The 72089-nt window shown below is 43.0% G+C and overlaps 1 pseudogene; it reads right to left on the reverse strand.

The window, feature by feature from the left end:
- Positions 1-19179: 19179 nt before the first annotated feature.
- LOC123405498 lies at positions 19180-22233 on the reverse strand (annotated as a pseudogene).
- Positions 22234-72089: the final 49856 nt, after the last annotated feature.

The raw sequence follows: 72089 nt of genomic DNA on the forward strand, positions 1-72089 counted from the left end.
CACACAGAACAAGGGATTACCTTGATCTGATACCAATTGAAAGTGCGTTATATCGACTAGAGGGGGGTGAATAGGCGATTTTATAAATTCATCACTGAGGAAATTCCTAGTGAGGAAAGTCCTCGGTCATGAACTGAGTACAGCGGAAATAATACTTAAACAGATACGCAAAAACGACTATAGCTAAGTCCTCACGGTGAGTTGAAGTAACCGGTTTGCAGAGGTCACGTGAACAGGATAAGCAGGTGGTGAATAACTCGGGTGAAGAATTTGAGGTGAGCAATTCAGAGGAAGTCTTCAGTCAAATTCTTCGAACGGTACAGATCAAAGTCATCAACAAGCAATTGAGGAAATGAAAGAGTTGAAGAAATAGAACCCGTAGCTCAATGAATACAATGGTTTGATGACCCAGTTCCAACTGTTGTGACAGTTGTACGTCTGGTTTGGAGCGACTTGGTAGTTAAACCAAAGGACACACAATCCTGGGACACACAGTCCCTAACGTAGTATCCTTGAGCTAAGGACACACAGTCCTCGCACAACACTCGTGGTAAGTCTTCAGGGCAGACTTCCAAAACCTCACAAGCTCGGTCACTCGGCGATCCACAATTGACTGCTGGATGCTCTAGACCATGAAGCCTAACCGTATGGAGGATGCACAATCCTCAAAGGTAACAAACGTTGGTTCCACACATGAATAGTCTCTTCAGTGATGCTCGATCACTTTGGCTTTTGGGTTTTGGTTTGGGTGTTTGGGGGTTTTCCTCACTTGATGATTTTTCCTCAAATTCCTCGAGGTATTGGGTTGCTCAAAATGACAAGTGTCGGTTTCTCTAGGAGCAGCCAACTAGCTAGTGGTTGTGGGGGTGGCTATTTATAGCCTGGGAGCATCCCGACATGATATTATATTATTGCCTCCAATGATATGACCGTTGTGTGGATAGGATTGGGGACAGGTGGCGCGCGGCGCGGTATCGGTCGGAACTTTCAATTGTGAAGCTCCTCATGTCTCTCATGTTCCTCACTTGAAGGATTTGGTATGTGTAGGTTTGAGTTGAGCATCATGAGGAAATCTTTTCTTAGTATTACCTCGACCCCCTTTAACAGTACGGTGTTCCTATGACTCAAGAATGAAGAAAATGAAACAGAAAGAGTAAATCTTCAAGCTTCAAAGTCTTCAGAGCATTTTCTTCGGGACACACCGAATTCCTCATCTTCAATGTCTTCATGAGGAATAGCAATTTCTTCGCTATCAAAGTCTTCAAGGAAAGACCAAAGTCTTCACCCGAATACATACACTTTTAGTGGTCGATATTCTTCGAATAACACAAACTCCTCAACGACTTATAGAGCCTGTCTACACTCATAAACATATCAGTCTCTTAACCTATAAGTCTTCAATCCACCAAAATCACTAAGGGGCACTAGATGCACTTACACAACTGGATGACAAATTTGCATGATATGAGGCCAATAATTCATAGGCTATACATTCCAAGTTTAAACCATTCATCCTAAGGCAAAAGTATGATTACCAATGTTCTAAATCCTAAACAGTCAACCATGCATGCCCACCTTGTACTCTGTCTCGTAACTGATTGCCTGGCTAATTGCTTCATATTCCAGTTTATCATGTTAATTACTCATTTTTTGCTATATTACTCGGTGAGGGGATCTAGCACAATTGGTTGTGTGAGTAAACCGAGTTCTAAAACATTGTTGCTTGTTATATTCCAGCAAAAGAGAAAGCCTGCCTTAGGGGCATGGCCAATCTTCATTGTCGTTCTCATTTTGGAGCATCCTCGCTGAATCAACTGAAAAGAAATAGCTTTCTCTCAAGCTGCAGAGAAACATCCACAGAAAAAAACATTAGCATAATGTCGGGACCCCGATCCTAAGCCATAGGAATCCAGCTTGTAACACATCGCATCCCTTTGTGGTCTCACGCACGGTTAACTCCACGGCTGCAGCCTTACCTTAGCCGGGACCGTTTGCGTCTTTTGACTCACGTATGCGAAGGTGTCGCTAGCAATCCAATGTCAAAGAACCCGGATCGACATGTCTAGTCATAAACCAAAGTGGCAGTACCGCACAAGGACAGGCATACATGACCCAACAAAGAAGGTGTCGGTCATCACCGAATGTAGACGAGTCGTAGCAAGCTACAAGGACTCCATTACATCGCGTGACATTTCCCCAAAGGGGACAGACACAGCAGCTAAGAAGGACACATGCCGGTCAACATTGTGTCCGGAGCAGTAGAGAACTACCAAGGCTCGTTGGATCACAAAGGGGCATTTCCTTGTAAGGAGTGCTACTAAAGTTCACGACTAAGTAATCGAACCCCATACATATCAAGTACGACACATGTACGCATGGCATACCGATATGTATAGATACATCGATGGCATCACAACATAACCATAAACATACAACCTTATTTAAGAGGCTCGGAAGAGACACACACATAATATTACACATTAAGGGTCTCACGACCCGTAATAGCAGTCATTCAGTTACAAGCCAGCGGAAGAGTTTTAAACTGTCTGAGTACAGACAGGGCAACTAAAGGCACATGGCCTGACTATACTACAGATCCAACGTAGGGCCAGATCGTAGCTGGGACACCAGCTACTCGTCGTCGTCGATGTCTACGAAGAACCCTCCATTAGGGTCATTAGCAACCTCTGCAACATTTATTAAGCAAACATGAGTACGAAGGTACTCAGCAAGACTTTAGGAGAACTAACTACTCATGCAAGGTATCAAAAGGTATTGTGGGGTCTCATGCGGAAAGCCAGCATTTGACTCGTGGCTAGACAACTTGCATTTTTAAATAATTTTGACAACTTGATTTCTCGCACACGAGTCCACTAACACCACAACAATACACAATCGTGGAATCATTTCGTCTCCATACGGAAATGCCGTCCACGACACTCACGCTTATCTTGACAATTTTATGAGTAGCCATTGAAGTTATCTATGAACAACATATGTCTCCAAGTAGTCCATATCCGCGGACGCGGCTATTCGAATAGATCATAACCCTGCAGGGGTGTACTTCGTCACACACGCTCTCGCCACTTATCGCCATGTGCACGTCATGCACCTCGGCAACCTTCAAGCGGAAGCCCAGCGAGGGAGTCGGCCACGACCGTTAACCACACTAGTACCTAGTCCAGGTTTATCGCCTATCTGAGAGTAACCCGTACGGAAGTCCGGCCGAGGTTTCCGCCACGGCCTCAAACGATGTGCGCAGGGTTCCCAAGCCCACCATCCGGGTGCCACTTGGTACACCGTGCCACTGCCTACCGCATCATGGTCCACCTCTCAGGTCAGCACCATGCACGGCCTCCAGCATTACTATAAACACTAGAAACTACTTGCAACTCCTGGACCGAGTACTAAGCGATTAATAGGCCGAGCGGGGTCATATTTCAGGGCCCAGCATGTGGTAGTATCTAGTCTTGGATTACATACACGGAACTCAGTTCCTAAGGACGGTTCCAATGAAACAACCCGCCATGTACTCCTACACAGCCTTTCACCGGTACCTTTACCAAATCAAGTTCAACACACAACCTTTGCTCACCGAACACATTCCACAATTTTGATCATCTCCCAGATGACAGACCATACACAACTCTAGGCATAGCATGCATAGCAGGATAAGGCACATCATAGCTCAAGCAACTACCAGGCATGCTAGGTTGCAAGGTTCGGTTATTTACTGTGACAAGGTTAGGTCATGCAAAGGAAGTGGGTTCAACTAACGTGGCAAAAGCAGTTGAAGCATTTGATCCTAATGCAATAAATAAGTGCAGGAGCAGGAACATGGGAATTATCGGAATGATCAAAGGGGTTGCTTGCCTTGTTGCTCAGAGGAGGAACGATATCCGTCAGACGGATATTCGGTGGAATCCGGGGTTGCGGAGCCTACCGAAATGAGTGGCAACATTCAATAACAATCATATGCAATCAAAATGATGCATGAGCATGGCATGAGAATGCAAAGTGATAAGTTAATATTATCAACATGTATTAGGTTTAGAGTTGATTTGAATCACATTCGAATAGCAATTCAAACGGGGTATTCACGGTTACCGATTTAATTGATTCGACCTGATGCTCAGATCAACTTGATGTTAGCTTGCATGAGATGTCATGTTATGGTACTGATTTGTAACTAGGACAGTGTGTGATCATTGCAATCATAATGAAATTTGAATATTTTTGCAAATTCCATTTAAAAAGTGATTATAAGAATTGAATTATTCCTTATTCCACAATTTAGGGTTCTGTAACTTTTTCAAACATAGTTGAAAATAGCATAATCAGAATCCTTGAATTTTTCTGATACTTTTTCATATATAAATTATTTTCATTGGAGTTACAGATTAATTTCTATGATTTTTACAAGTTTTAGTAATTTCCTGGAATTAGTTTTATACTGGAAATTCTATTTATTGCATCAGACTGACATCAGCAGGTCAGCCGCCCTGTTCAGGTCAAACCTGACAGGGGGGACCCACTGGTCAGCCTCTCTGGGACTAATCCCGCGCTGACCAGTCCTAATTGGGGTTTGACTTGGCCTTGGGCCCACCGTCAGCGAGTGATTAAGCCCCTAAGCTGCTGGGTTAGCTTTGCCACGTCGACCCCCACCGGAGGGTGGTCGCCGGCGACCAAGCCCGCGGCGGAGGGCTCGCCGGAGGCGACCTAAACGGCGCTGCACAGCACCAATTCGAACGCGGTTTGCAGCTACGGCAAGCTGGCGAAGTGGCCGATCTGGCAGGGGCATCAAGGGAGGCTAGGGCCGCCGGGAGAGGCGTCGGCGACGAGCCGGAGCGGTGGCCGAAGCTCGGCCTTCTACGAGCGATGGCTCTAGGGCACGGGGAGGGCAGCTGGAGGGCTCATCGCACTCCTGGAGGCTCCAGGAGCTCGAATCCTAGCTCGAGCGCGTGGATCAGACACCACAGCGACGGCGACGACATGACCGGCGGCGAGAAGCTCTCGGCCTTGGTGGGGAACGAGGCTACGATGCACGGGAGAGCGTGGGGCGAGAGGGGAAACGACGACGAGCTCACGACGGTTCCGATGGTGCTGTTGAGGGGCTCGGGGATGCGCCGGAGGGAGCGAATCAACGGGAGAGGTCCGGCGGCCGGAGGTGGAAGACGACGGCGTTGGGGGCAATGCAGAGCTTGGGGAGACTTCGGCTTCTGCAGGGAGGACCAGGGCGACGAGGCGGAGCTAACAGACTACTCGGAGGAGGGTTCCCATGGCTAGAGGTGCTGCGGCTCGAGCTCGAGCTCGGCTCCAATGGCGGCAGCAGGAGGGAGGGCAAGATCCGAGAGGAGAGGAAGAACGGTGCTGGGGAATGGATAGAGGAGACCCTGGGGAGCTTATCCCCGGCCTTGCCAGCGCGAGGCGGCGGCCAGGTAGGCGCACAGGTGCGTGGCCGCGCCGGAGGAGGCGGCGGCCACATCCTGCTCCTACTGGCGCGAGGGAGGGGACGAGCCAAGGAGATGGGCCGGGCCAGGCTATGCGACAGGTAAGGGTTTCCCTTTTTTCTGTTTTGCTAACTATTGTTTTGCTATTTATTTCAGCTCCAAAACAAAAAGTAAAAACTATTTTAGACCTCGTGAAATATTGTTATAATATTCCCAACCATTTCCAAAGTTTTCAACATTTTTGAAAATTTATAGTTTCTGATTTCAAATTTAAAACTTGAAACCAGTAGCTTTTTGCATTTATTTAAAATGCTTAAAGTGTCGAGAAAATAGTTTTCTCCAATGCTCATTTACTTTCATGATTTATCAGAAAGTTTGAACATTTCTTGAGGCCATTTTGGGTTCATTGATTTTAACTACTTTGAGATTTCCTTTATTTAAAGTACTGGCTAGGGTTTTGAGTTTTTCCTTTGCCACTTTCTTCTTCTTGTTGGAGAATTATTAGATGCAAATGCAAAGAAGACATGAGCACAAGGCTAACTTGCTTAAGGGTTAGGGATGTGACAACTCACCCCCACTCAAAAGAATCTCGTCCCGAGATTTAGAAGTCGTCGGGAATAACGCAGGATACTCAAGTCGGAGACGATCCTCTCTTTCCCAAGTTGCCTCCTTTTCAGAATGATTTGACCATTGAACTTTAAGAAACTTGAGGTTTCGACGTCGAGTGGTACGCTCAGCTTGATCAAGAATACGCACGGGGTATTCTCGGTATGAAAGGTTATCTTGGAGATCAAGCGTTTCGTGGTCCACTTCACGGATAGGATCCGAAAAGTAACCCCTGAGTTGCGAGACGTGGAAAACATCATGAACCTTGGAAAGATGCGGAGGAAGTTTCAACTGGTAGGCAACTTCTCCTCGTTTGGCAAGAATGCGAAAAGGACCAATATAACGAGGAGCCAATTTGCCCTTGATACCGAAACAATGGGTACCCTTCAAAGGTGTAACCCGAAGGTAAGCCTTCTCGTCAACTACAAAGGCCACAGCCTTATGATGACGATCATATTGGCTCTTTTGGCGAGACTGGGCTGTTTTCAACTTTTCACGAATAATGCGAACCTGCTCTTCTGCATCCTGGATCATGTCCGGGCCAAAGAGTTGCCTCTCTCCGGTTTCTGACCAATTAAGAGGTGTTCGACATCTTCGTCCATAGAGAACTTCAAAAGGGGCTTTGCCCAAGCTCGATTGGTAACTATTGTTATAAGCGAATTCGGCGAATGGAAGGCACTTCTCCCAATTCATACCGAACGAAATAACACAATCTCGGAGCATATCTTCTAGAATTTGATTCACTCTTTCTACTTGACCACTTGACTGGGGATGGAAAGAAGTGCTAAAAGATAGGTGAGTCCCCATGGCATTCTGAAAACTTTCCCAGAAGCGAGAAGTAAAGATACTCCCACGGTCCAAGTTAATTTCCAGGGGAACACCATGAAGAGACACTATTCGGGAGATATATAATTCTGCTAGCTGACTAGCTGTTATACTCTCACGAACAGGAAGAAAATGAGCCACTTTGGAAAGACGGTCAATGACCACAAAGATAGCATTATTTCCTTTCTTGGTCTTGGGAAATCCGGTAATGAAATCCATGCTAACTTTATCCCATTTCCATTCAGGAATAGCTAAAGGTTGAAGGGTGCCAGCAGTCCTTTGATGTTCTGCCTTAACTCGACGACAAACGTCGCAGTTAGCAACGAACTCAGCAATTTCTCTCTTCATCCTAGTCCACCAGAACCTCTGGCGTAGGTCCTGATACATCTTAGTACTACGGGGATGAATGGTGAGAGGAGAATCATGAGCCTCCTTAAGGATTAACTGCCTTAGATGTGGGTTCTTAGGAACCACTAAACGATTCTGGAAGAACACAACACCTTGATCGTTCATGGAAAATTCTTTAGCGTTTCCGCTAAAAATATTCTCCTTGATCCGTGATATACCCTTGTCACGCTTTTGGCCAGCTATAATTTGATCCTTAAGAGTAGGCTTCGCCACCAGGGTAGAAAGGAATCCTTGAGGAACAATATGAAGATTCAACTTCCGAAAGTCCTCATGGAGATGTGGTTGACCTTGTTGTAGCATCAAATTGTTACAATAAGATTTACGACTTAGCGCATCGGCCATGACATTGGCCTTCCCCGGGGTGTAAGTTATCCCTAAGTCGTAATCCGAGATCAACTCAACCCACCGTCTTTGCCTGAGATTCAAATCCGGTTGGGTGAAGATATATTTCAGACTTTGGTGATCGGTGAATATTTCACAGCGATTACCCAGAAGGTAATGTCGCCAGGTTTTTAGTGCATGGACCACAGCTGCAAGCTCAAGGTCATGTGTGGGATAATTATCCTCATGTGGACGCAACTGTCGAGATGCGTATGCGATCACATGACGATCTTGCATGAGAATGCAACCTAATCCTTGTCGCAAGGCGTCGCAATAGATAACAAAGTCCTTAGAAAAATCTGGTGGTAGCAACACAGGTGCGGAAGTCAGGAGTCTTTTCAGTTCCTGAAAACTATGCTCACACTATGGTGTCCACTCGAACTTTTTATCTTTCTTGAAGAGTTCAGTTAGAGGCTTTGCAACCTTGGAGAAATTCTCGACAAAGCGGCGACAATAGCTCACTAGACCAAGAAAACTCCTAACTTGCTTAACCGATTCAGGTTGAGTCCAATCAAGGACAGCATGAACTCTCTCGGGATTGACAGAAATACCCTTACCAGAGATTACGTGGCCTAGATAGGTCACTTCTGGTAACCAGAATTCACATTTTGAAAATTTGGCATAAAGGCGATGCTCTCGAAGTTTCATCAATACCAGCCTTAGATGCTCGGCATGTTCTTGTTCATTCTTCGAGTAGATGAGAATATCATCGAGGTATACTACGATGAATTTATCCAAATACTCCATGAAGATTGAATTCATCAGCCGAGAGAAGGTGGCTGGGGCATTGGTCAAACCGAGGGACATGACGGTGTACTCATATTGGCCATAACGAGTAACAAAAGCCGTTTTGGGAATGTCCCCGTTCTTAATCTTGATTTGATGGTATCCCAACCTCAAATCCATTTTGGAGAAGACTGAGGATCCAGCGAGCTGATCGTACAGATCGTTGATCCTGGGGAGCGGATACTTGTTCTTTATGGTGACCAGATTAACTGGTCGGTAATCTACAACCATCCGATCCGTTCCGTCTTTCTTCTTGACGAAGAGGACAGGACAAGCCCAAGGAGAAGAGCTAGGACGAATGAAACCTTTGTTCAAGGCCTCATCTAATTGCTTTTTAAGTTCGGCTAGCTCCAGGGGTGCCATCTTATAAGGTCTTCTGGCTATTGGGATAGTTCCCGGAACAAGATCTATTACAAACTCTACATCTCTGTCAGGTGGGATTCCTGGCAGTTCCTCTGGAAAAACATCCAGGAAGTCACGGACTATCGGAATGTCTTCAAGTTCCGGAAGAGGGTTGGCATTTAGAGAATAGAGTTGGCATTTGGCAACTCGAGTAGAGACATTTACTATCTCACCCGAGGGATGGGTAAGCTGGACATTTCTAGAATGAGTATCAATCTTGGCATAGTGAGCTGACATCCAGTCCATGCCCAAGATGATATTAATATCCGAAGATTTCAATGCTATCAATGAGGCTAGAAAAACTAGCATGTCTACTAGAATTTCATTGTCATAGGTTATCCTAGAGGTTTGCCATTTACTACCAGGGGTTTGGACAACCAATGGGATTGGCATATCACAAAAAGACATGTTATGCAACTGTGCATAACTTTCTGAAATGAAGGAATGAGAAGACCCAGTGTCAAAGAGAACAGACGCTGGGTGATGATTAACAAGAAGCGTACCCAGCATGACATCGGGATCCTGTGCAGCTTCTTCTGCTGACACATAGTTCACACGGCCACGTGCAGGAGTTGGCTTCACATAAAAAGCTTTGCCCGACTTGGCTTGCCCGACGGACTTTCCGGGTTGCTTGGCACCCACATTCTGAGGACACTCACGGGAATAGTGCCCTGGTTCTCCACACTTGTAGCATATCACCTGGTTGGCACGTGGTGCAGCATTGCTAGCTGGACCACCATAAGCTTTTGCTGGAGGGTTGGCCTGATTCGTCTGAGGCGCCACGTAGGATGGCCTCGGAGTGTATCTTGGCGGCAGAGAACTGTTCGGAACCCACAGCCTGCGTTTTGGAAACGCGGAACCAGAAGACGAGCCAAAGTCATGGGAGTGCTTCCTTGTGGCTTCGAAGTCAGTATGACCAGTCTCGGCACTGATCGCTTTGTTGACCAGGGCTTGAAATCTTGCACACTCATGGAGGCGCAGATCACGACGGAGCTCAGGGCTCAGACCCTTACGAAACCTTGCTTGCTTCTTGGCGTCAGTAGACACCTCCTCTGTTGCATAGCGGGCGAGGTTACCGAACTCGCGGCTATAGGCATCTACAGACAACTTGCCCTGAGTGAAGGCACAGAACTCCTCTCTCTTTCTGTCCATCAGGCCCTCTGGAATATGGTGCAGACGAAAAGCTGCACTGAAGTCTGCCCATGTGGCCACTGGTTCAGCGGGACGCATAGCTTCAAAATTCTCCCACCACAGATTGGCGGGTCCTTCCAGGAAATACGCCGCAAAGGTCACCTTGTCGGCCTCAGACACATTCGCAGAGCGAATCTTGCGTGAGATGCTGCACAGCCAGTCATCAGCGTCTAGGGGATCGATGGAATGATGAAACTTTGGAGGATTCAGCTTCACAAAGTCATTGAGGGACACTGCAGCATTCCTAGGTTGTCGAGCCGTATTCTGCTCAATACGCTCTAGCAGTCGGTTGGTCTCCCTTTTGTTTCTTTCTGCCTCAAGCATCACTTCTACCAGAGAAGGTGGGTGAGGCAGGTCTTCCTGCGACGCTTGACTACCCTCACCTTGCTCATGAGTAGGGGCACGGTTCAACCTGGTGAACACCATCCTGACAAACAAACTCATAGCTTAGACCAACATCATATCAATACTAGCTATGGATTAAGAATGTACTGAACACACGGAATGCGGAAATTAATATCCGAACAGCATGGTAACAAGCAACTGCTATATATACACCATGGTTCATACACACCCTTACATAGTTCAGTACACCCTTAACCGAAGAGCAAACTACTGAAATTGTGAAACTACTCATCAGAGGCTTACAAGCTGCCTATACATTATTTATCTAGGCCTCCGGAATGAACACATTACAACCATACTTCACAAGTCACGCAGGACTGTGAACGTACGGCTACTACCATACTATCCTTCCGCTCACAGCTCAGGCATCCGCATAGAACATCTCATAAAGATTACCTCCATGGCCTGGAAGCTCAACCTGTGGATCAGGAAACACTCTAGCCTGAGATCCCTGGGATCCATAAGGACACGGATGTGGCCTTGGTTCCCTGACTGGTGGTAAGAGGGGTCCCCGAAGAGGTGTAACTCCTCCTATAGCTGGCCAGTCAACGTGGGCCGGAAGATGGGTCCTAACAGGGTTCAGCATCTCCATCTCTCCATACCCTGTCTGGACTACCGGTGCCAGCTGCGTCAAAGTTGTCCACAGACGGGCACGGGTAGCATAAAGCTCCATGCGGAGAGCACGAGCATCCCTGTCTCTGTTCTCTAGCATCTCAACAGTGGACTGCAGTAGTGGATCCTCCATAGAAGAATCAAAATAGACTCCGCTAAGGTATCCCTCTTCACCAGGCTGAGAGGCCGGAACATAACAGAACTCTGAATTCTGCAGCAGTGCATATCTCGCTCTCATAATGGTCAGCATTGAGTAGGCAGCATCCTGTACTGCCATGTCAACAGTGACCCCCAACCCATAGGACCAATGGATTGGCTTCTCCGCTCCAGGGTAGTCTGGAAATACCCTAACAGTGCAGATGTACTGGCTCTGGTTGAAGTCTCGGTACTGTTCCTCTACTGTGTACTCGGGGTACCAGCGGTAACCGCACACCGACATCACCCTGACCAGCATGGCCGTATGACCCGGCACATCAATGCACCTCGTCAGACGTACCACCTGACGAGAAGGACGGCCAGGCATCTGTAAATAGAAAGTAATGCAATACACTAGAGCTCCGAATGAAAAATTGGGCAGCATAACGGCTGTAAATGCTCAAAAACAAATTTTGAGACAACCCAAAATGGAATAGCGTAACCACTCAACTATCAAGTTCAACTCTCTGATCATCAAACCTACTTCCTTTCCTAGGAATGACAGAAACCACATATCTCTTGACCCGTAGTCCTATAATCTACCGATCAGAACACGAGCCTAGAGGAAGATGAGTAACCTAGTCCTTAATTCCCGCAGAAAAGACGAGGATGACCAGAATAGAATAACTTGAGAAGAGAACAAGAGTCTTACGTTCCCTTCCACAAACAATTCCCTTATATATAACTAAAGCAATTCTAGACTCAACTTCGACCAGTTTGGCTTAGTAATCCTACAGTCAGTCAGGCTTGATACCAACGCTGTCGGGACCCCGATCCTAAGCCATAGGAATCCAGCCTGTAACACATCGCATCCCTTTGTGGTCTCACACACGGTTAACTCCACGGCTGCAGCCTTACCTTAGCCGAGACCGTTTGCGTCTTTTGACTCACGTATGCGAAGGTGTCGCTAGCAATCCAATGTCAAAGAACCCGGATCGACATGTCTAGTCATAAACCAAAGTGGCAGTACCGCACAAGGACAGGCATACATGACCCAACAAAGCAGGTGTCGGTCATCAGCGAATGTAGACGAGTCGTAGCAAGCTACAAGGACTCCATTACATCGTGTGACATTTCCCCCAAGGGGACAGACACAACAGCTAAGAAGGACACATGCCGGTCAACCATTGTGTCCGGAGCAGTAGCGAACTACCAAGGCTCGTTGGATCACAAAGGGGCATTTCCTTGTAAGGAGTGCTACTAAAGTTCACGACTAAGTAATCGAACCCCATACATATCAAGTACGACACACGTACGCACGGCATACCGATATGTATAGATACATCGATGGCATCACAACATAACCATAAACATACAACCTTATTTAAGAGGCTCGGAAGAGCCACACACATAATATTACACATTAAGGGTCTCACGACCCGTAATAGCAGTCATTCAGTTACAAGCCAGCGGAAGAGTTTTAAACTGTCTGAGTACAGACAGGGCAACTAAAGGCACATGCCTGACTATACTACAGATCCAACGTAGGGCCAGATCGTAGCTGGGACACCAGCTACTCGTCCTCGTCGATGTCTACAAAGAACCCTCCATTAGGGTCATTAGCAACCTCTGCAACATTTATTAAGCAAACATGAGTACGAAGGTACTCAGCAAGACTTTAGGAGAACTAACTACTCATGCAAGGTATCAAAAGGTATTGTGGGGTCTCATGCGGAAAGCCAGCATTTGACTCGTGGCTAGACAACTTGCATTTTTAAATAATTTTGACAACTTGATTTCTCGCACACGAGTCCACTAACACCACAACAATACACAATCGTGGAATCATTTCGTCTCCATACGGAAATGCCGTCCACGACACTCACGCTTATCTTGACAATTTTATGAGTAGCCATTGAAGTTATCTATGAACAACATATGTCTCCAAGTAGTCCATATCCGTGGACGCGGCTATTCGAATAGATCATAACCCTGCAGGGGTGTACTTCGTCACACACGCTCTCGCCACTTATCGCCATGTGCACGTCATGCACCTCGGCAACCTTCAAGCAGAAGCCCAGCGAGGGAGTCGGCCACGACCGTTAACCACACTAGTACCTAGTCCAGGTTTATCGCCTATCTGAGAGTAACCCGTACGGAAGTCCGGCCGAGGTTTCCGGCACGGCCTCAAACGATGTGCGCAGGGTTCCCAAGCCCACCATCCGGGTGCCACTTGGTACACCGTGCCACTGCCTACTGCATCACGGTCCACCTCTCAGGTCAGCACCATGCACGGCCTCCAGCATTACTATAAACACCAGAAACTACTTGCAACTCCTGGACCGAGTACTAAGCGATTAATAGGCCGAGCGGGGTCATATTTCAGGGCCCAGCATGTGGTAGTATCTAGTCTTGGATTACATACACGGAACTCAGTTCCTAAGGACGGTTCCAATGAAACAACCCGCCATGTACTCCTACACAGCCTTTCACCGGTACCTTTACCAAATCAAGTTCAACACACAACCTTTGCTCACCGGACACATTCCACAATTCTGATCATCTCCCAGATGACACACCATACACAGCTCTAGGCATAGCATGGATAGCAGGATAAGGCACATCATAGCTCAAGCAACTACCAGGTATGCTAGGTTGCAAGGTTCGGCTATTTACTATGACAAGGTTAGGTCATGCAAAGGAAGTGGGTTCAACTAACGTGGCAAAAGCAGTTGAAGCATTTGATCCTAATGCAATAAATAAGTGCAGGAGCAGGAACATGGGAATTATCGGAATGATCAAAGGGGTTGCTTGCCTTGTTGCTCAGAGGAGGAACGATATCCGTCAGACGGATATTCGGTGGAATCCGGGGTTGCGGAGCCTACCGAAATGAGTGACAACATTCAATAACAATCATATGCAATCAAAATGATGCATGAGCATGGCATGAGAATGCAAAGTGATAAGTTAATATTATCAACATGTATTAGGTTTAGAGTTGATTTGAATCACATTCGAATAGCAATTCAAACGGGGTATTCACGGTTACCGATTTAATTTTTTCGACCTGATGCTCAGATCAACTTGATGTTAGCTTGCATGAGATGTCATGTTATGGTACTGATTTGTAACTAGGACAGTGTGTGATCATTGCAATCATAATGAAATTTGAATATTTTTGCAAATTCCATTTAAAAAGTGATTATAAGAATTGAATTATTCCTTATTCCACAATTTAGGGTTCTGTAACTTTTTCAAACATAGTTGAAAATAGCGTAATCAGAATTCTTGAATTTTTCTGATACTTTTTCACATATAAATTATTTTCATTGGAGTTACAGATTAATTTCTATGATTTTTACAAGTTTTAGCAATTTCCTGGAATTAGTTTTATACTGGAAATTCTATTTATTGCATCAGACTGACGTCAGCAGGTCAGCCGCCCTGTTCAGGTCAAACCTGACAGGGGGGACCCACTGGTCAGCCTCTCTGGGACTAATCCCGCGCTGACCAGTCCTAATTGGGGTTTGACTTGGCCTTGGGCCCACCGTCAGCGAGTGATTAAGCCCCTAAGCTGCTGGGTTAGCTTTGCCATGTCGACCCCCACCGGAGGGTGGTCGCCGGCGACCAAGCCCGCGGCGGAGGGCTCGCCGGAGGCGACCTAAACGGCGCTGCACAGCACCAATTCGAACGCGGTTTGCAGCTACGGCAAGCTGGCGAAGTGGCCGATCTGGCAGGGGCATCAAGGGAGGCTAGGGCCGCCGGGAGAGGCGCCGGCGACGAGCCGGAGCGGCGGCCGAAGCTCGGCCTTCTACGAGCGATGGCTCTAGGGCACGGGGAGGGCAGCTGGAGGGCTCATCGCACTCCTGGAGGCTCCAGGAGCTCGAATCCTAGCTCGAGCGCGTGGATCAGACACCACAGCGACGGCGACGACATGATCGGCGGCGAGAAGCTCTCGGCCTTGGTGGGGAACGAGGCTACGATGCACGGGAGAGCGTGGGGCGAGAGGGGAAACGACAACGAGCTCACGGCGGTTCCGATGGTGCTGTTGAGGGGCTCGGGGATGCGCCGGAGGGAGCGAATTGACGGGAGAGGTCCGGCGGCCGGAGGTGGAAGACGACGGCGTTGGGGGCGATGCAGAGCTTGGGGAGACTTCGGCTTCTGCAGGGAGGACCAGGGCGACGAGGCGGAGCTAACAGACTACTCGGAGGAGGGTTCCCATGGCTAGAGGTGCTGCGGCTCGAGCTCGAGCTCGGCTCCAATGGCGGCAGCAGGAGGGAGGGCAAGATCCGAGAGGAGAGGAAGAACGGTGCTGGGGAATGGATAGAGGAGACCCTGGGGAGCTTATCCCCGGCCTTGCCAGCGCGAGGCGGCGGCCAGGCAGGCGCACAGGTGCGTGGCCGCGCCGGAGGAGGCGGCGGCCACCTCCTGCTCCTACTGGCGCGAGGGAGGGGACGAGCCAGGGAGATGGGCCGGGCCAGGCTAGGCGACAGGTAAGGGTTTCCCTTTTTTTTCTGTTTTGCTATTTACTTCAGCTCCAAAACAAAAAGTAAAAACTATTTTAGACCTCCTGAAATATTGTTATAATATTCCCAACCATTTCCAAAGTTTTCAACATTTTTGAAAATTTATAGTTTCTGATTTCAAATTTAAAAATTGAAACCAGTAGCTTTTTGCATTTATTTAAAATGCTTAAAGTGTCAAGAAAATAGTTTTCTCCAATGCTCATTTACTTTCATGATTTATCAGAAAGTTTGAACATTTCTTGAGGTCATTTTGGGTTCATTGATTTTAACTACTTTGAGATTTCCTTTATTTAAAGTAGTGGCTAGGGTTTTGAGTTTTTCCTTTGCCACTTTCTTATTCTTGTTGGAGAATTATTAGATGCAAATGCAAAGAAGACAGGAGCACAAGGCTAACTTGCTTAAGGGTTAGGGATGTGACACATAATGCGCCTAATGGCATCACACAACACAACATAGAAATACCTTTCTGGCAATAATAAAGATCGACTCTTTGTAATCATGCATTCTCATGGTTGAAGGATATGTACCAGTCAAATGACTCATGAAAGGATAATAAAATTTTGACTTCGGAATTTGGGATTGCTAGGAAATTTTGTTCCCCTTAAGAACTTCCTTATATATACGACCATTGCCATCATCGCAGAATATGTTCACCCATTTATGAAATGCAGATCATTGCTAAAAGTAAAAGGCTAAACAAGATGTTCAGCCATTTTCCGAAGATGTTTCCAGCTAATTAAAACAAGACAAAACTGGAAGATAACCATATAAGCCAAAACTTGACTGCATCATTAAAGATAAGTTCCAAGTTAAGTCATAGAAAACCAAGATCCACTTTCTATAGGAAAGTGCAGACCAATATCTCACCAAAATCATGACTTCACGAGAAATGAACTATTTTCAGAACAGAAGCCGAACAACCAAAGATCACCCAATAGATGTTTAAGAATGGACTCAGTTAACAAATAAGATCTGAAATCATTTTTGGGTGAAGCTTTCATGAACAGAAGCCAAACAACCAATGATCAGCCAATAGATATTTAAGAAATGGACCTTAGTTAACAAATAAGATTTGAAATAATTTGGGTGAAGCTTTCATAAGTTACTGGTCCCGCCCACACAAACCAAAAAAGAAAATATAACTAAAAGGCCCCATTTAGTGCTCGAGCTAAGCATTACAAATCCAACTGGTAAAAGCTCCCAACCATTAGGCCAAAACCATTCAAGGAAAATAAGTCATACATGTGAAATATCAGAAGCGTCTCACCTCCCTTGGGAGGCCGCGTGGTGCTTTATTGATTGATCGGGGCTTGTCCCGTGCAGTGCATACATTGTTTTGTTACAGCCGTGGTTGACAGGAGAGAATAAAGAGGTAAGAAAAGCAACAGCGAAAAGTAAATAAGCTAGAGTTGACGGTGAGCGAATGCAAGCCGTCCGATCTTCTTCTCCATCATTGATCGCCAGTCGTTCATTATCTGAACCCATACAGTTAACTTTAGACTGGAATACCTTGAAAGTTCAGCCGGAGAATGCCCCCTTGCGAGCATGACTTGTCCTTAGGAAGTTGAAGGTTGACGCCGCCATGCTTTGACTCTCTTGGAAAAGGCTGGGAATGTACGCTTCATGAAATCTGCGTCTTCCCAAGTTGCAACATCCAGTGCAAAATTCTCCATGTTACGCCCTTCAGGATCACCTAGGGTAAATCAGCACAGGGAACTGCATTGGGTCCTATGTGCTTCTTCAGCTGGCTGATATCGAACACTGGGTGGATGCCCATGTTTCCAGCTGCAGGTGATATGCCACATTGCCCACGTTGGCAGCTGCAGGTGATATGCCACATTGCCCACGTGAGACAGTACCCGAAGTGGTCCATAAAACTTACTTTGCGGCTTGAGGTGAGAGCGAAAAATGAAAGCATTCACACGATATGGTTGAAGCTTCAAGTAGAACATGTCGCCTACTGCGAGAGTCATTTCCACTCGCTTGAGACCTGCATACTTCTTCATGCGCTGCTCGGCAATTAAGAGATTGTGCTTCAGTGTTGACAGCAGTTGTTGCCTGTGCCTCACTGTCAGTAGTGCCTACCATTGAGAACTCACTGTCAGCTGTGAGTATCCATATAAAGCCTCGAAAAGAGTCTTTTGGAGAGATGAATGAAAGGAACTGTTGTACCAGTATTCATCCATAGGTAAATACTGAACCCGTTTCTTCGGGTCAGTAGAAACCATGCAGCAAGGGTAATTTTCAATATACTGGTTCACACGTTCACCTCGCAAGTTCAGTCTGACAATGTCGCATTCTCCATTGGAGATGCATTTTGATGTATGAGTTCCATATCAAGAAATACTTTTTCCAAAATGTTTCCAGCAAACTAAAACAAGTAAAAACTAGAACACAACCATATAAGCCAAAGCTTAACTACATCATAATTCAAAAACCAAAATCCGTATTTTAAAGAAAGGCCAACAAAGTGCAGATCAGCATCTCAATCAACTAGTTTCAGAATAGAAGTCAAACAACCATAAGGATCAGCCGATAGATAGTTAAGAAATGGACCTCAATCAACAAACAAGATTTGAAATTGTTTGGGTGAAGCTTTCACTGATTAGTAATCCAACCCACCCAGACCCAAAAATAAAATAAAACTAAGAGGCTTCATGTCGTGCTACAGCTAAGCATTACAAATTCAACTGATCTAAGCCCAACTGTTAAGCCAAAATCATTCAAGGAAAAGAAGTCATCCAATTTTAGCAAAAGAACCAATATTAAAGCACCGTGCCACATGCAGAGTATCAAGACGAAATGAACAAAAAACTGTTATTAACTGTTCAACGTAGTAGTAAAAGGAGGACAGCATGAACTTGAGTAACGAACACACACTCATAACTATGGATAGGGAAAATACTCTCACGTTATTATACTCCCTCCTCTAGTTCTTGAAAAGTTGCAGGTTCTAGGCATAGGTTCAATTAACATTTTTGAAACTTTGACTCGCTATATTTCATAATACTTTTGGATTGGATATGTGAAAAACATGTGTAGGTTATCTCATAAAATATTTTCAGAAAAGTATTATTTTGAAGAGTTTTACAGTAAAGTATAATAAAAATAAAGATTATATTTCATGAAGGATTTTTTTAAGTATAAATTCAGAGAGTTCTATAGTTAACAAAAATAAGCAGTAAAAGTTGTATTTTGGGGGCTTCTTCAAAACTAGACTAGAGGGAGTATGCATCATTGAGCAACACACGTGTATTATGGTGCTTCCCCGTCAACCTAAAGCCTATTCAAAAGGTATACCATCCAGTTTAAGAGATAATTTTTAATTTTGGAAAACGTGGTTTTGATTTACGTTTTGTTAGTGTATTACTCTGAATAAACAGAAATTACTATGTAAAAGAGGGGGAAGGGTGATAGATCTTACCAGTGTGTGTTACCAGAGCTGACTGGAGCTAATGATGAGGGTTCCGAAACCCGACACCGAACCATCTTGCAGATAACACCTGAAGGGTATTGTCTTTAACCTCGCAGAATTTTTGGGCCCAGCCATCCGGTTCCTTGTCATCAATTCCTAAGCCGGGAGCCCGGTCCTTTGAGTCGAGGTTGATCGGATCTTTCCAATCAGCCACATAAGCAGAGACGCGCCTCTTGAACTTGACTTTGAACTCCGACCAAGCTTGGTACTTGTAGTGGTTAACACGTGCGAAGGCGGTCCAGATGCTTTTGAAACCAGGCTTGAGCTTAAAATGATGTACCACATTCATGAGGGATGGTTCCACAACGTCGAGACGGACCAGAGATTTGTGCTTCTGCGGGTTCTTCAACTGACAGGTGTAGCCCTAGCAGACCCCCTCTGGTGGATGTTCTGTTTGGCCCGAGGGGGCAAAATCATAACACGCAAGGTATATCTGGCCAACGGTGTCATCAACTGCAATGACCGGGCTAGCAGAGATTTTGACGGCATCTCTAATCCTATCCAGCTTGTTGAAAATATGAACTCGTCCACATCCATGACAGCCATCCATGTGCATGAACCTTGCTGTGTGGCCGCGCAATGAGACAGACCATCTTCCTGGGTCTTGGTCCAGGGCCACGACACAATTGTGATGTTGAGCCCTGCGGATTTGAGCTGCGCCAGTCGTTGTGCCAAATTATCCTTGCTGCCATTGTCGTAGATGAAGATGTGATCCACCCCGATGGCACTATGGTAGAGTGCCCACTCCCCGAGGAACTTGGCGATGTTGCGTCCCATTGTGCAGGCGCAAACTGAACTCTTTTGAGGTGTCACGGAAGAAGATTCAGGTTGCTGTCGGTGGAAGGTTGCGAGGGAGGGCATGGGATCCTCGCCGGTGACCCCCAATGTGACAAGAACCCCCCGACGTGCTTCCTCCTGACTTGATAGGTGTCGGGGCAGGGGGGCAGCGAGTAACTTGCTGGACTGAAGTGATCGACGGTGAAGATGCCAGGATGGTATCGGCGTCATCGTTGTAGCGATAGAAACACTAGAGATCCTGCCGGTGGCTGATTCCTTTAGCAAATACGAGCACATCGCCTCCGTTCAGAAGGGCCGAGTCGAAGACTATTGCTACTGCGATAACAGACCTTCACTGATAACGGCGCCAGAAATCCTGCTGCTACGGGCTACGTTTATAGGGACTTTCTTGGCAAATATGCAAAGGATTTTCCCGTGGCCTTGAAGCCTTGCGTTGGTGTTCCCTTGAAGAGGAAAGGGTGATGTAGCACAACGACGGTAAGTATTTCCTTCAATTTGAGAACCAAGGTATCGATCCAGTGGGAAGGATCGCGTCAAGTCACAAGTACGTGCACAAACACAAAAATCTTGCACCCAACTCAATGAAGGGGTTGTCAATCCCTTATAGATTGTTTGCAAAGTGAGAACTGAAAGCAAAAGTAAACAAAGCAAAGTAAAAGTGAAAGTGGAAACGATAATTGTGAATAGACCCGGGGGCCGTAGTGTTCACTAGTGGCTTCTTTCATGAAATCAAGTAGACGGTGGGTGAACGAATCACTGTCGAGCAATTGATAGAACCGCGCAAAGTCGTGACATCATCTATGACAATGATTATATCTATAGGCATCACGTCCAAAACAAGTAGACCGATACTTTCTGCATCTACTACTATTACTCCACACGTCGACCGTTATCCAGCATGCATCTAGTGTATTAAGTTCAAAGGAACAGAGTAATGCCTTAAGCAAGATGACATGATGTAGATGGACAATCTTAAATTTATGATGAAAGCCCATCTTGCTACCCTTGATGGCAACAACATGATGCGTGTCTTGCTGCCCCTTCTGTCACTGGAAAGGTCACCGCACGGTATGAACCCAAAACAAAGCACTTCTCCCATTGCAAGAATCATAGATCTAGTTGGCCAAACAAAACCCAAGACTCGGAGAGACTTACAAGGATATAAAATCATGCATATAAGAAATCAGCGAAGACTCAAATATATTTCATAGATAATCTGATCACAAATCCACAATTCATCGGATCTCGACAAACACACCACCAAACAGGATTACATCGGATAGATCTCCATGAAGATCATGGAGAACTTTGTATTGAAGATCCAAGAGAGAGAAGAAGCCATCTAGCTACTAACTACGGACCCGTAGGTCTGAAGTGGACTACTCACGAGTCATTGGAGAGGCGATGATGTTGATGTAGAAGCCCTCCAACTCCAAAGTCCCCTCCGGCAGGGCACCGGAAAGGGTCTCCAGATGAGATCTCGCGGAAACAGAAGCTTGCGGTGGCGGAAAGGTGTTTTCATGGATGCCCTGATTTTTTCTGCGATTTTAGGGAATTTGTAGGCCAAAGCGCTAGGGCATGGGAGAGCCAGGGAGGCCACAAGCCTGGTGCCGCGGGCCCCCTGGCCGCGGCAACAGGGCTTGTGGGCTCCTTGTGGGCCCCCTGCCTTGGCCCTCAAGTCCCCCGATCTTCTTCTGTTCTGGAAAAATTTATTTCGGGGATTTTATTCCGTTTGGACTCCGTTCCAAAATCAGATGTGAAAAGAGTCAAAAACACAGAAAAAACAAGAACTGGCACCTGACACTGAATTAATAAGTTAGTCCCAAAAAAGATATAAAAGGTATACAAAACATCCAAAGTTGAGAAGATAACATCATGAAACCATCAAAAATTATAGATACGTTTGAGACGTATCAACTATCGGGTCGCTGCTCGAGTTAAGCAGTGCGCGGCCCGGAGAAGGAGAAGGAGAAGGAGAAGGGGAACGGGAATCGGGAGCAGCTGCGGCGGCCGAGGGGGTGGAGGAATGGAGTAAGAGCGACGCTTAGAGCTGTTGGAAGCTCTGCGCTGGCTCGGGGAGGCGGCAGACGTATGCGTGAAGCCCGGACGTCGGCAGCCTCCCGAGTGGTCTCGACGGGGAGGATGCCCCACCCTGGAAGGCACAGATGGCGTCGCCGGTAGGCTCAGCGTCATCCAGGAGGAGGACCTCCTAGTCAGGAAGGAGGACCGCATCGTCCTACTGCGGCGCGCGGAGGCGGAGGGGCAGAAGGCGGCGCGCGAGGCTGTCATCGCTGAGGTGGAAGAACGAGTATTGGTATTGCGGCGGCGGTGACGGCGGCATAGAAAAGTCGGCAACGAACGGGAAGGGCGGGGGCGCCGGACTGTCGGCTCCGAGCGGGAAGGGGGAGCCATGGCCAAGGGGCCACGACAAGAGCGGGGCGCGGGAGTAGGTGTTGTGGCCTCCGGCCAATAGCAGGAGAGCTCCGACTGAGACACCGTCGGCGATGGAGGATATGCAGCTCAGGAGGCTGTAGCGGCTGTGCCGCGGCATGTTGCTTGGATTTCACCAGAGCAGGAGCTCAATTTTGCGAGAGTAGCAGCTCGATTTCGCGGGAGCGGAGAGCAAAGCAGGGGATTGTTGGGTTGCCTCGGGAGAGAGAAGACGGTCTCGAACTCTCGATTGCGATCAATTTGGGTTTAGGGTTTATGACCCGACCCGAACACGGACTGGGGTTTTCTCAGTCACGTTGGCTCGGTCGGTTCGAGTTCCCGCGTAGTTTCCACATCATTATGCTGTCCTATTTTTTACAACAAAACATGTTGTCTTCTTTGTTTTTTCTTCTTCTTCTTTTTTACAATACTAGTCGAATGTCCATGCGTTGTCGCGAATTAATAAAAAATCATGGTGGTTGACAACCTTGCACATGTGATTTATGAGTGTGTTCAGACAAATATCATCTTATACTTATTAATGCATCAAAACCCATGTAACTCGCATAGAAATCATCATGACTCAACTTAGAAAGTCTAGCTTCTTGCCATTGCTTTGTGCTACGCAATGAATGAGGATGAAGATAGGGCCTCTTCTCCATCCAACTTTGACATATATCTTCTCCACCCAAATTGGATAAATAAAAAATATAATCTCCATCCTAATTTAAAAAGCTCATGCTCATTTCAAAACTACAAAAAACTTCCACAAAATTCAATTTCATCAGCTATACGTGGATTGTTCCAAAAAAACTTCCACATCTGCATTCAGATATGTTTCATATGGTATAATTATATGCCACATAGCACATATATTACTGAATAAATTGGTAGCCAGACCATACGCTCTACTTTTTATTTTACAAAATTCAATTTGAGGAAACATCTTCTCTTCCTCCTTGCAACCTTTCTCTGCTTTGGTAAGAGTTTCGGTGTTGTAATTTCCATGCAATAAAAGCCTCACTCCAATATGAGGAACCATAAACGTATGGTTTTTTTCTCTATGTACAAGAAGGCAAGAATAAATCAATATAATTATTTCTTAAGCACAAATATCCATCTTACAAAAGGAAAACTCATAGAAAATCCACATACCTGATCCGGAACAAAATGATGCCTACAACCCGCTCCCATGGTTAAATGTAATATGAAATAATGAAAACTCGGAGAAGGAAAAAAATTGATGTGCTCCTCTACTGATAACGATAGAGTGCATGGACGGTAAAACTACAAAGAGATAATAATATCATCCGTGGGCACAAAAATGCATAAAATGAAGTTTCAACAAAAGAATAAATCTTAAAAAAGGATAATTTTTAACTTTCACTCGGACACATTATTTTTTATTAATACTTGCAGCGCGTCAATGATGAAAAAACAGGAGGTAAATTATAACTTGATGAAGGCAAGATCACAACCTGAAATAGTTGACAACATGATCAATAAAAATATTTAATTTGAGGTTCAACACTTCAATGACACATTAACTAAATAAATGTTGCTCAAAGCAGACCATACCTCAAGGTAAAGATGAATGTTTCGGCACATGGATTCAAGAAGATGCATACTTAAACTGGAAGCACTTGCAGAACCTCCATCAGTATCTTCCTTATATCATTATGCAGCATGACTCTCTACTTTATTAACCAAACAGAACTGCTGGAATTCGCTGCATAACATTCACATAAATCACAAAAGGGATAAGTATTATTAGGGGATGAGCAATGTGTCCTAAAAACAATAAGATGGGTTGACATGAGTGAATGGAGAACAAACCTATGTTATCCCTCCAAGCATTGTAGGAAGGATCGCAAGATTATATATTAGTTGAATGCACAGCTTTCAAAACTCATAAAAGCTGCTAAGTAGAACCATTTTTTTAAAGCGTCATGGGGTACATCATTTCAATTTTCTAGAGCAGAGGCAAACTGAAATAGAAAATCTGCTATGTAAGTCTAACCCCTCTAGATCTGCCCAGAATTTCATGTACAACCTAGGGTGTACATCAACAGTTCTATGCATATATTTTTCTAGCTCAAGACAATGAACCTTGAACTATTTGGGATGATACCCAATGCTGTTGCATACAGATGCCAAATAGGCAAATCAAGTGACTCAGAAACTGCAAACTATTCACGATGAACTCGAACATCACAATACATGGACTGAATACCTTTCCGCAAGGGCAAGAAACCAAAAAATTGTAGAATACATAGTACCATCTATGAGATGAATAGTAAATTCCTAAAGTGCAATATTTTTTGGTCATCAACATCAAATCGCCTACCTAGTAACATTGCATAAAGATGTTATAAAACAGGAAATCAAGAGCCCCCAAAACTGTAAAATATCCACAACGAACCAAAAGATCACTACACATAGACTGAATGCCTTCTCGTAAGGCCAAGAGACCAATAAATTTGAAGATACATAGAACTATCTATGAGATGAACAACACCTGATTACATTATCTTTTGGTCATTAACAGTAATCCCATATTCCATGCCAATTATGAAAAATAATACAGATATATGGTGGCATATAGAGAACAGCTAAAATATATAGCTCGTGAGCGGACGTCTCATTTTCGTTCACTCCAAATAGTTGCACACCATATTTTAAGAATGTAATTGGAGTTTATATCTAAACAAACAGGGAAACTTCAGGTGAGACTGCTTTATTCTATAATTATGACATTTTAGTGTATTTATTCCAGAAAATTTGTTTTGGCGGGCAAAACATTTACAAGAAGATGAGCTTGTTCTTGTGCTGGAATGAAATTAACTCCTTTAAATTTTAATTTGCTGATTGAAACATAATTGGGACAGTGTTGATCCCCCCATAGAGTTGGCGACCGGGCACATCTAGGGATTCCGATGCACATATAATTGTTTACACACCAATGAACACTCTTCAATTCCCTCAACTTCTTCTAATGAATAGAAGTATTGTTAACCATGATTTTTTTGTATAGTTTCTGGCTCAATCGAAAAAGAGTTGATGTGTCTTTCTATTATTTTTGAAACACAAGTCCCACGATGCAATGGTAGAATCCAGCAGGCAATAGTTCGGTTCAGGCAAGTGCTGTTTTTTTCAAATAATAGAAAAACTCAAGGGACTTCAGTTTGTTATTGTACCTTAATGTGGATGTATTCAGCGTATTACTGGTGTTGAACGCAACCTCCACAACCCAGAATTCTGCCACAACCTTCCCAAAATTCGTCATGGTACTGCTGGGCACTGCCAACAAAAATTGCAAACAAAGACCCATCCAAAAAAGAAATCAAAGGGAAAACGCTAGTACAACAGTACGGACCGGGATATATAGATGAAGTTGCACTCCTCATTGTCTCGGGAGCCGCTGAGGTGAAGCCCGACATCGTCGGTGGTCCATCCTGCTTAGAGAGGGTCACCCAAAAGCTTCGTGTCTGCCTACACAAGGAAGATGGAGGTCGTCGTGCAAGGTTGCGGGCTCGTGGCTCTCTGGTACCCGAAGTTGAAGCGATAGTGGTCGTGCCTCCATCACCTGCAAGCAAAATCAAGAGAATTTGATGGGGCAAAGCAAACCGGCATGGATAAGTGGAAGATTGGGATACCGAAGGCCGACCTCATGTCTCATGGGTTGGTTCGAGGAGGAGGTTGACGCTGTAGCGGCTGATGGCGGTGATGCGACGGTGTATGGGCGGAGGCTGGCAGCCGTGGCTTGTATCGCTTCGACGGCCGCGGAGCGGCAAATGCGCATGGCTCTGAGGACGGTGGCTTGTGGTTCGAAGACTGCGGGCTCGTTGCCTCGCGGGGGTCGTGGGCAAGGAGTAGCGCCTCTGCGTCATGGGACTCGCATGGAGAGAAGGGAGGAAATCGTGGGAGGGCGTAGACTGGGGAGGTGATCGGGAGCGAGCGGTTTCGGAGAATATGGGGACGTGGGACGTGGCTGTTTTTTCATCTTCAGTTTTTTTTCTTTTTTCTGAGATGTTTCATCTTTAGTTTTTTTTGGATAACGAAGGGTGTGAGTGACGGGAGGAGCAGATCGTGGAGTGACGCTTTCTTCGCATGAGATCATGGGCTACCTGACGACGGGGTAGGGATGATCTTGCGCAGGGTAGCATGATGGGAGGTTGAACCTGTTGGGGAACGTTGCATGGGAAACAAAAAAATTCCTACGCACACGAAGAGCTATCATGGTGATGTCCATCTATGAGAGGGAGATTGGATCAACATACCCTTGTAGATCGCTAAGAGGAAGCGTTAATAAACGCCATTGATGTAGTGGCACGTCTTCACGATCCATCCCACGAACCGTCCCACGATTCGTCCCACGAACCGTCTCGCGATCCGTCCCACGATTCGTTCCGATCAAGTACCGAACGGACAGCACCTCCGCGTCCCTCACACGTACAGCTCAATGACGATCTCCGCCTTCTTGATCCAGCAAGAGGGGTGGGGAAGTAGATGAGCTCTACGGCAGTGTGACGGCGCGCCGGTGATGGTGATGATTTATTCCTGCAGGGCTCCGCCCGAGCTCCGCAGAAATCCGATCTAGAGGAAGAATTACGAGGTATAGGTTTGAGTTGCACGTGGCAAAGTTGTGTCTCAAAAACCCTAAAACCTCTAGTATATATAGGAGGAGGGGAGGGGCTAGCCTTGGGGCTCAATGGAGCCCCTAGGGCACCGGCCAAGGAGGACTCCAACTCCAATTCGGTTTGGAAAGTAGGAGTCCTCCTCTTCCTTCCCACCTCCCTCTTCCTTTTTTTTCTTTTCTCTTTGGTTTTTTCTTCCTAGCGCCATAGCCCACTTGGGCTGGCCTCACCAGCCCACTAAGGGCTGGTGTGCCACCCCTGGGCCACCAGGCTCACTCCCGGGTGGGTGGGCCCCTCCCGGTGAAGATCCGGAACCCATTCGTCACTCTTGATACACTGCCGGTAATGCCCAAAATCTTTCCGAAGACCAAATGTAACCATCCTATATATCAATCTTCGTTTCCGGACCATTTCGGAAACCCTCGTTACGTACGTGATCTCATCCGGGACTCTGAACAACCTTCGGTCACCAACACCTATAACACAACTATACCGAAACGTCACCGAACCTTAATTGTGCAGACCGTGCGGGTTCGAGAACTATGCAGACATGACCTGAGACACTCTTCGGTCAATAACCAATAGCAGGACCTGGATGTCCATATTGACTCCCACATATTCTACGAAGATCTCTATCTGTTGAACCTCTATGTCAAGAATTAATATAATCCCGTATACTATTCCCATTGTCCTTCGGTATGTTACTTGCCCGAGATTCGATCGTCCGTATCTCTATACCTAGTTCAATCTCGTTACCGGCAAGTCTCTTTACTCGTTGCCTAATACAAGATCACGTAACTAACTCCTTAGTCACATTGCTTGCAAGGCTTGTTGTCATATTGTATTACCGAGTGGGCCGCGAGATACCTCTCCGTCACACGGAGTGACAAATCCCAGTCTTGATCCATGCCAACCCAACAAACACCTTTGGAGATACCTGTAGAGCACCTTTATAGTCACCCAGTTACGTTGCGATGTTTGATACACACAAGGTATTCCTCCGGTGTCCGGGAGTTGCATGATCTCATGGTCATAGGAACATATACATTGACATACAGAAAACAGTAGCAATAAACTGACACGATCATATACTACGTGTATAGTTTGGGTCTTGTCCATCACATTGTTCTCTCAATAATGTGATCCCTTTATCAAGTGACAACACTAGTCTATGGTCAGGAAACCTTGACCATCTTTGATCAGTGAGCTAGTCAGCTAGAGGCTTACTAGAAACAGTGTTTTGTCTATGTATCCACACACATGTATTTGTGTTTCCAATCAATACAATTATAGCATGGATATTAAACGATTATCATGAATAAAGAAATATAATAATAACCAACTTATTATTGCCTCTAGGGCATATTTCCAACATTCTCCCACTTGCACTACTGTGAGTAATCTAGTTTACATCACTATGTGATTTTAACGAATCCAACACCCATACAGTTCTGGGGATTGATCACGTCTTGCTTGTGAGAGAGGTTTTAGTCAACGAGTCTAAACCTTTCAGATCTGTGTGTGCTTTACAAATCTCTATGTTATCCTCTAGATGTTGCTACTACGTGCCATTTGGAAATATTCCAAATGACTGCTCTACTATACGAATCCGTTTTATTACTCAGAGTTATTCGGATTAGTGTCAAAGCTTGCATCGACATAACCCTTTACGATGAACTCTTTAATCACCTCCATAATCGAGAAAAATTCCTTAGTCCATTATTTACTAAGGATAAGTTTGACCGTTGTTCAGTGATTCAATCGTGGATCACTCTTTGTACCTCTTAACAGACTTGTGGCAAGGCACACATCAGGTGCGGTACACAGCATGGCATACTTTAGAGCCTACGGCTAAGCCATAGGGGACGACCTTTGTCCTTTCTCTTTCTTCTGTCGTGGTAGGGTTTTGAGTCTTACTCAAATTCACACTTCACAATGCAACCAAGAACTCCTTCTTTGCTGATATATTTTGAACTCCTTCAAAAACTTGTCAAGGCATGAATTTCATTGAAACTTCTATTAAGCGTTTTGATCTATCTCTATAGATTTGGATGCTCAATGTTCAAGCAGCTCTATCCAGGTTTTCCTTTGAAAAACTCCTTGAAACAACCCTTTATGCTTTACAGAAATTCTACATTATTTCCGATCAACAATATGTCAACCACATATACTGATCAGAAATTCTATAGTGCTCCCACTCGCTTCTTTGGAAATACAAGTTTCTCATAAACCTTGTACAAAACCAAAAGCTTTGATCATTTCATCAAAGCGTATATTCCAACTCCGAGATGCTTGCACCAGTCCATAGAAGGATCGCTGGAGCTTGCATACTTGTCAGCATCCTTAGGATCGACAAAACCTTCGGGTTGTATCACATACAACCTTTCCTCAAGGAAACCATCGAGGAAACAATGTTTTGACATCCTATGTGCAATATTTCATAAATAATGCAGCAATTGCTAACATAATTCCAATAGACTTTTAGCATCGCTACGAGTGAGAAAGTCTCATCATAGTCAACTCTTTGAACTTGTCAGAAACATCTTTGCGACAAGTCGAGCTTTTCTTAATGGTGACTTTTTACCATCATCGCCTGTCTTCCTTTTAAAGATCCATCTTAACTTAACAGTCTTACGACCATCAAGTAGTTCTTTCAAAGTCTACACTTTGTTTTCATACATGGATCCTCTCTCGGATTTCATGGCCTCCAGCCATTTGCCGGAATCCGGGCCCACCATTGCTTCTCCATAGCTCGTAGGTTCATTGTTGTTCAACAACATGACCTCCAAGATAGGGTTACTGTGCTACTCTGTAGTCGTACGCGACCTTGTCGACCTACGAGGTTTGTAGTAACTTGATCCGAAGCTTAATGATCACCATCATCAGTTTCCACTTCAATTGGTGTAGGCGCCACAGGAACAACTTCCTGCGCCCTGCTACACACTGGTTGAAGTGACGGTTCAATGACCTCATCAAGTTCCACCACCCTCCCACTCAATTCTTTTGAGAGAAACCTTTCCTCGAGAAAGGACCCGTTTCTAGAAACAAACACTTTGCTTCCGGATCTGAGATAGGGGATATACCCAACTTTTTGGATATCCTATGAAGATGCATTTATCCGCTTTGGGTTCGAGCTTATCAGACTGAAACATTTTCACATAAGTGTCGCAGCCCCAAACTTTCAAGAAACGACAGCTTAGGTTTCTCCAAACCATAGTTCACACGGTGTCATCCCAACGGAAATACGTGGTGCCCTATTTAAAGTGAATGTGGTTGTCTCTAATGCATAACCCATAAACGATAGTGATAATTCGATAAGAGACATCATAGTATGTACCATATCAAATAGGGCGTGGCTATACGTTCGGACACACCATCACACTATGGTGTTCTAGGTGGCATGAATTGCGAAACAATTTCCACATTGTCTTAACTCTGTACCAAAACTCGCAACTCAGATATTCATCTCTATGATCATATCGTAGACAGTTTATCCTCTTGTCACGAGATCTTCACTCTGAAATAGCCTTGAACTTTTCAATATTTTAGACTTGTGATTCATCAAGTAAATACTCATGTATCTACTCAAATCGTCAGTGAAGTAAGAACATAACGATATCGACTGCGTGCCTCAGCACTCATTGGACTGCACACATCAAAATGTATTACTTCCAACAAGTTACTTTCTTGTTCCATCTCACTGGAAAACGAGGCCTTCAGTCATCTTGCCCATGTGGTATGATTTGCATGTCTCAAGTGATTCAAAATCAAGTGAGTCCAAACGATCCATTGGCATGGAGTTTCTTCATGCGTTTAAACCAATAGGTATGGTTTGCATGTCTCAAACGTTTCAAAAATGAGTGAGTACAAAGAACCATCAGCATGGAGCTTCTTCATGCATTTTATACTGACATGACTCAAGCGGCAATGCCACAAGTAAGTGGTACTATCATTAATACTTTGTATCTTTTGGCATCAATATTATGAACATGTGTAGCACTACGATCAAGATTCAATAAACCATTAAAGGTATTTATTCAAGCAAATAGAATAACCGTTATTCTCTTTAAATGAATAATCGTATTGCAATAAACACGATCTAATCATGTTCATGCTCAACGCAAACACCAAATAACAATTATTTAGGTTTAACACCAATCTCGATGGTAGAGGGAGCGTGTGATGCTTGATTACATCAACATTAGAATTACTTCCAACACACACTGTCACCTCACCCTTGCTAGTATCCTTTTAATCCGTAGCCATATCTTCGAGTTGCTAACAATTAGCAACTGAACCGGTATCTAATACCCTGGTGCTACTAGGAATACTAGAAGGTACACATCAATATCAGGTATATCCAATATACTTTTAGTCGACTTTGCCAATCTTCTCATCTACCAAGTATCCAGGGTAGTTCCGCCTCAGTGACCATTCCCCTCGTAACAGAAGCACTTTGTCTTGGATTTGGGTTCAACCATTGGTTTCTTCATTAGAGAAGCAACTGGTTTGTCGTTTCATGAAGGATCCCTTCTAGCCCTTGCCCTTCTTGAAACTAGTGGTTTTACTAACCATCAACAATTGACGATCCTACTTGATTTCTACTTTCGCAGTGTCAAACATTGTGAATCGCTCAAGGATCATCATATCTATCCTTGATATGTTATAGTTCATCACGAAGCTCTAGCATCTTGGTGGCAGTGACTTTGGAGAACCATCACTATCTCATCTGGAATATTAACTCCCGCTTGATTTAAGTGATTGTTGTACTCAGACAATCTGAGCACATGCTCAACGATTGAGCTGTTCTCCTTTACTTTGTAGACAAAGAATCTTATCGGAGGTCTCATACCTCTCAACAAGGACACGAGCATGAAATCCCAATTTCATCTCTTAGAACATCTCTTATGTTCCGTGATGTTCAAAACGTCTTTGGCGCCTTGCTTCTAACCGTTAAGTATTACGCACTGAACTATCATGTAGTCATCAAAAACGTGTATGTCAGATGTTTGCAACATCCACAGACGACGCTCGAGGTGCAGCACACCGAGCGGTGCATTAAGGACATAAGTCTTCCGCGCAGCAATGAGGATAATCCTCAGTTTACGGACTCAGTCCGCAAAGTTGCTAGTATCATCTTTCAACTAAATTTTCTCTAGGAACATATAAAAAACAGTAGAGCTACAACGCAAGCTACAACATATTTCGCGAAGACTTTTGACTATGTTCATGATAATTAGTTCAATTAATCATATTACTTAGGAACTCCCACTCAAAATATACATCCCTCTAGTCATTCGAGTGGCGCATGATCCAAATCCACTAACTCAAATCCGATCATCATGTGAGTTGAGTATAGTTTCAGTGGTGAACATCTCCATGTTGATCATATCAACTATATGGTTCATGTTCGACCTTTCGGTCTCTTGTGTTCCAAGGCCATGTCTGAACATGCTACGCTCGTCAAGTTTAACCCATTTTTCCGCGTGTGCAATTGTTTTGCACCCGTTGTATGTGAACGTTGAGTCTATCACACCCGATCATCACGTGGTGTCTCGAAACGACGAACTGTCACAACGGTGCACAGTCGGGGAGAACACAATTTTATCTTGAAATTTTAGTGAGGGATCACCTTATAATGCTACCGTCGTTTTAAGCAAGATAAGGTGCATAAAAGGATTAACATCACATGCAATTCATAAGTGACATGATATGGCCATGGTCTTGTGCTTCTTGATCTCCATCACCAAAGCATCGGCATGATCTTCATCGTCACCGGTGCCACACCATGATCTCCATCATCGTGCCGCCATCGAGGTTGTCGTTCTATATATGCTATCACTACTAAAGCTACAACCTAGCAATACAGTAAACGCATCTGCAAGCACAAACATTAGTTTAAAGACAACCCTATGGCTCCTGCCGGTTGCCGTAGCATCGACGTGCAAGGCGATATTAACTATTACAACATGATCATCTCATACATCCAATATATCACATCATGTCTTTGGCCATATCACATCACAAGCATACCCTGCAAAAACAAGTTAGATGTCCTCTAATTTTTTGTTGCATGTTTTACATGGCTGCTATGGGTATCTAGTATGATCGCATCTTACTTATGCAAAAACCACAACGGAGATGTGCAAATTGCTATTTAACCTCTCTCCAAGGACCGCCTCGGTAAAATCCAATTCGACTAAAGTTGAAGAAACAGACACCCGCCAGTCATCTTTATGCAACGAGTTGCATGTTGGTCGATGAAACCGGTCTCTCGTAAGCGTACGAGTAATGTTCGTCCGGGCCGCTTCAATCCAACAATACTGCTGAATCGAGAAAAGACTAAGGAGGGTAGAAAATCGAACATCAACACCCACAAAAAATTTTGTGTTCTACTCGAGATTACATCTACGCATGAACCTAGCTCATGATGCCACTGTTGGGGAACGTTGCATGGGAAACAAAAAAATTCCTACACACACGAAGACCTATCATGGTGATGTCCATCTACGAGAGGGAGATTGGATCCACATACCCTTGTAGATCGCAAAGCGGAAGCGTTAATAAACGCGGTTGATGTAGTGGTATGTCTTCACGAACCGTCCCACGATCCGTCCCACGAACCGACTCGCGATCCGTCCCATGATCCGTTCCGATCAAGTGTCGAACGGACGGCACCTCCGCGTCCGGCACACGTACAGCTTAATGACGATCTCCGCCTTCTTGATCCAACAATAGGAAAGGGGAAGTAGATGAGTTCTCCGGCAGCGTGATGGCGCGCCGGTGATAGTGATGATCTATTCTTCCAGGGCTCCGCCAGAGCTCCGTAGAAATCCGATCTAGAGGAAGAACTACGAGGTATAGGTTTGAGTTGCACGTGGCAAAGTTGTGTCTCAAAAACCCTAAAACCTCTAGTTTATATAGGAGGAGGGGAGAGGCTAGCCTTGGGGCTCAAGGGATCCCCTAGGGCGCCGGCCAAGGAGGAGAGGAGGACTCCAACTCCAATTCGGTTTGGGAAGGAGGAGTCCTCCTCTTCCTTCCCACCACCCTCTTCCTTTTTTTCTCTTTGGTTTTTTCTTCCTAGCGCCATAGCCCACTTGGGCTGGCCTCACCAGCCCCCTAAGGGCTGGTGCGCCACCCGTGCGTCGCCCGGCTCACCCCCGGGTGGGTGGGCCCCTCCCGATGAAGATCCAAAACCCATTCGTCACTCCCGGTACACTGCCGGTAATGCCCGAAATCTTTCCGGAGACCAAATGAAACCATCATATATATCAATCTTCATTTCCGGACCATTTCGGAAACCCTCATGATGTCCTGATCTCATCCGGGCCTCCGAAGAACCTTCGGTCACCAACACCTATAACTCAACTATACTGAAACGTCACCGAACCTTAAGTGTGCAGAACCTGCGGGTTCGAGAACTATGCAGACATGACCTGAGACACTCTTCGGTCAATAACCAATAGCAGGACCTAGATGTCCACATTGACTCCCGCATATTATATGAAGATCTCTATCGGTTGAACCTCTATGTCAAGGATTCATATAATCCCGTATACTATTTCCTTTGTCCTTCGGTATGTTACTTGCCCGAGATTCGATCGTCCGTATCTCTATACCTAGTTCAATCTCGTTACCGGCAAGTCTCTTTACTTGTTCCGTAATACAAGATCCCGTAACTAATTCCTTAGTCACATTGCTTGCAAGGCTTGTTGTGATGTTGTATTACCGAGTGGGCCCCGAGATACCTCTCTGTCACACGGAGTGACAAATCCAGTCTTGATCCATGCCAACCCAACAGACACCTTTGGAGATACCTGTAGAGCACCTTTATAGTCACCCAGTTACGTTGCAACATTTGATACACACAAGGTATTCCTCCGGTGTCCGGGAGTTGCATGATCTCATGGTCATAGGAACAGATACATTGACATGCAGAAAACAATAGCAATAAACTGACACGATCATATACTACGTTTATAGTTTGGATCTTGTCCATCACATCATTCTCCCAATGATGTGATCTCGTTATCAAGTGACAACACTTGTCTATGGTGAGGAAACCTTGACTATCTTTGATCAACGAGCTAGTCAACTACAGGCTTACTAGGAACAGTGTTTTGTCTATGTATCCACACACATGTATTTCTGTTTCAAATCAATACAATTATAGCATGGATAATAAAAAATTATCATGAACAAAGATATATAATAATAACCAATTTATTATTGCCTCTAGGGCATATTTCCAACAGAACCATCACGACGGCATATCCTCCTTTAATAGTAGAGATAAAACATGTTGCCTTCTGTGTTATCAAAACTCCAAATCCCCACTTCCATAAAAAAAGAACAATCGCTCTGGTTTAGCCAGGAGTACCTTCTAACTTCAAGCGGGAAGTTAGGGTTAGCCACGCAAGCGGGCCCCTTTATGTGTCGGTGGTTCCATCTTCCTTCGTCAGTCGCTGTGGTGACGGGGAGGAGGGGAAACCTTTGATCTGTGCGCCGGGTGGGTTCTCAGTTAGGGTTGAAGGAGTCGTTGTCAAGGTTGTTGCCGTGTCATCACGTCTGAATAAATTTTTCCCGGAATTCATTCATGTTCGCGGTTAGACGGGGCTCTTGCCATGAGCTAACCCATTGCATGGAAGATATGGGACTCAACGAACTCTTGTATCTGTCTTCCTTAACAAAGATCAACCCATTTGTTTGGTTTCTAGCCACATATTACCATACTTAGGTGGATGTTTGGTCCAATAACATGAACAATGTAAAACTCGATATATTTTTATGTTGTCGGTATATATACCATGCTGTGAGATAACCACACACAAATGATAATAGTTTTTAACGTCAATAATTACCTTACTTTATTTAGTACAAAGGAAGGCTGAAATTGCGAAAAGTAAGGTATGTATTTCTGCGTTTACTCATGAATTTTTTTTCCAGAGTCTAGCTCAAAGAAATGCAATCTAGTTATTTATTTTATCGGTAACAAAGGAAACCTGCAATGACTAACAATTGTTCACTTCTTCAGCTACCTATTAATCAATCTTTGGTCCTAGGATCCGCAACCAATACAGAACTAGTATAATCTTGTAAGCTACAAACCAATGTACCTTGAAGCACAATTAACGCGCAGGACCTAACTCCCAACCCTATTTAGGAATCGATACATCATAAAAAAAGTAGATAACTTGGTTATCCATCAACTGATTGTAGCTCTCTTGCTAATTCCCACCGTTGGTACGAATAAGACAAACGACATGTTCAAAGTTCAAACTCAAGGTGAAAGCAGTAAAAGCAGATTACTTGGTCAATTATGCACTTACTAGTGGAATTAAACTAGCATGGATTCAAACATCGGTAGATAAACATTGTTCTTACATACGACTTTTAAGACAACCAAGGCATTATCAACCATTATTTAAGCCATGTTCAAAATGATAGTCTAACCGATTGTACCAATGGCATGGGTAAGAAGCATTTTTATTTTGGCCGTAAATATGCACATTACATTGGTATATTGGTGCATCTGACTCTAGTAAACATTTATAAGATACTAATTAATAGGTATAGAGAACATGATATTTACTTTAAAAAATATATTTTTAGGGGTTATACAAATAGAGTATGACACATGAGTTCGTTTACTTAAGTGTTGCACTATTGGAGTTTGTTTAGTAGAAATAATATTTCATTGTAATAAACAAAGGGGAATACAAAGTTACAAAATGCACCTCATATAATTAAGGTTAACAATGGCTCTATGAAAACCTAGCAACAACCTCCTCTCATACTCACAAATTATCCATGGAAAATATAAGAACATTCTTGTAATAGTACCCCCTTGATTCTCCTAACAGCAAAACCAAGAGTCCAAATGCGTCAGATGCTAAACGGTCTAAACGCACACATCAGGCATCTCTTTAGTACAATTTCAGGTAGACCAAGTAATAAAATTAATAGCCGAATAGCATGGCATACCAAGATTAATATATAGTATAGCCAGAAAAGCTTAAGAGCGTCCAAACACACAAACTCCCCGTACCAAATCCACACACATCAAGAAAATCGATAGTTGAATATAGTCTCAAATCTCATTCACCCATCTAATAGCAATAAAAATATAGAAACAACTAACCATTGTTGCAAGCAAATCACCTACCAAGAATGTAAGGATTTATCTTATTAGTTGTATTAGTTTAAACGTTGCCTCAAGAGCAAACAATTTCACTACTCAAAAGTGCATAAAATCCACTGGAATCACACCTTTTTTTGGTTCCCTCGCCTTTAGGAAGCTCAATTTTTTTCTAGAAATTATCTATGCTTTACGAAAGTACTAATGTGTGGATTTAGAATACCAAATACTAAATCTACCATATCGTGTAACCCGTAAATGAGAATGTTTTTTGATGAAATTGTACATGTGTGTAGCTTACGTCTACAAGTACATCTCTTCTGTATTGAAACTTTAAAATGATGTTATTTGTTTATTTATTGAGAAACAGGCTCACTCGAACCTGGGTTAATTCTAAATTTTCCGCTACTTCTCATCCTACTAGAGTGATGCATTCCTTTTCATAACACTTGTAAGCTTTGCTCACAGTTATTTTGTCTGGCTCGTCTACTGAAAGAAAAAGTAACTGCATTCTCGCCACAATAACCTCTCCTTCTAAATGAATCACACTTACTGAATAGAGTACAAATGACATTGGCAGCATAATTCCGCATGATGATCTCCATTACAATTGACAAGTTCGCCATAGGCTACAGTTGAGAAGTTGAAACAGGACATATGTTACTCAAACAAAAAGAAGATAGCACTAAGCACAGTTCAGCACACTGGTCATGACTCCAAAAGGAGCAAACCTTAACACCACTGTTAGAATAAGTTGTATAGGGATAGGGAAGTAGTTTAAACTTGTAATCTTTCTCATCCCTTCTTCTGCCTTATCTCTACCAAATCCTTCTCTATCTCTCGATCTCCCTGTAACTGATCCATTATGATCGATCTCAACTTGTATATTAAGGCATATTTTCAACATATAGCAATACGGCTCGAGCAAAGGGTTCAACGCTTCCCATATCGTTTTATATGGTAACAGAGCCTCTTCCTCATTAGATCGAAAGAGATTGCATCTAGCTACCTTCCTCGGCTGAGAAACATGTCCAGCATTGCCATGAACCCTATCACCATCGGCGTGCTCACAAACACCTCATCCTCCACCTTTGCTTCATCTTCCACCTCCACCAACACCTCCCTTGGACCGCCACCCCAAGGGAATCTCACGAGGGGAAACTTCCAACTATGGAAGGCAATCGTGTTGCCCCAGATCAAGGGCGCACAGATGGAGCACCACCTTGATGTGAAGAGCCCGGCACCGCCGATGACTATCACCATCGTTAAGGATGGGAAAGAAGAGCAAGTTGCCAACTTTTCCCGATCCCTCTGGTATGCACAGCAGCAACAAATTCAAAGATATTTGATGGGATTATCTTTCCTGTGATATTCTTGCCCAGATCGTCATGCTCCAGACGCCAGCCGAGTGTGGCACACCATCCACACCATGTTTGCTGCCCAAAGCCAAGCTCAAGCTATCAACACTCGCATTGAGCTCACTGATAACCCACAAGTATAGGGGGTCACAACAGTTTTCGAGGGTAGAGTATTCAACCCAAATTTATAGATTCGACACAAGGGGAGCCAAAGAATATTCTTGAGTATTAGCAGCTGAGTTGTTAATTCAACCACACCTGAAAAACTTAATATCTGCGGCAAAGTATTTAGTAGCAAAGTGGTACGGAAGTAACGGTAACGGTGGAAAACGTGACAGTAGCAGTTTTGTAGTGACCGTAACAATAGCAACGGAAAAGTAACATAGCAAAGACCAATATGTGGAAAGCTCGTAGGCAATGGATCAGTGATGGATAATTATGTTGGATGGCATTCATCATGCAACAGTCATAAAATAAGGTGATACAGAACTAGCTCCAATTCATCAATGTAATGTAGGCATGTATTCCATATATAGTCATACGTGCTTATGGAACAGAACTTGCATGACATGTTTTGTCCTACCCTCCCGTGGCAGTGGGGTCCTAATGGAAACTAAGGGATATTAAGGCATCCTTTTAATAGAGAACCGGACCAAAGCATTAGCATTAGTGAATACATGAACTCCTCAAACTACGGTAATCACCGGAAAGAATCCCGATTATTATCACCCTGGGGGATGCGGCTCATAACTCGTAATAGGCGTCTATAACTTGCAAGATAGGATCAAGAACACATATATATTCATGAAAACATAATAGGTTCAGATCTGAAATCATGGCACTCGGGCCCTAGTGACAAGCATTAAGCATAGCAAAGTCATAGCAACATCAATCTCAGAACATAATGGATACTAGGGATCAAACTCTAGCAAAACTAACTCGATTACATGATAGATCTCATCCAACCCATCACCGTCCAGCAGCCTACGATGGAATTACTCATGAACGATGGTGAGCATCATGAAATTGGTGATGAAGGATGGTTGGTGATGACGACGACGTCGATTTCCCCTCTCCGGAGCCCAAATCAGACTCCAGATGTGCCCTCCCGAGGAAGAACAGGACGTGGCGGCGGCTTCGTATCATAAAACGCGATGAACTCTTCTCCCTGATTTTTTTTTCTCCGCATATGGGAATAGATAGGAGTAGAAATGAGGTCGGTGGAGCTCCAGGGGCCCCACAAGCCAGGGGCGCGGCCTAGGGGGCGCCCTCTATGCTTGTGGCCTGGAGGTGGCCCCTCTCGGGTAGATTCTTTCACCAGTATTTTTTATTAAATCAAAAATGATCTCCGTAAATTTCCAGGTCAATCCGAGAAGTTTTATTTCAACACAAAAATAACACCAAGGAAATTCTGCTGAAAATAGCGTCAGTCCAGGTTAGTTACATTCAAATCATGCAAATTAGAGTACAAAACAAGGGTAAAAGAGTTGGAAAAGTAGGTACATTGGAGACGTATCTACTCCCCCAAGCTTAAACATTTGCTTGTCCTCAACCAATTCAGTTGATAAACTGAAAGTGATAAAGAAAAACTTTTACAAACTCTATTTGATCTTGTTGTTGTAAATACATCTAACTTATGTTCAGATTTTCAGCTCAGATTATAGACTAACCACATTCACAATAACATTTAGGTCTCATATTTACTTATATCAATGGCATAATCAACTAGCAAGCAATAACAATAAGTCTTGCATGACAACAATTTAATCAAAGCAATCATAATACAATATGATAAATTGGTATCTCCCTAGCCCTTTTTGAGACCGCAAAAGATAAATGTAGAGCACCTCCAGAGAACAAGGAATGTCTAGACATTGTAATTCATGGTAAAAGAGATCCAGTCATACTCATACTTAATATCAATTAATAACAAAGCATACAGATGACGAGGGAGCTCTCTAGCTGGTGCCTTTTATAGGAAGAGGATGACTCAACAATAAAGTAAAATAGATAGGCCATTCGAGAGGGAAGCATTGACTTGCACAGGTGCTAGAGCTCGAGCTTTTAAAACAAGGATGAAAAAAATTTGGGTGATATGCTTTCATTGTCAACGTAACAACTAAGAGTTCTCAATATCTTCCATGCTAAATACATTATAGGCGGTTCCCAAACTGAATAGTAAAGTTTCTACTCCCCCTCCACCAATCAATCACATTCCACACCCGGCCGCATCCACGGGTACCGTGCATACAAACTTCAATACTGGGGGAGTTTTGTTTCATTAAATTTGATTTGACTTTGAGCATGGAACTAGGCATCCCGATTACCAGCCGCTTTCTTGTGAATGATAGTGAATCAACACATATCTTGAGAATAACCCACCTAGCATGGAAGATACTGATAGCCCCTAGCCACCACATGAGCTATTCGGGCATACAAAATAGGATATTTATTTTAAGGTTTAGAGTATGGCACATGCAAATTTACTTGGGACAGCAGGTAAATACCGCATATAGGTAGGTATGGTGGACTCATATGGAACAACTTTGGGTTTATGGGCATGGATGCACAAGCAGTAATCCCGCTTAGTACAAGTGAAGTCTGGCAAGAGACTGGCAAGCGACCAACTAGAGAGCGACATAAGTCATAAACATGCTTTGAGATTAACCCCATTGAATGCAAGCATGAGTAGGATATAAATCGCTGTGAACATAAACATCGTAAAGGTTATGTTGGTTTTGTTCAACTACATGAGTGAACATGTGCCAAGTCAAGCCACTCAAATCATTCGGAGGAGGATACCATTCTATCATACTACATCACAACCATTTTAATATGCATGTTGGAACTCAAGACAAACCATTATTCAGTCCTAGCTAATTAAGCATGGCATAAGTAACTATAATCTCTAAGTGTCATTGCAAACATGTTCAATCCATAACGAGTTGAGTCCAGAACGATGAGTTAATCATATTTACAAAAACAAAATAGGTCGAGTTCGTACCAGCTTTTCTCCATCTCCGTCACTTCATCATATATCATCATTATTGCCTTTCACTTGCATGACTGAACGGTGTGAAAAATAATAATAAGAGTGTTTGTCCATTGGACTAAGCTGGAATCTGCAAGCAACAATTCAAAGGATAAGACAAGGTAGTATGGACTCTCTGACAGATAAATGATAATAAATACGAGAGCCACTCAACATGATATCATGGTCTTTTCCTTTTGACCCAAAGAAGAAAGTAAAATTATTTACACGGGGAAACCCCCAACAAGCAAAAGAAGAACGAATAATCTTTTTGGGTTTTTGTTTTAACACTACAACTAAACAAACTAGAAGGTAAAGCTAGAACTATTTTTTGAATTTTCTCATGGTTAATGAAACACGCAAAAAGAAAAAAAAAACTACCATGGATAGTACAATGAAAAAGTATAAACACCGACAAATGGAATGAGTGTGTGAACATGAATGTAACGTCGGTGAGAAATACGTACTCCCCAAAGCTTAGGCTTTTGGCCTCAGTTGGTCTAAGGCCATGGTTGGCCCGGATAATATCCGAAGTCATAGTGGGGGTTGTACAGGGCTGCGGCAGCTGCCGCCTGAACAACTTCACCGTGGAGGCGAGCTGCCTTTGCCTCTCTCTCGTAATCGTCTGCCTCCTCTATGGTTATAAAGTACCTCTGTTTTTCCTGAAAGTTAAAGAAGGCAGAAGGAGGAAGGGTAATATGGAAAGCATGTTGTCTATCAAAAATTAGTCGACAAAGGAGGTGTTGATCATTTCTCTTGAGGAACTGGTAGCGCACCATAGCCTCATAATCAAGAAAAGCAGGTGGTAGCTCAATATCATTCTCCTTTATAGGTATCCTAAGACAATTGGCTACACGGGTGGCATAAATTCCACCAAATAAATCTCCTTCCTTGGCATTTTTATGTAGCCTTCTAGCAATAATAGCTCCTAAGTTATACCGTCTATCACCCATGACAGCACTCTTAAGAATACTAAGGTCAGGTACGCAAATATGGTAATGCTCATGTTTACCGTTAATACATCTACCTATGAGAGGGCAATATAATGTATGGCAGGAAAGAGAATGCTCCCTATGGTAGCCTATGTAACATTTCTAGTTTCTCCCCTAGTGATGCTACCAAAAAAATCATTATATTTAGCTTTGTGAGGGTCACTAAAGCTACCCATTGTGGGATTTTGCATGCATGGTTAAAATCTTCTAGGTTCATAGTGCCTAGTTGAAAATTCAAACCTCCGCATTATATTCAGCTTCGTGAGGGTCACTAAAGATTAAATAGAACGGAATGTGTATTGCGCCTAGATGAAAATTCAAACCTCCGCACGAAAGAATCAGTAAGTTGATGATATTGCTTGCATTGGTCCGAAAAAAATTCTTCAAGGCCAGCGTTTCGTATATATGCATAAAATTCTTCCTTGAATCCAATCTAGACCATGAATGATTCCGATGGCCATTCACAAGGCCGCACTTAAGCTTCGCTTGGGTGTTCAAGGTCGGGCTCGCGTATCGCGAGTCTCGGGGTCTTCCTGCTCGAGGAACCACCTTGGTATATTTTTTTAACATTTTCTTTTTCTGAAAAATAAATCTGAAATTTTTATTTTATCTTGCTACCTACAATTATCTCCACACCTCACTTGCTTGCAAATAACAAGACAAGAGGATTAACAACCCTCTTACCCGCGTTGGGTGCAAGATGTTTGTTCTTTTGTGTGCAGCCGTTGAAGATGGTTGTGGTTGATATTCCTATTGGTTCGATAAACCTTGGTTTCATAACTAAGGAAATACTTACCCACATTGCGATGTGATAACCCGTTCCTCTTCAGGGAAAACCCAACGCAGATCACAAGTATCACTGTCCTAGCCCTTTGGCCGCATGGGCCTTTTGGTGGGAGGGGCGCCCAGCCCACCACGGGATGGTGCGCCTCTCTCTCATCCCACGGGGCCCTTCGGGGCAGGTAGACCCTCCCAGTGGACCCCCGGAACAATTTCGGCAACTCCATCACAAAATCGGTGAGTCCCGAAACTTTTTCAGAACTCGAAAAAACAAGTTTCCATATATCAATCTTTACCTCCGGACCATTCCGAAGCTCCTCGTCATGTCCAAGATCTCATCCGGCACTCCGAACAACCTTCGGTCACCAATATATATAACTCAACAATATTATTTCGTCATCGAAAGTTAAGCGTGCGGATCCTGTGGGTTCGAGAACTATGCAGACATGACTGAGACGCCTCTACGGTCAACAACCAATAACGTGACCTGGATGCCCATATTGGTTCCTACATATTTCACAAAGATCTTTATCGGTCGAACCACGATGCCAAGGATTCAATCAATATCGTATGCGGTTCCCTTTGTTCAGCAGTATGTTACTTACTCGAGATTCGATCGCCGGTATCTCCATACCTAGTTCAATCTTGTTACAGGCAAGTCTCTTTACTCATTCCATAATACAAGATCATGTGACTAACTCCTTAGTCACATTGCTTGCAACCTTATTGTGATGTTGTATTACCGAGTGGGCCCAAAGATACCTCTCCATCATACGGGGTGACAAATCCCAATCTTGATCCATGCCAACCCAACAGACACCCTCGAAGATACCTGTAGAGCATCTTTATAATCACTCAGTTATGTTGTGACGTTTGATACACATAAGGCATTCTTTCGGTGTCAGGGATTTGCATGATCTCATGGTCTTAGGAACAGATATTTGACATTCAAAAAAGCAATAGCAATAAACTTAATAATACGATCACATGATATGCTTATGGTTGGGTCTTATCCATCACATTATTCTTCTAATGATGTGATCCCGTTATCAAATGACAACTCATGTCTATGATTAGAAAACCTTAACCATCTTTGATCAATGAGCTAGTCTAGTAGAGGCTTACTAGGGACTCTGTGTTATCTATGTATCTTCACATGTATGTAAGTTTCCAATCAATACAATTATAACATGGATAATAAATGATTATCACGAACAAGGAAATATGATAATAACTAATTGGGTCTTTTACATTTGTGTCCCTAACTCGAACCCACTACTCAGATTTACCCCTAATTTTGAAGTCCGCTCAAATTTGCCCCTCTGGCGTCAAGCCCCCTTCTAGAAATGCCCTTCTGTGTCGTTACCGTCCGGTCAACGGGCTTTGATCGGCTGGTGAACAGTAACTCATTGAACAGTCGAGAAAATAGCAAACAAATTAAAAAAAGCTGAAATTTTGTGGGAACGAAGATACTCAGGTGCGCAAGGTGTGTGCAAATTTGCATGCTATTTGGGTATTCCACGAGCTCATATCAAAGAAAAAAACAATACGCCTATAAATAGTAAATTCGAAAAAAATAGCAAGAAAATTCAAACAAATCTGATTTTTTTGGCGTCCAAGATGCTTGAGTGCATAAGGTGCGTGCAAATTTTTGTTGTGTTTGGACATTGTAGGAGCTCGTGGAGAAAAAAACAAAATTTGGCTCGACAAAAATTTAAAAAAATGCACTATTTTGGTTTTTTGCTAGAGCTACTTGCATGGCATCTAATCACAAAAATTTGCACACACCTTGCGCACCCAAACATCTTGGACTCTAAAAAAATTCAGATTTTTTAATTATTTTTGCTATTTTATCGAATTTATTGTTCATAGGTGTATAATTTTAAAAAAAAATTCCTTTGGTACGAGGTCCTAGAATGTCTAAATAGTATGAAAATTTGCACGCACCTTGCGCACCTGAGTATCCTTGATCTCTCATCATTTCAGATTTTTTGAATTGTTTTTTTTTATTTTACTGTTCACCGAGTTATTATTCAACGAGATGGTCAAAGCCCATTGACCGGACGGTAATGACACTGAAGGGCATTTCTATAAGGGGATTTGACAGCAGAGGGGCAAATTTGAGCATAGCTAAAAATTAGGGCAAATCTGAGTAGGTGGTTCGAGTTAGGAACAGAAATGCAAATGGCCCAAACTTATTTGTTATTGCTTCTAGGGCATATTTTCAACAGTAGTCATGCTCGGTGATAGTATAGTAACAAGTAGGAGGTTTTCCGAGTGAGCCTCACAAAGAATGATGATCACTACAACATATTGATGTCGTTGTGAGACGCGGGATTGTCAAATAAAGTGTGACCCGATCTTGCCCTTATAAATTAAATTTATGGTGTGTACCTTTTGTGTCAAAGTTTAATTATTTTTCTTCGTACTGTGTTTTACTTATTTGTTTTCCTTTTTTCTTCTGGATTTGATTTTCCTCTTAGCTTTATTTCAGTTCCAAAAAGTTTGTTAAAAAATTTATTCCAAATTTTGTTTGAAATGAAAAAAATCTTGTTTCAAAATATGTTCAATAATTAAAAGATGACCACATTTAAAAAAACTATTTGGGAATTTAAAAAATTATTCATATTGATTTTGGGAAGAGTAACAATGATTCAAACTCGTTATGATATATAAAAAACTATTTGGGAAGAGTAACAATGATTCAAACTCGTTATGATATATACTACTAGCTCTCCGCCAGTATATGTCATTTTGGTAGGCTACACAAGCATGGAGGTAGTAGAATGGTTGGACATGCTTTGTTGCGTCATTGGTGTTGTTGGGTTTTCATAAAAGAAAATACTCCGTATGTTTCAAAATGTTTGGTGATTAGTTTTGTAAAAAGTCAAACATATTTAAGTTTGAGCAAATTTATAGAGAAATATATCAATATCTATAATAAATGAAAAGTATATCATTAGGTTCATCATGAAATGAATTTTTTATTTTTATTTAATTAGTATTGTGGATGTGGATATTTTTGCCTCTAAACTTGGTCAAAGTTAAAGAAACTTGACTTTAAAAAATATTAATGCACATTACACTCTTCAAGAGGGGAAGTCTGGGGGCACGATCGCGATAGCCACGTCGACTTTTACTGTGGCAATAGGAAAAAAAGTGAAAACACGATCGATCCTCTGGTAATTAACGTGCGTCGGGGGAGAACCCACACATGCGACCCCTCTCTCTCGTTTAGGGCCGCCGCCGCCGCCCTCATCCGCGCTCGTGCTTCATCTCCTGTCCTCCAGGCCTTCTTCCCCTCCCCTTGCCTCTCCTCGCCGCCCTGGTGGTGATGGCCTCTTGTCGACTGCGGTGGCGCAGATGGCGTTGCGGGGCCGACCCGCTGGCTGAGCTGACCAACCGCTTCAGGTCGCTGGACCAGCAGACTGAGGGGTGGTGTTCGTGGGAGGAGAAACCACTACGAAATCCATTTTCCATCTCTATGTGTGTGTGTGTGTGTTGGATTTGGATCAAGGAAGGAGATAGCATGAGGATGAGGCAGTGGATGGAGGAAGAGGGCAATGTTGGCTAACGGAGGAGGCAGATCTTGATCCAGGCCGACCCTCGTGTCGGATCTGTTCGTTGAGATGATCTTCTCTCCTCCCATCTCCCCTCTCTTATCTCACTGACCCCGTCAAGTCTCTGCAGGTAGAGCGGCGTGAGGAGCAAGCCAATATCTCTCTTTACCTCCACCCAACACCAACATGGTAAGCAAGTCTCCTCTATATAACCCCGGGTCTGATCATCAATTGCACTTTGTACGTTTCGGTTACACTCAGCTTCAGTTTGTACACATCTCATTTTGGTTAAACTCATGTCTTGGATGCCATGGCTGAAAGTAGAGCAAACTGTGTGTGCGTATACGTTTTGGTTCAGTTTTGGTGTGTGTGTGTACATTGCATCATGTGTGACTGATTTGTGCTAAAATTAGAAGCTAGAAATGCACACAGAGATGTTAGTCTAACCACCTTCTCAAATCAGCTTAACACAATACTATTTCGAAGTGTTTTAGTAATTGTGGTTATATACTCTTTATAAATTAATTCATCAAGATGATTTCTCTATTTTGTGTGACGTATATTTTACGTTTCGTTAGTTATCATAAATCAAATAGGGCCGGACTGTTGAAGAAAAAATATTTGCAACCATATTGTGATTTACTTATTTATAGAGTTTTTGTAATGCAATTATATGTATAATATCTTGTGTTGGTCTGATGCTGGCCATCTGTTTTATGTGACCCCAGAAAAGTATGATATGATCCGAGAAGCAGTGATATGGAATAATACAGATGCATACGCATATCCAAAACATAGTTTCTTGAGAGATACTCCTTTGTATATAGTAGATAGTAAACGTATGAGTCTTTAACTCTAGCTTTTGTGTGCTAATACTTTCACAAAAATGTATGAACATCTTTGCATTTACAGTACAATGTCTAATCATTTGCGTGTCAGGTTGAGAGCATAAATGTATCATTCATCCATCAACCCATCTATAGATCCATGATGATTGCTTAGATCTAGCCATGTATACTATTGTTATTAAGAAACTTGAACATGTGACATTATAGATAATTGTCTTCCATGTTCCCAACCTGATGTTCTTTTGAATTTTTTTCTATTTACAGCAATCTACTTCTTGGGTGAATTTTTTTGACAATCATAAAACCTTTTAGGTCTGCCTATCTTTTGATGGTGATTCTAGCAAAGGTAGTAAAGGTAATGATGCAGCAAAAATGATGGGAGCGACTCTGAACATTCAAAAACATTCAAATTTCGTAGTTTGAGAAAGAAGCTTACATGGTAGTAATCTAACAAGAACACTGCACACAACGAGTAAAGATTTGAGACTTGGAAGCGATGGGATCAAATTGTTTATCTTAAGAGAGCGATATTATCTTTGTCTTATCTATTGTACGGCAAAGTATGGTACCTGTGTACGTCTCTGAATCTGTCTTATCTATTGTACGACAAAGTATGGATTTCTAACATTTTCCTTATAACATGTTTCAGAGGTACCTCTATGTATGACTGTCTGGTACCTTCTGATCCACGTTTTCTAGAGTCGCGTGTCACAAAATTAATGCGACTCATGAAAAAAAACCAGCTACTAATATAGCGTCTGGATTCTTGGGTGGCTTTTGACTGAATTGTTGGATGGTGTTACGTGCAAGACGTTGACCTCTGAGTTGACACTGGGTTTGATTTTTCTCTGTCGTTGGTTTGTGCAGGATCTAGCACTGGTAATATCTTGCATGCGTTGGAAGACTACCTGCCAGTTTTGCTAGCAGTGGTTAAACATGGTGAGTAATATGGTTCTTTTTTTATGTTCTCGTTTCGATGCTTGGCCTCCATTTGGTTAAATTAAAACTGAGTTTGCCGTATGGTTCCACATACTTATCTGGCCTAAAGACATATAGCAAACCTTTGGAGCCAGAGTTGTCTTTTTTGTCAAGTAAAATAATAATAGCAACATATTTATACAACAAAATAATATCCTACCTGACAAAACTGTATGTTAATAGTGAAAGAATTAATATGATTACACTTAAATAAAGAATGTGTACCGAAAACAGTCTGTATAAGAGACAAAAGGAATCACAAACGATGGATAAGAGGAAGTTTTTTTTTTCTTTGGTTAATAAAATCAAATAGTTGGAGTAGTTAATTTGAGATTGTAAAATATTGTCTTTGATGTATGTTATTCGATTTTTCTAGCACGTGTTCCTTTGATATTCACATGTTTACCCACCCAGCACATTATGTAAAGTACATAGGAATGCAAGTGCTTGTGCTATTTCAGTGACAATTGTATAACTCACTAGAACTTGAAGTGGATTAGTTTTTGCATATCAAAGCATGTTTTTTTGGAGGATATGAAAAATGAAGATACCGGAACTTAGACCAACTGAGCATCGAGAAGAGTGGTTTATGCACTAATACATATACTCGTATCCCTTCTGAATCTGTTTAATTGAGATGTAACTCATGTGCGAAAGATTCGGTTTGTGCATGGATCATAGAAGCTTAATGCTGCCAAGTAGGTGTTGTAGAAATATATCTTCTAATTTTCAGAAGCACTGTACTTATTTGAACCTTCTCATGGGTTCATAATTCCTGTGCTAAGTGATATTTGTTTATGGAGTTTTGCATGTTTTAAGCCATTGCTCAGGCTACCTATGAAGGTATAGGTTTCTTGCATAGATTGCTTTTGTGTTGGCCTTCTCCCTTTCATTCTTCTCACTTCTCAAAAATTAGTGTGGATATCTTTTGGATCAAACATCGAATCTCTGCAATTAAATTCCTCTCCAGGATAGATAGCGTGTGAAATCTCTTCTTTGAGGAGGATGACGATTGCCAATGAACATTAACCCCAACAAGAGCGAAACACAGGCTTACGCTGGGGTGATCCACGTATCCTACTTCTACTGTAGAGAGTGAAACAGAGATATCTTTTTCGGATGAGAAATACATTGTCCCAGGTAACCTCTCCTAGTAAAAAGAGTGATGAGCGCTATCCCGTACGTTTTCTTCCAGTCGAAGCAACCTCTTTCTATTCCTCTCATTCTCCTCTTCCTCTCCTCTCTGCCAGTGCGTGGGTTGTGTTTGTCATATTTTGGATCATCTGACTTGATATGGATCTTATTGCTTATAGACGGTATTTGAAAGATGTTTACTCTGCCAGTGCTTGGGTTGTGTTTGTCATCAATACAGTACACTTCACATGTCAGTTTTGCTTAGAGATCTCGTGTTCGAAGTCTCCAGCATTTTGAGGAGCTTAAGAGAAAGACTAAACAGTAATTGATCTTTTTTCTGCAAGGAACCATTACATGATCTCATGACAACACACGGTTATATATTTTTGCACCCCTCCCCCTCCCTCCGATATTTTCAGAATACATTCATGTTTGAATGATGCAGGGAAGGGATATGTGTTCACTGGAATGAACTTCCTTACTTGCCAAGATATATTTTGGGACTTGAAAAATAATGCCTTGAAGCAAAGGCTGGAGAGTATAGCTCAGGAGTGATTAATTCAACATGGCAAGTAACTTTGGATGCCCTCTTTTGAGGCGGCGAGATTCTCTTAGTTTTTTTATATTCTGTTTAAGATCTAAATTACACTATCTTCTGATGTGTTTTAGATGAACCAAATGACTTGTGTTTATGTGGATACTATCTCCTTTTACCTCAGCTTGTGATATTTTTAAAGCATTTCTACATAAGCAAAACGTGTCAGGGGCAAGTATGCTGGAATAAACTCATATAGCTGGTTCATATTTACCTATGTTATCCGTCTTCTCGCTAAACCAAGCCTATGGTCATATAAATATGTTAACAAATATGATAGCTTGATTAGTACGCATAATCACGCCTCAAGAGGCGCCACCTGGTGGCGCCCCTGCCACTAGTTACGTTTGGAACCGAGGGAATATTTGGCTTGGCAAGTCGAGATGATGACATTTATTTTTAATTTATAATGATTTTGGTGGCCATTTTCATGGTGTGGTTCTCTATTATCTGCTGATTAATCCATATGTATGCGAAAACTTTTCTCTGTCGGTATGTGCATGTATTATGTCCGTATTATCGTATCACATGTTGGCGTTTTTTAGGTGATGAGAGGATGCGTGGGATTGATATGTTTTTGTAGGCTGGTTGTTGTAGATTAATTTGAATCATTGATTGGTTAAAGTGTGAACCAATTTCAGAATAGAATACCGCACTCGAATGGGAAATCTTCAAAATTAGGTAGCATTATTATTTAAAAAATGAATTGAAGAACTCTATGAGAAAACTTTGGTTCGGTCTAAAGTGGATGATCCATTTCTAAATTGAAGATCTCAACTAATGTGAAACTTTCAAAGTGATGTAGTTATCATATATGGACTCAAATATTTTATTTTGGCCATGCCACAAAAAGACGTATTTTCCCAATCGCTTCACATGATCATCTTATATTATAGGCGTGATGTTGAAATAATGTTTCCATTATTTTTGGAAACTTTTACACCTTTGAACATTAAACAATTTCTATCGAAAATCCTCATCCATGTACATTGGGCATTTTTGTAATACTCCCTAAATATTTTTTTAAATATTGTAATTTTTCTAATATACGACGATGAACACATGAAGCCTTCCAAGCTGGGTTGGCCCTTATATAAATTTCTCTTTTTCTTTTCCTTTCCCTTTTTCTCTTTACTTAAATTTCATGTAGTTTTTCCATAATCGTTGTAGTTTAAAAAACGATGAACATTCTTTATATTTGTGAATTTTAATAGACTTTGATGTACAACTTTCAGAAGTGATGAACTTCTAAACTTTTTTTTTTGCAAAATTGATGAACTTTTTCAAATTCGATGAACTTTTTTAAATAGGACCTCCCCACAAACCATGGACAACAACTACAACATATCCGATTTTAGGAGAAGATTCCGCACCTCTTCACGCGGATTTTACGTTTTTCCTTTTTCTCTTTGTTTATTTCAAATCCCCCTTTTTCAAAATTTCAAAAAAATGTTCTAAATTTTAAAAATGATTCTTAATTTTTGATTTAGTTCCTGATTATAAAATTTGTCCCTTTTTTATAGAAAACCGACGTCGTTATTTCATAAACGATTCCAAAAATTTCAAAAATATTTAAAAAGTCAGAATTTAAAATTATGTTGGTGTTTCAAATTTAGTTCTTATTTTCCAAAATAACGCTGGAAGTTAAATGTTCTTATTTTATAGAAAAATGTCCAGAAATTTTAAAAGTTGTTCAAATTTAAATATATATTCATTTTTACAAAAAAATGAAATTAAATAAATGTTAAATCCCAAATGCTTTTGTGTACCGGTCGTAGAACACCATATTAGAACGAACGGCTACAATAATGAAAGGGTAAAATACACCGAAGGTCCTAAAAGTATTTCAAATGTGTCACAGGTCCTAAAAGTTTGAAATCGTTCACCGCGGGTCCTATATGTGTATTTTACCGTGACTTTTAGGTCCTATTTGACACATTTGGAATACTTTTAAGGACCTTCTGTGAATGATTTACACACATTATGACTTGCGATGAATGATTTCAAACTTTTATGACTTACTTGACACACTTGGAATACTTTTAGGACCTCTAGTGTATTTTACTCATAATGAAATCACTAGTTAAGGGTCACCCTCTCCAAGGCCACTCCCCACCTTCTCACGCTTTATAAGTGAGAGTTGTTTCTTCATAACTTTGTTTATTCAAAACATTTTATCTCTTGAATCATGCATTTCAATCCCAAATTATTTTCATCATCAAATTTTATGCATTCAAATCTTAGAAACTAGATTACATGTTAATAGCTTTCAATGATCCTTTAAAAAAAATGTAAAATCCAATAAAAAAAGAGGTAAGTGGGAAAAAGATTTAAAAAAGGAAGAAGAAAACTGGAGCCCAAGAGCATGGTTATGTTTTTTAATTTTTCTCTCCTCTTCGAGAAGCAAATTTGTCCTTCTTGTGGTAATGCACGTTTTTCCATTTTCAAGAAGCACGTATTTTTTTTTCCTTTTCCTAGAAGCACAGCCATGCTTCTCGCGTAAGCACAATTTTTTCCGAGAAGCACAATTATGCATCTCGCGGAAGAAACTTTGTACTTCTCGAGGAAGCCCTTTTTTCTCATTTTTTGTGCTTGTGACAGAAGTAAGTGTGTGCTTTCACGGGAAACAAATGTGTGCCTCTCGTGAAAGCATATTTTTTGTCTTCAAGAAGGACAATTGTACTTCATAAAAAACCCTTCAAACCTAAGAAAAACTAGGCAAAATTAAAAGGCCAACTCCTCTCCCCTCCCCCTAAATAACTTGAAAAGGAGCATATATTTTTTTCAAAATTTAGAAGGTGCACCCAGCACGTGACACATAACGGTGGTTGGATGCACCACTTGGCACTCGCAAACCACAAATATGACCCTTACAAGGCTCCCGTGAGTGATACCCTTCATTCTTTTCTGAGCGGTAAAGTTGAACTATATTAATCAAAGACCACAAACAGTGGGATATAATTTGGATCATATGGACGGTCAAAACATGCATGACGACTCGAAGCTAAAGAAAGCGAAAATCTAACTAAACTATGTCTACCAATATTGACCGCATGACCTTCCGAATTAAAGATATAATTAAATGCAACTACTCTCGTTTTGATCTCATTGATTATTGCTTCAACTTTACCATGACTTGCTTGGTTGATCTCTCCTACCACTTGTTTTATATCGGATGCTATGACAAACTGTGTAGATGAAGGTCTTGTGCTAGTGAAAGAGCTTCTCGGCATGCCAATGCGTCCAGCACCACCGGGTCAGAAATTCCTCCTATTACGAGGGAAGAGCTCCCTAGGTAGTTTCCATCATTGCCTCTGCACACACCCGATGCCGATCCATCCCTGTCTGACCTGACAGCCGGATCAACGTCAATTTTAGCATGTCCTAGGGGGTGTGCCTTCGTCCGTTGAGACTCGCCACACACCAATATCGGACCCCTAACAACCAATCTAGTCGTTTTCTTGTGAATAATTTGGAGCTCATGTATGAACATGTCCACAAATGCATGTAATGTCGCCGGAGTTTGAAATATCCCTTTATGAATAGTCTTTCATCGCGAAGACCAAATGGCCCAAAGTGTAACTACCATCATCATGAACTTCTCATGTGATAGTCTATCAAGAAGGGAAAAGAGCCATTGCTTTGCATTACGTTCTGTTGATAAGTGCCGAGGAACACCTCAAGGTCGTGCAATCCAGCAACGAGTGGCGCCAAGAATCCGGTGACCCACATAATCCGCAAGAAGTGTTCGTTAGTGGAATCCCCTATTTGCCGCTCTTTGCGGCAAATAGTCGGCTAAACGCACAGGACTGTGTGGCCAAGGATTCTATTGGGCTGTCCCAATTAGCGCTTTAGTGATCCCGATTTTGGGAACCTTCTAGAGGTTTCTAGACGTTTTTTTGGTTTTGGGACACTTCTAGTGGGTTCATTAACCTTTTTCTTTCATTTTTTTCTTTTTTATTTTATTTTTCCGTTTCAAAAAATGTTCTGGATTTTTATAAAAGTTTCTTCAAATACGAAAAATGTTCTTCAATTTCAGAAAATATTCTCGCTTTTAAAAATGTATCAAATTTCAAGACTTTGTCGTTTTCAAACTTCATTCATAAATACGAAAATGTTTCTGATTTCAAAAAATGTTCCTCAAATTCGAAAAATGATTTTTGTTTTTTTAAAAAATGTTCTAGATTTTTCCAAAAATGTTCTCGATTTTCAGAAAATGTGTGAGGTTTTGAAAAAAATGTTCTAGATTTTCAAAATTTGTCCTTAAAATTCGAAAAATGTTTGACATTGTTCTCGATTAAAAATTTGTTCTTGATTTAAACATGTTAAAAAAAGTTCGTGCTTACAAATTTGTTTACGATTTTTCAAAAATTTCTCGATTTTAAAATTTGTTTTCAAGATTCAAAAAATGATCGTGCTTTATTAATTTGTTCATGCTTTCAAACTTGTTCTCTATTTTAAAAAATGATCAAAATTGTTTGCGCTTCCAAATTTGTTTGGGTTTTTTCAAAATTGTTCTCCATTTCAAAATTTTGTTCCCAAGATTCAAAAAAGGTTCGGGCTTTAGAAAATTCTTCGCGCTTCCAAATTTGTTCAGGATTTTTTCAAATTATTCTCGGTTTTGCAATTTTTTCTCAGAATTCAAAAAACATTAGTGCTTGAAATATATTTTTGTGCTTTCATATTTATTCTGGGTTTTCCAAATTTTTTTATTTTTTTCAAAATTTTGTTCTCAAGATTCGAAAAAAAGTCATGCTTTAAAAAATTATTTGCACTTCCAAATTTGTTCACAATTTCTTAAAACAAATCTCAGCTTCAAAATTTGTTCTCAAAATTAAAAAAATGTTTGAGCTTTTAAAATGTGTTCGCGCTTTAATATTTTCTCTGGTTTTTCCAAAAATGTTCTCCATTTCCAAATTTTGTTCTCAAGATTCAATAAATATTCATGCTTAAAATATTGTTCGTGCTTCCTAATTTATTCACTATTTTTCAAAAATTGTTCTTCAAATTCGAAAAATGTTTTTGCTTCAGATACATATAGAAAAGGAAAACAGAAAAAAGAATGAAAAAGTAAAAATTAATAGAAAAGGAAAAAAGTAACAGAAAAAAGGAAAAAATTCCCTTCTCTGTTTATTTGCTTTCTTTCTGAAATTCAAAAAGTGTTCTGGTTTTCAAAAAATGTGCTTCAAATTCGAAAAATGTTCTTCAAATACGAAAAGAAAAGAAAAAAAAAGAAGAAAAACGAACCAAAAAGAAAACAAGAAAGGAAATAAGCAGAAAAGGGAAAAAAGAAACAGAAAAAAAATATTAGATTTTTTTGAAACAAAGAAAAACAGTTGGGCCAGCCGAGTTGGGGCGAGCCCCTGTGTGTTGCAGGTCTTCCCTGCCGCAACGAGCGGCAGGTAGGAGCTCCCTTCATTAGTTGGTCTCTTACAGCAGCCGTGAATTGCTACAGTGCTCCGCTCTTGCTTGGACCAGCCCAATAGAAAGGTCCATTTGCGTCAGAGTGCTATTGCATGCAATGGGCGTCGAATGGAAACCCCCTGTATTTGGTGCCTTAAACGGCAAATAGGCTTTACCGGCCGTACGGGCAAAGAAGGTTTTGGCAGAAGATAAAAGAACGCATGGCGACGTGACCGCATCAGTTCGTCCAGAAAATTGCCCACAACGAAACCCAAAGCGTACCGATTGTTCGTGTCCATTATAGTAGAAGCTAAACATTGAACAGGAAACAGGTACTCCCTCCGTTCCTAAATATAAGTCTTTTAAAAGATACCACTAAAGGTCTACATACGAAGCAAAATGAGTGAATCTATAGTTTAAAATATGTCTATATACATACGTATGTAGTCTACTAATGAAATCTTTAAAAAGACTTATATTTAGGAAGGAAGGAAGTAGAATTTTTTTGAAGGAAAAATAGCGAGTAGGCAGAGATGTATCTCTGGTTTTAGGTAAAAGGAGAAGCGGAACCAGCGCTCAAATAGCCATTCTTAAGGTTGCAAGTCCTGAACCGGCCTCTTTGTTCGGATCACGTACGTAGCTCGGTGATGGAGAGGTTGGACTAAAACGTCATCTGAGTCTCCTCTAATAATAAAGCACGTAGTGTTTCTGTCGTATGTACTTGGCTATTTTGCAAAAAAAGTCCATGTGTTTCCTGGTATTCAATCCGCAGTCCTCTGATAAGTCAATCGATGAATAGTTACGGGCTAAAGAAAAGAAAAAATAAATTGAACTTGCCTTGCATCTCAACCTCCGGCGCATCTCCACCACCGCCCCCCCCCCGCCGCAGTCCCCATCCCCCGCCACGCGCCGCCGCAGCCGTCCCCCGCCGGGGCCCGCCGCAGCCGGCCCATGCCACGTGCTGCTGCGCGCCGCCCCCGCCCGCTGCAGCCGGCACTGTCGCGGCGCCGCAAACGCCCCTCCGCCATGCGCCTTCCCCACCCCTGCAGATCGAGCGGTGGTTGACGCGCTGAGGGAGACGGAGGCTGCGGCGCAGCGGAAGCGGAAGCGGAGAGGCGCGGGGTTGCGGCTGCTGGACATCACGGAGGGGAGAGAAAGACATCCGCGCCTCGCCATCCCGCTCCTCCGCCACATCCTGCGCCGCGCCCACACCTTCCGCCCCGACGCCTTCACCTTCCCGCCGCTCATCCGCGCGGCCCCGGCGCACGCCTCCGCGGCGCAGCTCCACGCCTGCGCGACACCGACAAGGTTGATGTCTCCTGCTACAATTTGTTCCTGAAACTGGCTAGGTGGCTAGATTGATTCCTGTTCTCAATGTGTTGACACCAACAAGCTTTTTTCTCTATCTTTTTATTCACGAGGACCTTTCTCTTTTTGCATAGTTATTAGCGGATTTAAGGCCCAATGATGTGAATACATCTAATACCTTTGGTTATGTGTCAGCAAAGATTTAGTTAAATGATCAATTCACTAATTAATCAACCAGTAAAGGCTCAGTTGTTTAATCCTACTAGATAGATACTCCATTCATCCAATCAACTGTCAGTGTTAATGGATTGATTCTCGTCCATGTGCAAATGCTGCCGAGGAATAAACAATGATCATGCTTAACCAGATTAGATGTATTTTTGGTCTCCACCTAAGCTTGATTTTATGATTCAGTGAGATACAACTTAAAAGCCCAAACTGGTTGTTTGGTCAAAGAAAACATGCAGAGACAGTTCCAACAGCAAAAGTTATTCCAGTTGAAAATGCAAACGAGGGAAACAAAGATGAGGTGAATGTGTCTCTGCGTGGGGAACTGAACTGGGTTTCCTCCTCGGCAGATTCATGCGAGGAGGACAACTTCAGAAGGTGGTACCAGAATAGTCCAAATAGATATCCTTTGCCAGTGTTCTGATGTCTATCAAGCCCACAATGTACCATTTATATGTTTTATAAATCCTTGAAACCCTTCATTTGCAGGTATGTAGCGTTCACGACGGCGAATGTAGACAATGGCTGGTACAGTGGAGCACTGCTATACGATCAACATGAGAACAACGGTGCTTATAAACATTACTCCGAATTTTGCCAGGTAACCAAAACATCCTGCTTTACTTATGTTGTCTGCGACCGTCTGCTAAAACATGCACGCTAACCTGTTTAAATGTCCTCTAGCATTGCAGGGTCCTGTCATGGATCCTTTCGAGCACGACCCCGAGAAAGAAGGGCACTACAGGGAGGCCCTTTGTGCAAATGCTGCTGAGGAATAAACAATGATCATGCTTAACCGGATTAGATGTATTTTTGGTCTCCACCTAAGCTCTAGGGGAGGTCCAACAATCATTACAGGTTGGTCGACCTGAGCCAGGGACCTGACATGTTCGAGAAGATGCAATCCGATGGCCGTAGGTGTCATGTCTTCGACCTTATTCGTTATGTGAACGGTGATGAATTCTCTGTTCCGTGTCGTTGGATTTCCATTTGCTTAAAGTTTTTTTATTTAGTTATCCCGTGCTTGCTGAAATTCTCATATGATGCATGCGTTCATGGATGAAAATGTGGATTAATTGATAAATTCAATGAAGAGTATACAGGGTGAAGAATGTTTTATAAGATACGATCCTTCTTGCCATGGGCTCTTAGTGTGCATTGGTAAAAGCACACACTTTGTTAGTTTCTATGTGATAGATTTTGTTCATATAATTCTTAACTAATCACGGATCCAGTAGCGTTAGTATCTACGAGATCAGTACATGAAAAGCAATTAATGGATGCCATTCGAGTTGAGAAGATGTTAATTCATGATACATTGGTTGATATTGTCTGCAATCCAACCCAGGTCACCATTTTTGACTGATTCCTCACACTTGGTAAACATGCAAATAAACCTTCCACCGTTAGGTGTCAAGAACATCTGTATTACTGTATATGCAAGGATTTGATGGGGAAAACTATCTTCAGAAAAAGTGGGCCAATGCTAATTTTAAGAGAGCTGAAGTGATGCATAGAGAAAGAGAGAGGAGCAATACTTCCACTCCTGAGAATCTACAACAATGAATTAGAAGGGGCCAGTAACTAAGCATGCATGTGATTAGTGATTCAATTGAAAATAGTGTTATACGTACATCTTAATGAAGTTAAGATTGGCTCATGATGTGTATGTTGATGTCCATCTTTAAATCTGAGAACTAAGGGTTCTATTCTTTTAACCAAGAAGCAGTTTAAGTAGCAAGTTTTCTCGTTTGTTGGTTGTACAACACTAACACTAATTGACAGCCAGCCATGACCATCGATTTTATTTTCTTTTTAGTTTCCTACTATTTTTCTAGCTAAGTGAAATATATCTGAAGCTATATATTTACACCTGGCGCAACGCACGAGCCCATTGCAATTTTGTTTTTAATGGTAGTTTATTTCAACTGTCTAAGCATATATTTATTTTTTTACACCCGATACAACGCACGGGCCCTTTTGTCCTTTTTTTACTGAGAAAACGTTTCGTTTTTGACAGGAAAACTCCCTATCCAATTCAGATCCAGACCATGTTCATCCCCTTCCTCCGCGGAGACGGCTACGGTGCGGCGGCGCGGGAGGATGGAGGACGCGCCGGCGAGGCGTGGGGCAGGCGAATCCGAGGCGGATGGAGGCCCGCTGGTTCTCTTGTGGGCTAGCTGCAGTCAACGTGAGCTAGCAACGGCGAAGCAGCAAGGGACGCCGACGGGATCGACCATGCTCGGGGCTGCCTGAACTGTCGGCCTCGGCGGCAGGGATGACCCCACCAGCAGACCTGGGTCGAGGTAGAAGGGAGCCGGTGCTCCGGTGGCTAGAGGCATGTCGCGGCTGCGCGGAGCGTCGAATGGACGCCGAAGGGAGGAGGCTCGAGGGACAGCGGCGCTGCGCTGGGACGCCGCATCAGGCGGTGGTAGTGAGGCGAGAGGCACACAAAGATGAAGGTGGAGAAAATAGAGAGTCGACCGGGGCGAGGAGTTTGCCGGCTCGAAACCACGGACCATGACGACGCAAGGGAGCGGTGGTCATGGCGGGGAAACGACGTTCTGCTCGGGCGCGGCATGCCTCCTTTGCTGCTCTTTCTTTCTTCCCTAACTCCTTCTCTCTTGCATGTCATTGCACGTGGAAGAGGAGCAACGACCTGGAGCAGGAGGTTGCCGGAATGCATCTGACTATAACTGTTTTATCCATGAGCTGGAGGATAATGTATTCACCTCTAAAATCAATTATGTTTTCCTCATTTTCATCTGAATATGGATTACCAATATACTCCTCTCACTTGGATTTCCATATGAAAGAAGTATAAATACTTGCACCGAACTGTATGATTTTTTGAGCCAAGTGTTCAGTTCAATATGGCATGTTTATGCTTTCAGAGAAGCACTTCTCTGAAAGTCACAATTTTGAACCCAAAGATACGCATCAAGATGATGGTTGCATGAGCGGTTCTAGACTTCCAATGCCATATAGGCCAAGATGGTAAGCATGTCTTCTTGTATGATTCTAATTTAGTTGTAGAAGTATTCCATGCTACTATTTGTACACCAAAATTGGCCAAGATGGTAAGCATGTCTTCTTGTATGATTCTAATTTAGTTGTAGAAGTATTCCATGCTACTATTTGTACATCAAAATTGGCTACCAGGTTGCAGTGCCATATAGGCCAAGATGATAAGCATGTCTTTTTGTGTGATTCTAAGTTAGTTGTAGAAGTATTCTATGCTACTATTTGTACACCAAAACTGGCTACCAGGTTGAGATTTGGGGTCGGATGCTGCGCCAAGAACAAGGGACCAAGGTGCTGAACTAACAACAAGGGAAGGATGATTCTTCAGGTACCAAAAGAGCTATAGACCAGATAATTCAGTTAACGTTTGCTTTTCTTGAAACTCCAAGTCTTAGTTATTCTATTCGTTCACTAATTTAGTATGATCTTAATCTAGGAGGATTATCACTATATAATATGAGATCCCGACGTTTAGCCGTGATAAAAGTCTGACGTTGAATGGTTTTTTGCAGAAGTACAATTGTAAGATATATGATTCGAGCTTCGAACTTTAACTAGACAGTACTAACTGGACATATAGTTGATTATTTATGCACAACAAGATATTCTGTTGTTTTTCGTTCTTCAATCAGATTTATCTAGCCCTTTCTTGACTTTCTAATTGCTCCACCCTCTATCTCTGAAACTTGGAAATCAAAGAAAGGTCGTTGGCATATCACTGTCACTGAATAAGATGTGCTAGAGATGAAGAGGACCAAAATGTTTTTTCTATTGTTGAGGACATACATAATACATATAGATAAATTTGGATCATTTATAACAGAGAGATTTCTTGCCAAAAATATTAACTCTGTCCAACAATGGGCAATGTCAAAGTAATAACATGAATTTGTTGAACAGAACCTTCACTAACTGAATAATGGCACATAGTCAACAAATGTTGACTTACGAACAATTAACAATGTAAAATAGTTTTAAATCAACAAATGTTGTTTGATTAAAACACTAATTTAATGCCGCATAATGGCACAACAAGCAGATTATATTTTTTCTTACCCGATGCAACGCACGGACATTTATACTAGTTGGTAATGACGTCCTCTTCAAGAGGCAAATATTACTAGTATTGTCGTTCTGATTCCCAAGTGGTACGTATATTTTTTCGCTTGAAAGAGTTCCGAGAGGTGCATACTATAGTCGACAAGAAACACCGCCAGTACAGTTCTGCTCTGTCTCAAGTCTCAACCAATGGCAGCAGAGGCCAAAACGCAAGGGAAACGCAATACTCTAATCCGCTGCAGTCCTTCCATGATGTCAGGCCGTGTTTTATTAACACGGCGAGAGACATTTTTTTGATTGATTATAACTTTTTTGTTGGTAGCTTAGCTGCTTGGTACGGCGAGAGACACTTGGCTAATCCAAAGTCAACCAGAGAACCCAGGACACGCATAGAGTTGTGTATGTGTCTGTAGTCTGGACACACCATAAATAAACTACCCAGAGCAGCCCTGTCTTGGCGACGGGCGCAGCGCGTCAGAAGAGGAATCAATCATCATCATCCAAGATGCAAAAGGGAACTTTGCTGGTGGAGATTAAGTTTACTATAATTTCCTTTTACAGAAAAGTTTACCAGGAAGTTTACGATTGGCTGGGCCGGTCGATGAAACGGACACCCATTTGTTTTCTGAACCGGAGCGCAACAGGACGTGGGCTCCGGAGAACGGCGATGCGCTCTCCAATCGCCGCGATGTGTCTTGCTTGTACCTTTTGGGATCGACCGCTGGTCGCATCCGGCACGATGGCTGCGTTTGCATATCACTGTCTCTACGCTGAGCTGCTGCCTAAACAATTCGGGGTTGACCGTTGGTGGGGAACCCCGACGCGGATGAATGTCTACTGATAATTGTGGCATCATATTTAATGGGAAAGTTTATAAGAGCATCGCAACAGGCGCCGATGTTATTTTTTTATCCAGTAGATGCAAAAAACACGGTGCCCAATCCAACGACGCCACTTACAACATTTAACGATACAATCCGACGCTTCAATAATGCAGTCTGGAAGTCAGCGCGCTTAAAATTTAAAGCGCGAGCACTGTCATTTTTTGTGCGCGCTCTATTTTAAAGCTTCTGCTAGAGCGTTGTCTAAAAAAAAAAATTTTAGCACGGGAAGCATTTTTGGGGTGCATATTGGAGATGCTCTAGGGACATCTCCCACGGTAACCTGTAAATTTTCTCCCCCATCCATCTGCGGACAGAGGGACCAGTGTGGAGACACGGATGTGGAAGGACGAGATCCAACGCCAATCTGTATATGTCCGCTAGTAAATTTAAATTTAAATGTATCCGAGCTGATCCATACAGCACGTCGCACTCGGATCGCATGACCGATCATAGCAAAATTAGACAAATATGCTTAGTATTTACATGCTCGATTCCAAAAGAACATCACTCCGACATTCCGTGCATTTCTGCGTTGTCGGACCGGCAATCACAGCCAGCTGCTCACCGATCAAGAAGACGTCGTCGCAACCGCGTAGGCAGCCTCCTCACCCGCCTCCGACGCGTCCTCATAGTCTTTCGCCACCGCCAACTCATCTTTCTGCCGCTAGAACATCTGGTGCCGATAGGATTGCACGATGACTCTTGCGTCGACATTCAAGGTCAACAACTTAACGTCCTCCGCATTGGCGGCGATCTTCACCCTCTTTTCCTCGAGCGCGGACTTCCTTTGTTCAATCTTGGTCCTTCTCTCTTCAAGTGTGAGTTTCTTGTCTGTCGTGTCCATCAACTGCTTGAACGTACCCGCCTTCTTCTCCTCCTTGATCTTCGAGCGCCTCACGCATGTCTGCTCCTTTATCTTTAAGATGTGCTAGAACTTCTATGTCATCTTGGCCGCCGCAACGTCTCGCTTTGCCCTCCCCTCCTCCCACTTCTTCCCCGACATGTTTCTTCTAACATTCTTCGTCGGTTGTTGGGTTGGGTCGGTAGGGTCACCGTTTTCTTCCTCGTTGGCTTGGACAACGGTCTTGGCAATGAAAAGGTTCCACTTCGGTTGCCCATTCAACTTCAACCAACAATGCATGACAGTGAAGGACTTCTTCTCCAACTTCATGTACACCATGAGTAGGCTACAAAGTTAAACAATGTCGACAGTACATGTCTCTTATTGAGCAACAAAACAATACATGTCTCACTAGTGATCAAGAAAACTAAATCATATTCGGCTAGTGATCAACTTACTTGCTCGGTGATTTATGCACCTCTAGGGCACCATGCAATGAGCTGCTTCAAGTGCCCGCAATACTTGGACACGTCCTCTTGGACGGTGCACCGTCGATGGTTGAGTGACTTCCATTCAGGGTTGCAGATGGCCACGTCGGTTTAGGGCACGAAATGCTTCTATTCATGGAACCATATGTGAATGTTCCTTCAAAAAGGTTGTGCACTTCTGCTCCGTGCCATGGAACAGATCGAGGCTAGTGGACAACCATTCCATGCACAATAGCTCGTCCACCCGCATATTGAAGTTTTCTCCTCTTCCCCTCTTCGTATCACCAGTTGTATCATCTGGATCATCTTCGTCATCATCACCCTCCTCTCCCTCCTCCTCCTCCTCACTATCAGTATGTTGCTCTCCGACACCCCAATGTTGTTGTTACTCTGTGCCATCGTCGGTCTGGGTGTACATCTGTTGTGTGGTCGTTTGGGTGTAGGAATCATGCCGGTAGTTGCTAGACTAGGTGGGATCCGAGTCTTCCACCTGCCCTTCCTCATTAGCCCCTCCCACTCCATCGCCTCCATCATGGATGATGTCAAGCATCTCCATGTCCGCGTCATACACCATCTGCCTCGCTCTAGGCTTTATAGCGTATAGCATGTGGGCAACCATCTACTCTCTGGGCACCGGTCGCGCCCGCTGCAACTGCCATGAAGAATACTCGGAGAGGAGCGGTGTTGTGTTGATGTCGACGATGTAGGGAACCGTACCCGTTGTGGTGCCAAACTGCTTGGCGGCATAGTAGCACGGAGGCTTGTCAGACTCCGCCCACGGTGTCGTGTGTGTTGTGCACCCGCCCATCTTGCGGAGTCCGCCACGGCTGCACCAACCGCCACAACCTCCATGCCCATCGGCACGAGAATGCCCACCGGCAGCCAACCGCTTCTTGAGCTTCTCCTCCTTTGTGGTCTTTGCTTTGACGCGACAATCCTGCCAAGTCGCAGAGTTGATCTTCCGGGCATGCGCGTCCTCCGACACCTCTACCGTCGCCATCTTCGATACGGTATTCGACAACTCCATGCGTTGGTCGTGGAAAGAAGGAGAGGGTGGGAGAAAAGAGCGGAAAGTGGACGGAGAGTGGCGGGGAATGAAGGAAGACAAGTGGAGGATTTTGACGCGGAACCTGTGCTTTGCTACAAAAGTGTGGGCTCCACCTTCCTTTTGGGTGATCCGAGGGAGTGATTTTTCTTGGGTCTGGACTCCTGGAAACCTCCCTCACTTTTGTCTCCGACTTGCAGGAGAAATCGTGTCCAGACCGCTCAGTGGACCGATACAGGACCGCGTTGGATGGCTTCCATGGTCTAGACCGCTCGGTCCGAACCATTGTGGGAGGTTTGTGGGTCTGCCTTCGAGATGCCCTAAGAGCATATTCAACGCAAATCCCCAATTCTCTCGTATTTGTTCGTCTGGATTGGGTGTTTCGAACGCCACAAGCCATCTAACGGTATCCTCCGTAGGCCCATGGAGTCGCTCGTATGTCTGTTTCCTGCAAATTATAAAACGTGTGTCTTGGAAGAGTCCGGACACCAACCATGTAGAACTCCAGGACCCACCACCCATCCAAAGGAACCCACACATTTGGATCTGGCCACGACGTTTTCATGGCAAAGTCCTCCTTTCTCATCCCTCTTCTCTATCATCCCATAGCTCTCCACCCTAATTTCCATCCTTTTTTTCCGCCGCCACATGTACATGTATGGCAAGTTGCCGGAGATGATGATGGTGGAGGTGATGGAAATATGCCCTAGAGGCAATAATAATTAGTTATTATTATATTTATTTGTTCATGATAATCGCTTATTATCCATGCTATAATTGTATTGATTGGAAACACAATACTTGTGTGGATACATAGACAAAACGCTGTCCCTAGTAAGCCTCTAGTTGACCAGCTCGTTGATCAAAGATGGTCAAGGTTTCCTGGCCATAGGCAAGTGTTGTTAGTTGATAACGGGATCACATCATTAGGAGAATCATGTGATGGACTAGACCCAAACTAATAGACGTAGCATGTTGATCGTGTCATTTTGTTGCTACTGTTTTCTGCATGTCAAGTATTTGTTCCTATGACCATGAGATCATATAACTCACTGACACCGGAGGAATGCTTTGTGTGTATCAAACGTCGCAACGTAACTGGGTGACTATAAAGATGCTCTACAGGTATCTCCGAAGGTGTTCGTTGAGTTAGTATGGATCAATACTGAGATTTGTCACTCCGTATGACGGAGAGGTATCTCGGGGCCCACTCGGTAATACAACATCACACACAAGCCTTGCAAGCAATATGACTTAGTGTAAGTTGCGGGATCTTGTATTACGGAATGAGTAAAGAGACTTGCCGTTAAACGAGATTGAAATAGGTATGCGGATACTGACGATCGAATCTCAGGCAAGTAACATACCGAAGGACAAAGGGAATGACATACGGGATTATATGAATCCTTGGCACTGAGGTTCAAACGATAAGATCTTCGTAGGATATGTAGGATCCAATATGGGCATCCAGGTCCCGGTATTCGATATTGACCGAGGAGTCTCTCGGGTCATGTCTACATAGTTCTCGAACCCGCAGGGTCTGCACACTTAAGGTTCGACGTTGTTTTATGCGTATTTGAGTTATATGGTTGGTTACCGAATGTTGTTCAGAGTCCCGGATGAGATCACGGACGTCACGAGGGTTTCCGGACTGGTCCGGAAACGAAGATTGATATATACGATGACCTCATTTGGTTACCGCAAGGTTTTCGTGCATTACCGGAAAAGTTTCGGGCTCATCGGTAGTGTACTGGGAGTGCCGGGAGGGGTGCCAGGGACCATCAGGAGGGGTGTCACGCCCCAAGGGGTCACATGGGCTATGGGAAGAGATAAACCAGCCCCTAGTGGGCTGGAATAAGTTCCCACTAAGGCCCATAAGGTTTGAGAAGGAAAAACACAAGGTGGAAATAGTTTCCAAGTGGGAAGGTGGAATCCTACTCCAAGTAGGATTGGAGTAGGACTCCTCCACCTCCAATTTAGGCCAAACCTTTAGGTTTTGAGGCTGCCTCCTCCCCTCCCTCCCTCCTATATATAGTGGGGTTTTAGGGCTGATTTGAGACAACTTTTGCCACGGCAGCCCGACCACATACCTCCACGGTTTTACCTCTAGATCGCGTTTCTACGGAGCTCGGGCGGAGCCCTGCTGAGATTAGATCACCACCAACCTCCGGAGCGCCGTCACGCTGCCGGAAAACTCATCTACCTCTCCGTCTCTCTTGCTGGATCAAGAAGGCCGAGATCATCGTCGAGCTGTACGTGTGCTGAACGCGGAGGTGTCGTCCGTTCGGCACTAGATCGGAGCGGATCGTGGGACGGATCGCGGGACGGTTCGCGGGGCGGATCGAGGGACGTGAGGACGTTCCACTACATCAACCGCGTTTCTTAACGCTTTTGCTGTGCGATCTACAAGGGTACGTAGATCGGAAATCCCCTCTCGTAGATGGACATCACCATGATAGGTCTTCGTGCGCGTAGGAATTTTTTTTGTTTCCCATGCGACGTTCCCCAACAGTGGCATCATGAGCTAGGTTTATGCGTAGATGTAATCTCGAGTAGAACACAAAAGTTTTTGTGGGCGGTGATGTGCGTTTTGCTGCCCTCCTTAGTCTTTTCTTGATTCCGCGGTATTGTTGGATCGAAGCGGCTCAGACCGACATTACTCGTACGCTTACGAGAGACTGGTTTCATCGCTACGAGTAACTCCGTTGCTCAAAGATGACCGGCGAGTGTCGTTTTCTCCAACTTTAGTTGAATCGGATTTGACCGAGGAGGTCCTTGGATGAGGTTAAATAGCAATTCATATATCTCCGTTGTGGTGTTTCCGTAAGTAAGATGCGATCCTACTAGATACCCATGGTCACCACGTAAAACATGCAACAACAATTAGAGGACGTCTAACTTGTTTTTGCAGGGTATGCTTGTGATGTGATATGGCCAACGATGTGATGTGATATATTGGATGTATGAGATGATCATGTTGTAATAGTTAACATCAACTTGCATGTCGATGGTACGGCAACCGGCAGGAGCCATAGGGTTGTCTTTAAACTAACGTTTGTGCTTGCAGATGTGTTTACTATATTGCTAGGACGTAGCTTTAGTAGTAGTAGCATGAGTAGCACGACAACCCCGATGGCGACACGTTGATGGAGATCATGATGATGGAGATCATGGTGTGACGCCGGTGACAAGAAGATCGTGCCGGTGCTTTGGTGATGGAGATCAAGAAGCACATGATGATGGCCATATCATGTCACTTATGAATTGCATGTGATGTTAATCCTTTATGCACCTTATCTTGCTTAGAACGACGGTAGCATTATGAGGTGATCTCTCACTAAAATTTCAAGACGAAATTGTGTTCTCCCCGACTGCGCACCGTTGCGACAGTTCTTCGTTTCGAGACACCACGTGATGATCGGGTGTGATAGACTCAACGTTCACATACAACGGGTGCAAAACAGTTGCACACGCGGAACACTTGGGTTAAGCTTGACGAGCCTAGCATGTGCAGACTTGGCCTCGGAACACATGAGACTGAAAGGTCGAGCATGAATCGTATAGTTGATATGATTAGCATAGAGATGCTTACCACTAAAACTATTCTCGGCTCACGTGATGATCGGACTTGAGATAGTGGATTTGGATCATGTACCACTCAAATGACTAGAGAGATGTACTTTTTGAGTGGGAGTTCTTAAGTAATATGATTAATTGAACTAATTGTCATGAACATAGTCTAATGGTCTTTGCGAATTACGATGTAGCTTGCGCTATAGCTCTACTGTTTTTAATATGTTCCTAGAGAAAATTTAGTTGAAAGTTGATAGTAGCAAACTTTGCGGACTGAGTTTGTAAAACTAAGGATTGTCCTCGTTGCTGCGCAGAAGGCTTATGTCCTTAATGCACCACTCAGTGTGCTGCACCTCGAGCGTCGTATGTGGATGTTGTGAACATCCGACATACACGTTTCTGATGACTACGCGATAGTTCGGTGCAAAATACTTAATGGCTTAGAAGCGTGGCGCCGAAGATGTTTTGAAACATCACGGAACATGAGTGATGTTCTAAAGAGATGAAATTGTGATTTCATGCTTGTGCCCTTGTTAAGAGGTATGAGACCTCCGATAAGATTCTTTGTCCATGAAGTAAAGGATAAAGACTCAATCGTTGAGCGTGTGCTCAGATTGTCTGAGTACGACAATCACTTGAATCAAGTGGGAGTTAATCTTCCAGATGAGATAGTGATGGTTCTCCAAAGTCACTGCCACCAAGCTGTGAGAGCTTCGTGATGAACTATAACATATCAAGGATAGATACAATGATCCTTGAGAGATTCGTGATGTATGACACTGCGAAAGTAGAAATCAAGAAGGAGCATCAATGATTGATGGTTAGTAAAACCACTAAGTTTCATGAAAGGCAAGGGCTAGAAGGGATACTTCGTGAAACAGCAAAATAGTTGCTGCACTAATGAAGAGACCCAAGTCTAAACCCAAACCCGAGACTAAGTGCTTCTGTTATGAGGGGAACGGTCACTGAGGCGGAGCTACCCTAGATGCTTGGTAGATAAGTAGGCTGGCAAAGTCGAAAGTAGTATATTTGATATACATGATGTTGATGTGTGCTTTACTAGTACTCCTAGTAGCGCGAGGGTATTGGATACCGGTTCAGTTGCTAAGTGATTGGTAACACGAAATGAAAGCTACGGAATAAACGGAGACTAGCTAAAGGCGAGGTGACGATACGTGTTGGAAGTGTTTCCAAGGTTGATATGATCAAACGTCGCACGCTCCCTCTATCATCGGGATTGGTGGTGAAACCCAAATAATTGTTATTTGGTGTTTGCGTTGAGCATGAACATGATTGGATCGTGTTTGTTGCAATACGATTATTAATTTAAAAGAATAATAGTTATTCTATTTGCTTGAAGAATTACCCTCAATGGTTTATTGAATCTCGATCGTAGTGTTACACATGTTCATAATATTAGTGCCAAAAGATAAAAAGTAATAACGATAGTACCACTTAGTTGTGGCACTGCCACTTAAGTCATGTTGGTGTAAAATGCATGAAGAAGCTCCATGCTGATGGATCGTTTGGACTCACTTGATTTTGAATCACTTGAGACATGCAAAACATGCCACATGAAACAAGTAGAGTAACTTGTTGGGAGTAATGCATTTTTGATGTGTGCAGTCCAATAAGTGCTAAGGCACGCAGTGGATATCATTATGTTCTTACTTCACTGACGATTTGAGTAGATACAGGAGTATTTACTTGATGAATCACAAGTCTGAAATGTTGAGAAGTTCAAAGCTATTTTAGAGTGAAGATCGTCGTGACAAGAGGATAAACAGTCTACGATATGATCATAGAGATGAATATCTGAGTTACGAGTTTTGGTACGCAGTTAAGACAATGTGGAAATTGTTTCGCAGTTCATGCCACCTGGAACACCATAGTGTGATGATGTGTCTGAACGTCTTAGCCACGCCCTATTTGATATGGTGCATACTATGATGTCTCTTATCGAATTACCACTATCGTTTATGGGTTATGCATTAGAGACAACCGCATTCACTTTAAATAGGGCACCGCATATTTCCGTTGAGATGACACAGTATAGACTAAGGTTTAGAGAAATCTAAGCTGTCGTTTCTTGAAAGTTTGGAGCTGCGATGCTTATGTGAAAAAGTTTCAGTCTGATAAGCTCGAACCCAAAGCGGATAAATGCATCTTCATAAGATATCCAAAACAGTTGGATACATCTCCTATCTCAGATCCGGAAGCAAAGTGTTTGTTTCTAGAAACGAATTCTTTCTTGAGGAAAGGTTTCTCTTGAAAGAATTGAGTGGGAGGGTGATAGAACTTGATGAGGTTATTGAACCATCACTTCGACTAGTGTGTAGCAGGGCACAGGAAGTTGTTCCTGTGGCGCCTACACCAATTGAAGTGGAAGCTGATGATGGTGATCATTGAGCTTCGGATCAAGTTACTACAAACCTCGTAGGTCGACAAGGTCGCGTACTACTACAGAGTGGTATGGTAACCCTGTCTTGGAGGTCATGTTGCTGAACAATAATGAACCTACGAGCTGTGGAGAAGCAATGGTGGGCCCGGATTCCGACAAATGGCTGGAGGCCATGAAATCCGAGAGAGGATCCATGTATGAAAACAAAGTGCAGACTTTGGAAGAACTACTTGATGGTCGTAGGACTATTGAGTAAAGATGGATCTTTAAAAGGAAGACAAACGACGATGGTGATAAGTCACTATTAAGAAAAGCTCAACTTGTCGCAAAGATGTTTCCGACATGATCAAACAGTTGACTATGGCGAGACTTTATCACTCGTAGCGATGCTAAAAGTCTGTTAGAATTATGTTAGTAGTTGTTGCATTATTTTTGAAATATTGCACATATGATGTCAAAACATTGTTTCCTCGACGGTTTCCTTGAGCAAACATTGTATGTGATACAACCAGAAGGTTTTGTCGATCCTAAAGATACTAACAAGTATGCAAGCTCCAGCGATCCTTCAATGGACTGGTGCAAGCATCTCGGAGTTGGAATATACACTTTGATGAGATGATCAAAGATTTTGGGTTTGTACAAGGTTTATGAGAAACTTGTATTTCCAAAGAAGTGAGTGGGAGCACTATAGAATTTCTGATAAGTATATGTGGTTGACATATTGTTGATCAGAAGTAATGTAGAATTTCTGTGAAGCATAAAAGGTTGTTTGAAAGGAGTTTTTCAAAGGAATACCAGGATTGAGCTACTTGAACGTTGAGAATCAAGATCTATGGAGATAGATCAAAATGCTTAATAGAAGTTTCAACAAGATGCATGCCTTGACAAGTTTTTGAAGGAATTCGAAATAGATCAGCAAAGAAGGACTTCTTGACTGTGTTGTAAGGTGTGAATTTGAGTAAGACTCAAAACCCGACCACGGCAGAATAAAGAGAATAGACGAAGGTCGTCTTCTATGCCTTAGCCGTAGACTCTAAAGTATGCCATGCTGAGTACCGCACCTGATGTGTGCCTTGCAGCAAATCTGTTAAGAGGTACACAGAGTTATCCAGGATTGAATCACTGATCAGCGGTCAAAGTTATCCTTAGTAACTAAATAGACTAAGGAATTTTTCTCGATTATGGAGGTGGTTAAAGAGTTTGTCATAAAGGGTTACGTCGATGCAAGCTTTGACACTAATCCGAATAACTATGAGTAGTGAAACGGATTCGTATAGTAGAGTAGATATTTGGAGCATTTCCGAATAGCACGTAGTAGCAGCATCTATAACGTGACATAAAGATTTGTAAAGAA

This window comes from Hordeum vulgare, chromosome 6H (genome assembly GCF_904849725.1).
Source record: "Hordeum vulgare subsp. vulgare chromosome 6H, MorexV3_pseudomolecules_assembly, whole genome shotgun sequence".
Taxonomy (NCBI): Eukaryota; Viridiplantae; Streptophyta; class Magnoliopsida; order Poales; family Poaceae; genus Hordeum; species Hordeum vulgare.